The sequence below is a fragment of the Pungitius pungitius genome, chromosome 1 (assembly GCF_949316345.1).
Source record: "Pungitius pungitius chromosome 1, fPunPun2.1, whole genome shotgun sequence".
Classification (NCBI taxonomy): Eukaryota; Metazoa; Chordata; class Actinopteri; order Perciformes; family Gasterosteidae; genus Pungitius; species Pungitius pungitius.
In genome coordinates this window covers 645,526-709,355 of record NC_084900.1, presented here as the reverse complement: position 1 = coordinate 709,355, position 63,830 = coordinate 645,526, and the positions used below count along the sequence as shown (strand labels likewise).

The window sequence follows — 63,830 nt, the reverse complement described above, 5'->3', positions numbered from 1 at the left end:
TGATGCACCTTTTTCATTTATATATTTTTAATACCCCACAAAGAATGCTGAATAGAGGACAGAGGGGAGGGTGAGATGATGTCAAGGAGCAGAGGAGGTGCAGGAGGGAGGAAGCTGTTATGCAGAAATGTAAACACTTTGCAACGTTCGCAGAAAACAATGACACCGCAGGGAGAGGAAGGAGTGCACATGAGTGTGTGTGTGTGTGTGTGTGTGTGTGTGTGTGTGTCTGTGTGTGTCTGTGTGTGTGTGTGTGTGTGTGTGTGTGTCTGTGTGTGTGTGTGTGTGTGTCTGTGTGTGTGTGTGTGTGTGTGTGTGTGTGTCTGTGTGTGTGTGTGTGTGTGTGTGTGTGGGTGCAGCAACAGCACCACCGGGAGCAGAAGAAGAAAGACGGAGCAGAAATGAGGGAGAGAGAGCTTGGCGAAGATGGGAGATGAGACGCAATCTGCACTTTGAGCTAAAGATCAACCACTTTCTGATTTAATGTACACTACTACTTCCTGCTCGGATGCAAACTACTTCCTGCTTTGATGGAAACTACTTCCTGCTTTGATGAACACTACTACTTCCTGCTTGGATGCAAACTACTTCCTACTTTAATAAAAACTACTTCCTGCTTTGATGGAACTACTTCCTGCTTTAATGTACACTACTACTTCCTGCTCGGATGCAAACTACTTCCTACTTTAATAAAAACTACTTCCTGCTTTGATGGAAACTACTTCCTGATTTAATATACACTACTACTTCCTACTTCAATAAAAACTACTTCCTGCTTTGATTGAAACTACTTCCTGCTTTAATTTACACTACTACTTCCTGCTTGGATGCAAACTACTTCCTACTTTAATATACACTACTACTTCCTGCTTTAATATACACTACTACTTCCTGCTTTGATGGAAACTACGTCCTGCTTTAATATACACTACTACTTCCTACTTCAATAAAAACTACTTCCTGCTCTGATGGAAACTACCTCCTGCTTTAATATACACTACCACTTTCTGCTCGGATGCAAACTACTTCCTACTTTAATAAAAACTACTTCCTGCTTTGATGGAAACTAATTCCTGCTTTAATATACACTACTACTTCCTACTTCAATAAAAACGACTTCCTGCTTTGATGGAAACTACTTCCTGCTTTATTATACACTACTACTTCCTGCTAAGTCGCAAACTACTTCCTACTTTAATAAAAACGACTTCCTGCTTAGTACAAAGTACTTCCTGCTTCAGTAATCCAGACTGAAGAATTACGTTCACTTTTTACATCACTAGAGTTCATGTGTCTGATTTCAAAGTTTAAGGAAACGAGACGTACAAACAGGTCATTAAAAATCTAATAAATGTGTCAGATTGAATTATTTTACCTGTTTGAGCTTTAATGTGAACGACTGCAAGTTTCTATGGGCTTGAAACATACAAAATGAAACAGAAAAGTAGGTTGCGTTCAGTAAAATAAGACATTCGAACACGTCCTCCTGGAGTTTGGTCTAATCAACAGCTGATTAAAGATCAATAAAGGAAGTTATTGGTTCCGTTTACTGACCGACTCTGTGTTCTTTCTTCAGACTCCCGGTCGTTTCTCAAGAACCCCATGATGTTCTAGGAAGACGGACTCCCTGCCCCCCCCCCACCCCCCCACTACATCCCCCCCACCAGGCCCTCCTTTCTGCACAGAAGAACTCCACCAGCCCGTTTCCACGGCAACCGCCTCCCCGGGCAGGACACCGATCTTTGTTGCTCTAAAACAACGAGACTACTAGGAGGACTTCTCCTTTCTTCTTCTTCTTCTTCTTCTTCTTCTTCTTCTTCTTCTTCTTTTCAGGCAAACGTCTCTCATCCCTCGTTCATCTCGTTCGATCGGAGGACTTTTGGACCACTGCTTCAGGCCCTTGAAGAGGAGGGCGGGTTTTTGGAAAGACTGAATATTCTTAAAAGGAATAAAAAAAAGAAAAGAATTCAAACACCCCCCCTGTGGATTTGACAGTAGCCCATTAAGCCGCCTCTCAACACCCTTCTGATTGGACAATAATCGGCTAATGGGAGGAGCCCAGGGGTTAAAAAAAGAAAAAAAGAAGACAACTTGGGGAGTTTGACTTCGTACAGGAAAAGGATGCATGGGACAGTCGAGTTACGTTCCCTCTCTTCTTTTCTACCAATCAGCTCCTCTTATATCTCCTGCTTCTCTGTGTGTCTACCTTCGCCTCTCGGTCTTTCTCTGAATATATTGGATGCAGCTTTTCAATGTATGAAGTGTTTTTTCTATCCCTGTTAATAATCTGTGAAACCAGTTTCTCAAATGATGCAAAGGTCAGAAAAAAAAGAAAAAAACTTTTTTAATACGACGGAGTGACTTTTAGACACGAGATACGCTTAAAGGCAAAAAGGTACGTTGAATCTCTCCCTCGACTTTGGAGCCTTTCACCTTTTGACCCCTGTGACCCGGAAGCAGAACTCCAAGTTTTGGCTGTTAAAGACGAGGAGCGCTTGATTTGTCCGTTTCTAAAACTGCCAGGATGCAAACCGTACGACAACTCTCCGTTGACCCATGGGTTTGTTTTCTTTGACCCTGACCCCTCCCCCCTTCAAGTGACAGAGTACTTCAGGTATTGAAATCAAGCGCTCCTCAGCCGCGCCGAACGCAATAAACTTTCCACCCCCTGATTTTCTGACTTACTAAGAGTGCAGACTGTTGTGTTGCAGTTTTGTTTATTTGTTGATTACTATTTGAGATGTGTACGGGGGGGGAAGGAGGGGGGGGGTTGTTTGGGGTTAAAGGGATATTCCGTGTAGATAGAAAACAAACATTCTTGCTTTTATTATTTGTATTGTTTCTCCTGATGATCTCGGTCTGTCACTGTTCTCTGGGTTTGAGCTGACTGCAAATATACAGTATTATAATGACCGCTGTCGCCTGGTGTTTCACACACACACACACACACACACACACACACACACACACACACACACTTTAACATCTGAACAACCATCCACCCGAAGTCACAGAAAATAATCCTGCAGGAACCAACGTTCCCCATCCCATCCCACGCCAATCCGTCCAATGAGCTCACCCTAAAGTAGACATGTGACCAACTAGAGCCGGTTTGAGCCTCTGGGGAACTTGTACAATACCCATCCGCCGCTGGAAATAGTCCCAAACAAAAGCAAACATTCTGCTGTTGAATTGATCTCAGATGCTAAACATTCGGCTGCTGGTTTTTATAAAAAACTACACATTATTTTAAAGATTTCCAGAAGAAACCAGAAAGTACTGAGAGAGAAAATCTACATTTCTACATGATAAACATTTGTGAATTTGAAACAGTTTAGTACCAGTAATACAGAAAGGCTCTTGGTGTACTTGTAATGCTTTTTACACACACACACACACACACACCCATTGAGACTGTTTATTCACTCTGCATTACGAGGTCAATGATGTGAAGCCTCCTCTCCCTCATCTCACCTCTTGTCACTCTTCTTGTTTCCCTTTTCTCTCTCTGACGATCACTCCTGATGTCACTCTCTTGATCTTTGCTTTCCCATCTCTCTCTCTCTCTCTCTCTCTCTCTCTCTCTCTCTCTCTCTCTCCCTCCATCCCTCTCCGTTTACCAAATAGCTGATGTCACTTTTTCCATTTCCCCGCTAATGGAGGCAGAAACACAGAGCGATGGACGGGGAAGGAGGAAGAGGACCAATGAAGAAGGATGGGTGGAAAGGAAAGGAAGCGACGAGGAAGGATGAAAAGGTGACAGATGAGATTGAAGGATCCGAGGAGCCGACGTGGGAGAAAATGAAGGAAAAGGGGGGGCGGGGGTGACATGATGAACCGAGGTGCGTCTAAAGGCAGAGGATGATGGGTAATGAAAAGATGAAACGTGGGGAACATGGCGGTGACCCTCTGGGAAAAGGTTGGATTTGGATTTATAAAAGTCAGCCATCTGACGACATAATTCGCCCTTTTCTGTTTCCCTACTGGACACATAGAAGCATCACGGCCTTTAGATCCATAATATACATTACATTTAGTTTATTAACTGTTCTTCAGTCTTCTTCTCTGCGTCCTGTAACAAACGCTTTGAATTTCTAATTTCTAATTACTTGGCGTAGTTTTTCATTGGCAGAACGGCGTGAGGAACACCTCGCTCCACGTGCTGCAGGGTTCACTTCCTCACACACAGAGGGTCGCTGATGTCACGGCGTGGATGAAGAGCACCGAGAGCAGGACGGCGGTTTACCACAGCCGGACAAATAAGAATATAAGGATAATGACAATGACAACAAAAAGAGAAGAACAGATATATCAACATTTAACAAGTATATACATATATGAACATGAGTATATAATACATGAACATAAGTATATACATATATGAACATAAGTATATACATATATGAACATAAGTATATAATACATGAACATAAGTATATACATATATGAACATGAGTATATAATACATGAACATAAGTATATACATATATGAACATAAGTATATAATACATGAACATAAGTATATACATATATGAACATAAGTATATACATATATGAACATAAGTATATAATACATGAACATAAGTATATACATATATGAACATAAGTATATAATACATGAACATAAGTATATACATATATGAACATGAGTATATAATACATGAACATAAGTATATACATATATGAACATAAGTATATAATACATGAACATAAGTATATACATATATGAACATGAGTATATAATACATGAACATAAGTATATACATATATGAACATAAGTATATAATACATGAACATAAGTATATACATATATGAACATAAGTATATACATATATGAACATAAGTATATAATACATGAACATAAGTATATACATATATGAACATAAGTATATAATACATGAACATAAGTATATACATATATGAACATAAGTATATACATATATGAACATAAGTATATAATACATGAACATAAGTATATACATATATGAACATAAGTATATAATACATGAACATAAGTATATACATATATGAACATAAGTATATAATACATGAACATAAGTATATACATATATGAACATAAGTATATACATATATGAACATAAGTATATAATAAATGAATATAAGTATATACATATATGAACATAAGTATATAAATCACTGCCCTGCTGTAATGTGGTCACTTTTCCCATTAGATTCCATTCCCAAAGACAAAAGGAAGAAAAATAAAGATGAAAAATTAAACAAAGAGAATAAAACACAAGAAAATAATAAACATCAAAGGACAGAAAGAGGGGGGGGGGGTGGTAAAAGGTACAGAGACATTCCCAGACAGAGGAGTCGGGCTGTTAAAACACACACACACACACACACACCCACACACACACACACACATACACAACTTACACCGTCATTAGTCTTCATTAGTCTTTATGAGGAAAATTAGAAAGGGAGTTTCCTCCCAAACGGAGCCCTGGGGTCCAGCCTCCTGGTGTGTGTGTGTGTGTGTGTGTGTGTGTGTGTGTGTGTGTGTGTGTGTGTGTGTGTGTGTGTATGTGTGTGTGTATGTATGTGTGTGTGCGCGTGTGTGTGTGTGCATCCTGGATACTTATGAGAAGAGAGACCGACAGGTCTTGCACAGATTGGGAATATGAGTAAAAAATGAACACACATAATTGATCATTGAAGAGCATCAGTAACGTGAAATGTCACAAGAACTCAAGCTGAAGAGAGGATCCGTCTCACTGTGAAAACTCTTCATCTTCCACGGCCTATATCTATAATACAAGTTTGAGGGAACCTCACGCTCCATGCAAACCCGGGTTGTCTTCACCCTCTGCATTGCAGCATTGGTGCACCTCTTGCAACGCTTCCTGACCCTCGGTCACGTCATGAGACGTGGGCAGCTGCTCCCTGAAGGCCTAGTGGGAGACGGGCTTTGTCCCGGGTGAGGTCCTGCTGCAACTTGAACAGCTCCTTGTGCAGGAGATAGCTGTTCTCAACAACGACATCCACGGGGGTGGTTAAAAAATGATGTCTTGTACCACTTACTTACGGTACGGACTGGTTTGGTCAAAGCCCGGCCGCCTTCACGTTTCTCGTCCCCGTCTGTCCCCTGTACGATGCCCGATGCATGGTGGACAGTACGTCCTGTCCATCCACTTCACGAAGAGGAGTTTGCCACTCTGGATCCAACGCATGGCCCCCACTTCGGCCTTTTCTGGCAGGTCGTTGGTCTGGGTCTGGTGCAGAAATTGTTGGGGTACAAAAAGTAGCCGAGGACAGGAAAAGACCAAATATCCATGACGGACAGGTAGCTTAGATCGTTGCCTTTGGGTGAAATCCTTTTGCCAGCGTACACAAAGAAATTCCATGTATCGACGAAGAGTTGGTACCCCCACTTGGTGGGCTTGACCACGTCCTGCCTCGTGCAACCAGCCAGTCCTCAACGAACAGATATCGATAGGGCTGGAAATTGCTAAGGGGCCCTTGGAGGACCTGGGGGGCTAAGGGGCCCTTGGAGGACCTGGACCACTGGCATGGGGGGAGGCTTGTAGGCCTCATCGTTGCAAGGCCAATGTGAAACAAAAAGAAACGTATGCATTCAGTGGTCTGGATCTGATCAGTTCCACACGCACCAATAAAAAAGAGCTGCTGCTGGGGGGGGCAACATTCAGCCAATCAGTGGTCTTTTTAATAGTTTGACCCCGCCTTTCAAGCGTCAGAGCCAACAGAATCAGATCTAGATGCAAGTGGAGAAGAGTGACATCTGTCAGCCAGTCAGAATACAAGAGGCACACAAAATGTTATTTCTTTCAAAATGATCTTTTCTTTGCCTTCAATTGACTTATTTTCTTAACAATATAATATTGAATAAAACTGCTAATAGTTAAACAGTCGTTATAAGAGGAGAATTAGTAAAAAATACTAAACAAAGTTTACTTTGATACTTTTATTTAGAAATAAGTAAATCAACAACCTGACTGGGATTGAGTGGTTGAGTTGGTCATCTTGGAAATATTTACTTTACATGCTCACTGAGCAGGATAACAAGTGTGTGTGTGTGTGTGTGTGTGTGTGTGTGTGTTTGTGTGTGTGCCTTTGCCTACTGAACTCTCACTCATCTGTGAAGTAGGACAAAGCATAAAGCATACAAGCACACTCACACACGTATACCGTCATCTACTTCTCACACACACACACACACACACACACACACCACACACACACACACACACACACACATACACACACACACACCACACACACACACACACAATCAACACTTGTCATTGGTCGCCATCAGTCGTTTATTGTTGCCGGAGCGAAGGATTTGTTTTTGTTCTTCCTGTCATTCGCTCATTTGACTTGATGGATGGTGGGTGGTGAGGCAAAACATCTGCCCCCCTGCACCCCCCCAAACACACACACACACACACACACACAGGGGTTTGTCTATGTTCATATAAAGTATGTAACACACAAACCTGGATGTAAATAAAGTTCAGCATCCTGCAGATAAAACAGAATAAATAACAAATGATCCAGCTATTGTTCTGTTAAAGAGGAAGCACACACACACACACACACACACACACACACACACACACACACACACACACACACACACAGACAGACACACACACATACACACTGCCCTGGTTGACCTCCCATGGGGCCCTTAGTGTAAACAACAGTTTATCTCCATAAAAGACCGATGGACAGCGCCTGAGGAGCATGTGACCCGAGCGCCTAACCGTTGAGCAAGGCAGCCGCTGGCAGCCTGAGGGCCGGGCGCGTGCTCCTGGGGGGGGGGGGGGTTCACAACAACAACACCGGGGAAACGAGGGCTCCTCTGTGTGTTCCACCGCCCACTAGTGGCCAGAAAAACCCACCAATCAGAGCCCTTCATTTAATAAATCACCAATAAAGAATAACTCCCTCTTCAGTTGATACATTTCAAAATGAACCAATACAAAATTAATTGATTTTATGAGAAACAGAGGCCTCATGTCCGACGATGATCATCAGAATCTCTGATGATCATCAATGAAGTTGTATAGCTATATGCTTATTATTTAGGTGTATATTTTTTTTCTCCTTTGTATTAAGAAATAAAAGATTTTCTGTAAAAGTGAGTTAGCTTGTGCTAGTTAATTAATTCAGACAACAGATTAGTCATTAACGCAACTTCAAAGTCGACTTTGTACAATCCGAGAATCTCTCTTCACGACTCTGTGATGACGTCGGGAAGAGAAGGAAGTCGACATCATGGCCGCTATGTGTCCCAGTAGCTATTTCTGTCCACTGGGGTGGGAAAATATGTGTGTGTGTGTGTGGCTCGTAGGGTCTCATGGGAGTAAAAATAAAAAAAGCAACACACACACACACACACACACACACACACACACACACACACACACAGCAGTGTGTTGAATAAACTGGACTCTTCTTGAGACCAAAGTAGAAGCTCTCTTTTTGTGTTTTTCCCAAAAAGACCTGGAGGAGCTTGGCAGGCGGGATGAGCACTTGACGAGAGATGTGGGGGGGTGTTGGGGGGGGGGGGGTGTTGGACGAGCTGGAGACGGCGGAGGAGACTCAGTGTTGTTTTAGCTGCGCGGCCTCTTACAGATTTTAACCTTTTTTATCTGACCACAACGAGAGGAAGGGCCATTTTCGGGGCGGGGGTTCGGGGGGGGGGGGGCTGACCTCGCCTGGGAGGAAAAAAAAAGGGATGTGAAAGGAAAACGGCTCGAACCGAAACAGAGAGGAATTCAATTTGGCATTTTTAGCGTCGTTGGTCTTTCATTTCACAATAAAAGAAATAAGGGGTTTTGGCTGAGTTCTCCGCCAGGAAAGAACCACTTTGAATGTGTCTGAAAGGCAGAGAAGTCGAGAGCCGCTTTGGACCAATAACTTCACGCCAAATATTTCAGGTGCTGTCATTTAGTCGCTTCCATCTAAAGAACTTCTGCTTGGAGCTGATGTCAGGGAAATGCTGAGTGAATCAGAGTTCTTTTATTGTGAAAGGTAACGCATAGGAAAGTTAATAATTAACTGCAAATAAGGTGTTTGATTGATTAAGGTCAAACACTCACGAGTACACTGCTGCTAACTTTTATTGTGAAGGCTTACAAATGGGCCCCAGATACCTGGATCAATGTCTGGGGAAGACGGAGGAGAAGATGGAGTCAAGGTGGAGGAGAAGATGTAGTGAAGACGGAGGAGAAGATGAAGTCAAGGTGGAGGAGAAGATGGACGGAGGGAGAAAGGGGGATGGGCGGAGGGAAAGTGTGACATGCCGTCCTCAGGTCTGCTTTACTATCATTTCACAGCCTAAACGTGCAAAGGTCAGCTGTTATTAATGGCAGGCCCTGAGGAGTGTGTGTGTGTGTGTGTGTGTGTGTGTGTGTGTGTGTGTGTGTATGTAAATGCGTGCTAGGCGCTGAGCGTGAAGGCTTTGCATGTCACACCTTTCTGCTCCAAATGCCATGTAGCCATTAGTGTCGTTCTCTGTATCGTCCCCACTGCGCTGCAGGCTCGGGGGGGGGGGGTGGAAATCGGACCCTCCCAGAGGGGGGGCAGGGGGGTATTTTCCACCAGATATTTTACTGTAATGAGGCTCTTTGTCCGCATGAATTTCCTCTCCAATCATTGGGTTTATGATGTAAATAAAGTTATTACTGGTTTAATGAAATGTTTCTTTGTTCCTTTCATCTTGTTCATCGTGTCATAAACACACATCAAATATTACATTTATTTAATTGCAGACCTGCTGGTGCTCGTTAAACATGAGCCCCCCCCCCCCCCCCCCTCGTGGTAACTGAACATTTCCTGCTGCCAGAGGACCAGCAGGAGGGTTTTATTGTGAAGAAAATACAGGAGGCGCCATGTGTTTGTCATCAGGTTATATATTAAAAAACATATTTATGGATGTGACATGTTTTGTGGCTTTTCTTTCCACAGCATTTTTTTGGCCTAATCACTGCGTTTTGGATGTTTCATGTTTCATAAGCACTGCTGCTACAAACTATCGTACTGATATCTAGAGAAAATTAATTTTTCCTTTAATTAATTGTCTTTTTCTCACCGAATCTTGAAAACTGCCCAGAGGCCCTTTGCTCATAATAAACTGGAGCATCTCTGGGCTCCACCGGCACAACGTCATTAATGACGACCCTCCAAAATAAAACCAGCAAAACGTCTCCTGCTCCTACAGTAACAAACAAAGCAATGCGGCGCCGCTGCCCCGCTCCACCTGGTGTATTCTGGGACGCGGTGTCCCAGTTGTGTTCGAGAGGCAGGTGAAGGGTGACAAAACGCCTGATGTGTGTAGCCTATTTTCCGGGTTTTGACCTTCCCTGAACACACCGCCGTGAGGAGAACGAAGACAAATTGGAGCGCCGAGGCGCCGGAGGACTAACGGATGGATATTAGTCTCATCCTCCTTTTATTTCCCTCCCTGTTTTCCTCTCGGGGTGTTTGAGGTCAACTCAAGGTTCACGGGGAGGTTTCTCGTCGACACAACAGAGCAGAATAGATTACAGTTAAAAGCGGCGGTTTGTTATTGCAGGTCACCGGGGGCGTTGGAGGCCTCCTCTCCACGGTCCGTTCGACCACCTCTGACGCCTCGTGTCATTTCCATCGTCTTCTTTTTTCTTTTCTAATCTCCCTCCCCCCGTCTCCCCCCCCCCCGCTCTCGGGGTCGCGTCGGGGTCCCATCAGAAGAAGCCGGAGAGCCAGGTGACATTTTGTCGCCGCCGCTCTGAAGTGTTGACGTGAGTCGCTGTGAAGGACGCGAGGCTTTAGTTAACGGAGTGTTGTTATGAGGCTGCGATGTTTGACACCTTCGCTTAAACAGAGGAAACATGCGCGACCCGACGTTAAGTGAGCAACAAACGACAACGAGCAACAAACGACAAAGAGCAACAAACGACAACGAGCAACAAACGACAAAGAGCAACAAACGACAACGAGCAACAAACGACAAAGAGCAACAAACGACAACGAGCAACAAACAACAACAAGCAACAAACGACAAAGAGCAACAAACGACAAAGAGCAACAGACAACATTGAGCAACAAACAACAACGAGCAACAAAGCCCATAGCGAATCAACGTTAGCGGCACAGTCCTGGTGGACTCAACTCAAGAGCTAAGCGCTAATGTTAGCCGAGGTCGCGGCGTGTTCAAATAGCATCAAGCTAACCTTGTGTCACAATGCTTCAGTTCACAGGGATCACCTGGACAAAACGGATCAAAAGTACATTTAACTTAATGAAAAATGAACGTAGAAAAAACAATTAGTGAAAACACCCTCCTATCATTGTTGATAGCTAACGCTAGCGCCGCCGCCGCCGCTCTCCACTGACTTCTTAACGGGTCTCACGTGTTTTGGATCAGCAGTAAATATGCCTTTAGCCCGTTTATTGTTACAATCAAAGGCAGAAAACAACAGGTAATCAAATGATTATGACCGAACCGCAGTCTGTAGCATCTCATATTACGTTGTAGGACAGAAAATCCTTTCAGGGGGCAGGTGAGAGGAGCGTATACATCACACACAGTTGTGTAACAGATGAGACCAGATGAAGATTGAAATAGGACCAAGAATCAATATTTCCATTCCAATACTGTTTGGTTTTCTCCAGATTAGAGGCAACGTGTTTCTCTCCATCACCAAACAACCACAACACACAACACTGTGTGTGTGTGTCCTCAGAGAGACGGTAGAACAGGGATGATTGGAGACATCTGGAGCCACTGAGGGACGTCCATAGGTCCATTAATGCAGGTGGACTCGTCCACATTCGGTCCCAACGATCACCACCGTCCAAATAAACGTGAGACCCTAGAATGGCTGATAAAAAGTGTGTGTGTGTGTGAGTGTGAGTGTGTGTCACAATATTGGTCCTGTTATTGGAGCTCTGAGGCCACAGAGTCGTCTATAAACACCCAGCAGTGAATTATTCAACAAACAAACACACAAACCTGTTAGTGGCATCTCGTCCAAACTGTGACCGAACAAGTGAGTGGATTCAATCATTAAAGGAGAAACAACTGGGCTGATGAACACACACACACGCACACACACACACATACACACACAAGCACACTGGGGACATTCCATTTAGTCTCATCTTAAGTGGATTTGGTCAGTTCAGTGGAAGTTGCCTCGGTGACGGGGCGCCGCCTGCAGGCTGCATGAGGTACTGCGCAGAAATAAAAGATGAACTCCCACCAGGGACTCTCTTTAAAAACAGGAACATTACTCTATGTGACCAAGCAACAGGAGACAGGAGGAGCTCTCTGGGTTAAACAGACACACAACATGGGTCTCACTTTAACAATATTACAATATTCTACTACTGCATACTGATTGCCAAGAACTTTTGTCTTCAAAGGGGAACATTCAGTCTTTATTTTTACTTTAGAGCAAAACCACCAGAATAACATCTTACAAACATTGTCAACCTTCAGAATCGTTCAGAATCTTCAGTCACTTTCACTTAGCTCTAGCTGGTGCACTTTATCTTTATTTTAATTTCTAATTTTATTTTAATTTCTTCTTACTTACTAACCCATAGCTTTAGCTTGAGCGTACTAACCCATAGCATATCTTTTATTATACTTTTATTTTATTTGTATCTTATTGCTGCACTATGTCGTCATTATTGTACTGTCTTGTCATGCACCAGTATGTCACCATGTATGTCAACCATATAATGGCAATAAACGTTTCCTGATTCCAGATGACAGGGAGCGAACAGACGTCTTTCCTCCTGCCTTTGACCCACGGTGGAATTTCAACCTTTGGCTCATTTGGGCCCCAAACCAGTTTTACCATGAACTTCAAATGGGAAATAAAGGTATCTTTAGATTTAGTTTGGGGGGGGGGGGGGGGGTTCTACTTGAGCTCACTTTAATCCATTTCTGTTCATAATAACTGAAAGCTGTTGTTACATGACGTTAAGTTGTAAGTAACGTTTAGATTCTCAATAATCCAGATGTTTCCTGTTGTTTGTTTGCTGTGATGGTTGTAAGATGAGAGCGATGTCTCAGTATTTAAACTATAACCATCTCAGATAACTCATCTCATCCCACTAGGACTGAGCAGCTCATTCTGACCTCAGGTAAACCTGACGGTACGGCTTGTTGTTATGGACGGATGCACATTTATACATTTTAAAAACTTTGAACAGATCTTTACGTGTATGGGGCGTCTTATTTTGGTGATTTACAAGTTTATATTAAAAGAATAAAATAAAATGTCACTAGTTAGTTTCATGTTATTTCATATGAGCATAAAACCAACAGTTAAAACTCCCATCAGCCCCAGTGCACAGAATCGGCCCAGACTCCCTGGTCCTGCTGGACTTCCTGTTGGGGAACCCCAAGTCCTTCTTCTGCGTCAGCTTCAGGCCGGTCCATCGCTGCTGTAGAGACCAAACAAGTCTGTATCATTCATGGCAAGAAGAAACCACTGAGAAGGTCCACAGTGATCAACTCACCTGTGGCATTGGGTGTTGACCCAGGAGGTGTGGTGCACTGACGACGTCTGAGCTGCACTTCAAAGAGCTTCAAGGTGAACTCACGACGTCTGAGCTGCACTTCAAAGAGCTTCAAGGTGAACTCACGACGTCTGAGCTGCACTTCAAAGAGCTTCAAGGTGAACCGAAGAGGTCCATGCTGTCCTTCCTCAGCCATTGCGGTCAACTGAAGGAGTCTGAAAAGCATCTCTGTGAGGATCTTATTGCCAGACTGGACGCGTGTTGATGAGGAGAGTGAGAGGAGCAGACACAGCGTAGATGTTAACGTGAGAGGAGCAGACACAGCGTAGATGTTAACGTGAGAGGAGCAGACACAGCGTAGATGTTAACGTGAGAGGAGCAGACACAGCGTAGATGTTAACGTGAGAGGAGCAGACACAGCGTAGATGTTAACGTCAGAGGAGCAGACACAGCGTAGATGTTAACGTGAGAGGAGCAGACACAGCGTAGATGTTAATGTGAGAGGAGCAGACACAGCGTAGATGTTAACGTGAGAGGAGCAGACACAGCGTAGATGTTAACGTGAGAGGAGCAGACACAGCGTAGATGTTAACGTGAGAGGAGCAGACACAGCGTAGATGTTAACGTGAGAGGAGCAGACACAGCGTAGATGTTAACGAGAGCCTCGTTGGAGCATTCAGAGCTCAGCTTGGACCTCTGGCACTTTGTTCACATTTAAGTACACGTCTCCCCGCTGAATGCCACAATTCATCTTGATGTTTGTATTAGGTATTAATTATGGCTTTTTAATGCTCTTTAATGTATGTTTGAAACGTTTAATGTAAGCTCTTTAATGTATTAATGTTAGTGACTACGTTGACATGCACTATTATATCATACTAAAATGCTATTAGACTGAGAGGCTAAAAGGATCAAATGATGACGTGTAGTGAAAAAAGTATTCTATAGTAAATACAATACATTTTCTATACACATAGTATAGTAGAGTTTACTGTACATTTATATTTTATAACTTTAAGGTCTAGTACTGTGCTGCTGCCTGTGAACTGTGAGACGTCATTTTGTGTTTTAGCGGAAAGCAATCCAACATGGCCGAAACAGCACATGGACAAACTAGACCAGAACTAAGATTCCCAGGAAGCACAAAATCAGATCATTTGGCTAACAAACTAAAACCATTCAGTTTGGAAAACAAATTCATGAACAAACAAAGCTGTGAGAATCACTCAGGAGCCGCTGCGTTCTGCGACGCCAGCTCCACGTGGCTGTTGGCGTGTTAGCATGTTGCTAACTAGCCTCATTTCTTACACATGGCTCTCGACTGAGAAAATGAGAGAATTAGAAACCCTCAACGAGAGCGGATTCCCTTACAGGTGAAGTGAGCTACCTGCATACATAGATACGTACTAAAGAATAACAACCAAATGAGAAACAAATGCTCTCGCCGTAGCGAGCGACTCACCTGTCGCTGGCGTTTTCAAAAAAGGAGGAGCAGCGCGCGCGGGCGCTTTTAACCTGTTGACCACGTCACCTCTGGCCACGTCACCTCCGGCCACGACACCTCCGGCCACGACAAAATAAAATGAATGGATAACTGTGTCTTGTTTATTTGTTTTTAACAACAACAACTACACACTTTGAGATGTGACTGACTCTCTCTGAGGAGATGATAAAATGACACTTTAAACAGTCACCAAGTTTTTATTGATCCATGTTTTGGTTCATGGGGTCAAAAAAGCAGCTCCAGTACGACACAGGCAGCATTTTACCTCAGTAAAAAACTGTAAACACACACACACACATCATTGGGGGTCACCAAGCACACATGAACACACCTTAAATAGCAGCTGTTATGCAACACTATCTCTCTCTCTCTGAGAAAATAAAGGACCTGGACAGATGTCTGACAATTAAAGAAAAGGTGTTGCATGTTGTGTTGACTCCTTAAAGAGGATCAATAACCTTCTACAGGTGGAAAACATCTCTGAATGTTAAGATGTTAAAAGAGAAAATCAATACATACGATCACAGGAAACATTCTGAGCGTTTCTGTAGGAACAGAAAACAAAACAATGATAAAGTCAGTTTTCAGATGGAACAAAACTTCTTTTAAAAAAACAGCAAAAAGACAAAAAATACAAATTCACATTTTGATGAAAATCACATTTAGCAAATGAAGAAAAAGAAACCGGTTGCAGCCATGTGATCAATATGTGATCAATATGTGATCAATACTGGATGAGACCAGCTGACTTGTAATATTTGGATTTGTAAAAAGTATTAAGTTTACTGTCCTTTCATACAAATTACGGATTATTCTTATTGATCACAAATCTATTATAATCCCCAATTATTAGTCTACAATATTGTTTTCTGATATTTGGCCTTCTGGATTTTATCCGTATCCCTTTGTTCCTCATCTTCATTTTTAAATTCATAATTATACAAACAAAGTAAGTACAGATGTTGAAATGATGTCATAATTAAAGCTGTGGGTATCAATGGGGGGGGTCTATTAAGAGCATCATGAAAACAAAGCCATTAGAAAGTGAAAAAAAAAACTAATCTAAAAGTAACAGAACCGGATCAAAGAGAAGCTGCTTTTGAATGTAACAGCTGATCCGGGGGGGGTGGGAGGGGGGGGGGTCTCACAGCTCCGTCTTGCCCCCAGAGAGAGGCACCGGCGGCTGGATGTCCTCGTCTGACGACGCCCCCCCGTCGGCCCTCTCCACTGGAGCTTTGCTCTTCTTCTTCTTCTTCTTGGGCTTCTTGTCGCTCTTCTTCCTCTTCTTTTTCGTGGCCTTCTCCCCGTCCGAGCCCCCGTCCCCCCCCCCCTTCTTCTTCTTCATCTTCCTCTTCTTCTTGTCCTCCGCCAAGGCCGCCTGGTCGCCCTTCTTCATCGGGCTCCACTCCTCCTCCAGGCAGGCTGGACCGAGGCAGAGTGACAGAAGGTCAAAGGGAAGTCAAACACAGAATAATATATATATATATATATATATATATATATATATATATATATTAGGGCCGGGACTTTAGCGCGTTAATTGCGATTAATTAATTACAATATGAATTAAGATTCATTAATTACACATAAAAATAACACATTAAACATTTTTAACGCATTTTTACACTTATTTTTTGCACCGCGGAACGTTTCTCACTGGATGAGTTTCGGGCGGACCGATTATACTGGAGCACCAACTAGCGTTCATGACTTCAGACAACAACAAACCACAGTGAACATGAACGAAGAAGCTGACGAGACCGTGTCGGGTGGCCCCGTGAATGGGAAATCTTCTTATAATAAACACACGGATGGAAGCGTCGATAAGAGCGTGGTTGTGTGCAAGCTGTGCAACAAGGAATTCACATCGAGCCTCAAGTATCACCTCAACGCAACACAATTAGCAGCTAGCGTGGACGTACAAGGACCCACACCCAACCCACACTGCACCAGATGACTGGTTTAAGGACCAGGGTAACTAAGACCACGTCTGAAAAAATAACCAATGTTCTGAATGTACTTGAAAGTATTGGTCTACTTAAAAAAAACTAGTTTACAGAAGGTCTACTTAGCTTTAGGCTACCTGAATTTCAGAAAGTACTATATTTCTAAATATGCTATTTCTACACTGGAATTGGTTGAATAAAAATAAAAATCCATGTGAAAAAAATGACTTCTCACTGTTCTCAGGTCATTTGTATGTATAATATATGCGATTAATTTCGATTCATTAATTACAAAGCCTCTAATTAATTAAATTAATATTTTTAATCGAGTCCCGGCCCTAATATATATATATATATACATACACTCACCGGCCACTTTATTAGGTACACCTGTCCAACTGCTCGTTAACACTTAATTTCTAAGCAGCCAATCACATGGCGGCAACTCAGTGCATTTAGGCATGTAGACATTGTCAAGACAATCTCCTGCAGTTCAAACCGAGCATCAGTATGGGGAAGAAAGGTGATTTGAGTGACTTTGAACGTGGCATGATTGTTGGTGCCAGAAGGGCTGGTCTGAGTATTTCAGAAACTGCTAATCTACTGGGATTTTCACGCACAACCATCTCTAGGGTTTACAGAGAATGGTCCGAAAAAGAAAAAACATCCAGTGAGCGGCAGTTCTGTGGGCGGAAATGCCTTGTTGATGCCAGAGGTCAGAGGAGAATGGCCAGACTGGTTCGAGCTGATAGAAGGGCAACAGTGACTCAAATAACCACCCGTTACAACCAAGGTGGGCATAAGAGCATCTCTGAACGCACAGTACGTCCAACTTTGAGGCAGATGGGCTACAGCAGCAGAAGACCACACCGGGTGCCACTCCTTTCAGCTAAGAACAGGAAACTGAGGCTACAATTTGCACAAGCTCATCGAAATTGGACAATAGAAGATTGGAAAAACGTTGCCTGGTCTGATGAGTCTCGATTTCTGCTGCGACATTCGGATGGTAGGGTCAGAATTTGGCGTCTACAACATGAAAGCATGGATCCATCCTGCCTTGTATCAACGGTTCAGGCTGGTGGTGGTGGTGTCATGGTGTGGGGAATATTTTCTTGGCACTCTTTGGGCCCCTTGGTACCAATTGAGCATCGTTGCAACGCCACAGCCTACCTGAGTATTGTTGCTGACCATGTCCATCCCTTTATGACCACAATGTACCCAACTTCTGATGGCTACTTTCAGCAGGATAAAGCGCCATGTCATAAAGCTGGAATCATCTCAGACTGGTTTCTTGAACATGACAATGAGTTCGCTGTACTCAAATGGCCTCCACAATCACCAGATCTCAATCCAATAGAGCATCTTTGGGATGTGGTGGAACGGGAGATTCGCATCATGGATGTGCAGCCGACAAATCTGCGGCAACTGTGTGATGCCATCATGTCAATATGGACCAAACTCCCTGAGGAATGCTTCCAGCACCTTGTTGAATCTATGCCACGAAGAATTGAGGCAGTTCTGAAGGCAAAAGGGGGTCCAACCCGTTACTAGCATGGGGTACCTAATAAAGTGGCCGGTGAGTGTATATGTGGCGTCACGAGAGGCTGGGTCCTGGAGGGACGCTACATCCCCAGAAGATGGCTGTGTCCTGGGACAGCTATGGCCCCATCTGCTGGTGGACCCGGGAACCCCACCCCTCCAGTCCCGCACACCTGAGACGGATCAACACTAGAGCTGCAACTAACGATTATTTTAATAATCGATTCATCTGTCGATTAATCGGATAAAAAAATAAAAAATGTAAAAACATTAATTTCCAACCCTTTATTGAAAAATAGAACTGACAGTGCAAAACATTTAGAAAGTGCACTAACAGATTGCTCCTTGAACATCCCTAAGTAAGCAAATAAAATGGACTAACACAAAAAACACACATCGCATGATGTATACTTTACAGCTGCCAAATTAAATAGATTAGGCACAAAAAATATTTAGATTAGATTTTTCCAACATGTTTCGGTTTAAGGTGCTGAATCATCGCCGTGGTGCTCCCGTGCCAGGCCATGTCGCTTTTGCATATCTTACAATCAGACTCCCGAATTTCAAAGCCCCTCCCGAAAATCTCCCGGACCAACCTTTCTCCCGATTTCCACCCGGACAACAATATTGCTGCACCACCCGTCACTGGGCGCGCCGTTTCAGACCGAACAATAATAAAGGTTACACCTTGAAGTCAAGCGCCAGCACCCCCCCCCCCCCTGTGAAATATCCCCATACCTGGGAGGATTTAGGTCGCATTGGTTTCTCTTCCTCCGCATGTTTCAGAACTGTATTACGCTACCTCAGCTCGCGCGACACAACGAATCAATAATGAAATTCGTTGCCAACGCTTTTAATAATCGATTTTAATCGATTTCATCGATTTGTTGTTGCAGCCCTAATCAACACCTAATGAACTGAAGGGTTTTTAAGAGACAGAGAGAGGGAGTAGGGGGGGAGGAAAGAAAGCTGAAAGAAACGAGCAGCAGACTGGGCGCCGGACAAAGGACCAGACCACGACATACCAGTAAGACAGAAGAAGGGTGTTTTCCTGCCGGAGGTAACCAGTGTTTTTAGTTTACCTCAAGGAGAGGGTCTACCTAAGTTTGTCAGAGAACGTTAATTTCTGTTAGAACCCCCCGAACAGCAATAAAACATTATTTTCTGTTAATCTGGTGTCCTAGCACTCCTTGAACTGTTCCGCAGAGAGCGGTGTGGCCTCCCGTGACGTCACAATATATATATATTATATATAAAACCGTGCGGTCAGGTGAGTTTCCTACCTGCGTCCTGCCCTTTGAGGACGTGCTTCTCACACAAGTACGTGGTGAGGTCTTCCTCCTGGCTGCCTTTGTACCAGTCCTCAATCACGTCCTCGTACCGCTCGATCATCACGTCGCACTGAAACGCAGGAGAGCCTCATGTAGGAATACATGGAAACATACAAGTTGCTCTGAATGAGCTGTGTTTAGAGAATACAAAGTACACAAATAAAACACTCTGATCCCGTCGGGCTTTCGGGGGACTCACCTGCTTCTTGAGGTCGGCCACCTCTGCCGACGTCTCGTTCCACAGCTCGAAGGGGATGTCCATCACCACGTTCACGCCTTTGTTCACCAGTCCGTGCAGGGTGGAGAAGGTCTCCGACATGCCCTGCAGACACACCACGCCGAGGCTTAAGGGCTTTGAACCCCCCCAACAGACAACTTACACATTTAATACACCCTATTTACAAATGTAGTTTGTTTGCATCAAAGGGTTTGATCCAGTGTTAATTTTTAAAAAAAGAATAGAAGCTCTAACGTGCTAAAAACAGAGTTCACAACGTGCTCCTTGGTACGTACACACACACACACACACACACACACACACACACACACACACACACACACACACACACACACACACACCTTGGCAAAGCGGTTGCTTCCACTCCTCTCTTTGTGCAGGTTGTACGTCAGCAGCCTCTGACACACGTTTTCTACGACCTCGATGAATCGGAGGTCTCTGTGGGGGGGGGGGGGGGGGGGGGTGAACCTTTGAGCTCAGCTTCATGTTGTTTATTCAAACCTGCACAACAACAACAACAACAACAACAACACCACCACTCACGACTTGACGTATTTGATGGGCGGCGCCCCCTTGCTGTCGATGAAGCCGTAGTTCCTGCCGATGACCTCCTTGGTTTTCCCCGTCTCATCGAAGGCCGACTTCATCTCGATGCTGACGAACTTACACACTGGAAATAATGAAGACATCGATGTTTAAAACCACACTATATATATATATATATATATATATATATATATATATATATATATATATATATATAAAAAGAGAGAGAGAGAGAGAAATGAGTAAAAATAAGACATTTAAAGGAGGTTCGAGGCAGCCGAATGGAAGCACAGATTATTTCACGGCATGTTTTCATGAGTCAGAGCCATCTGACGGATGGAACCCAGTCACGTGTGTTCCGGTCCCGGTTCTGGTCCACGGACCCTGGTTGCTAACGGGCGCGCTTACCTTCACATTTGTTGGGCAGATAGACCCAGTCATCGTCCCCTGAAGACTTAGCTGCTCCCGCCGACGATATTATCGAGAAAAGCGACAAATACGCCGCTAAAATCATATCGTCCGCTTCGTCCGAGTCTTTAACTACGCGTGAAAGTCGGTTTATACGTTAAAAAAAAGCTTTAAAATGAACGTTATCGTTCGGATGCTACATCCTTTCCTGGTTCATCACAGCTGCAGCAAAGCGAGAACTTCCGCTTTGAGCTGAGGGCCAATCAGAAAGGTAGAAGTGGCAGCAGCTGGACCAATGAGGGGGGAGATGGTAGAATAGCACGAAGAGGTATCACTCCTTACCTGTTTTTCAGATGGATCCAAACAAGAACATCACTCATTCTTTTTCGTCATTCATTATTATTTACATAAGGTGATGGGTGGCAGTGGTGAATGTATTTAATTGTACTTTCTCAGGTAAGTACACATTCAAGTTACTTGTCCTTTACCTTAGTATTTCCCTTTTTTCATATTTCATGCTTTGGAAGGAAAGTATTGTGCTTATTATTCCATCAAATGTTAAAATATATATATATATATTATGATTTTAAATACATTTTTATGAATATGTAGGATTCATCTGAGATGACAAATGTTTTTCATCCTCCTCCTTTGAAAACCTCTAGGATCAATTAAAAAATACATACCTGTTTTTGGTCCTCACAGGAAATTAAGGTTAAAAACACATGCAGATGAATCTATAAACAGAGCTTTACATGTATTTTCAACACAAACTGCCCCGCAGTGTATTGACTGGCGCCGAGGCTCTTTGCTGACGAGACACCCCTCCTGTCCATAGACGATCAGTGGTTTTGTAATAGTTTATTTCCTCCAGCAGAGGGAGCCGAGAACCTACAGCACCACACACGGCTCCTGGTTATTCAATAGTGACGGGAGCCCTCGGTGTGTGCGTGTGCGTGCGTGTGCGTGCGTGTGTGTTCTGATAAATCAAGATTGGTTGCCAATGGTGACACGTGCTGGCGTTTGATTGGTTCAGGGTCACTGGACCTGGTTATTCAGCTTTTAATCAGCATTGAAACTCGCCTGTTATTACATCCCCAAAAGGAGCATCGACCCCCAAAAAATAACTCAGTTAAACATTTTTTTTTTACACTCGTGGCAGTCTAGCTCGTATTACAGTAACCATAGCAACTACAAATACTGCTAAGTATTTAAGCATTTTAGTTAGTTTAAACATTGTAGTGTTTCTGGTGGCATTTAGCTTTTAATAATAAATAACTAAATTGTGATAACAATACAGATCTACTCCGGCCCATTTACAGTGAGATGGAAACGTAAATGTTGATTAACGTCACTCTACAATAAACAAATAAGTCCACAATCCTTGATATGAAATCACACATTTAAGATCAAATAATGTTCATAATATGTGCGTTTGAAAAGGAGCCGGACTGTGCACATGTGGAACTATACGTGCAGACATAATGAAGAGCACGAGTAGCGTGTGCACCTGGGAGCACATGCATCCTGTTACATGGTGTGTGTGTGTGTGTGTTATTTCCATAATAGTCCAGTTTTGCTGAGAGGTGCTTCAGTTTACTGCCAAAAGGACAGCCAGCTTCTCCTCTCACACACACACACACACACACACACACACACACACACACACACACACACACACACACACACACACACACACACACACGCACAGATCGCTGTGTGTCTCATAGCAGAACTTGACACTGAGTTGGTGGAGGGGAGCTTGATGTGGAGAGAGAGAGATGAAAGCTGGGTTTTATTCAGCAGTGCGGCCCACACATCGGGCGAGCGAGGGCTTTGTTAAAAATACAGAACTAATCTCTCTCTCCTTTTCAGCTCGAATAAAATAATGAAAGTTTCAGGTCGTACAGCGAGCAGCACAAAGAGGCGGCTTTTTATTCAAACCGCACAGATGAACAGATGAACAGCGAGCTGACGGCTGAAAGCCTGCCGGTGACCAGAGGTCAGAGGTCAGCGTGATTAGAGGCTCCGAGCTCGCGCTGAATCATTACGCTGCTTTAGTGCGCCAAACATTTTCTCACTTTTACACAAAACACGTTTAAGAGGACTTTGACCCCGACGCCCTTAGTTACGGTTGCTATGCCCGAGAAGCTGCAGTTTGTGTCCTCGGTGCAAATTCAAACGAAATCTGCAAAAAGACGAGTGAAATGAAACACTTTCAGGTGACGACGGCGTCATTTGTGAAGCAAGTTTTTCCCTCTCACACAAAAGTAAACAAGATAAAAGGCTACAGATCACAACCGTAACAACATGTAGATTAGAACAGGAATGAACACACTTTATTTAACGTCCTTTCATTAAAGAAAAAGCAGCAGGTGTTTAAAATCACCCAACCCAAAGGTATGTTGTGCTGTGATTGGCTGGTGTGCGCTCAAGGGGCGGGACTTAGCAGAGGTGCAAAGGAAAGAGTTACAATGTGAAGCAGCTGATTGGCTCCTTTTAAATGGCGCCTCTTTGACATGTGACACAACAGGAAGTGAAATAACCAGTCGGACCAGAGTGTTCTAAGGATGCCTTTAATAAAGAGTCAACAACGTGCGCTATAGCCGTCCGGTTCTAGAAAAATAACACAATCACACATTCATCCGTGTGGAAAAATCCAAAAAAAGAACAAGGAGAAACAAGGGCACATTTTTTAAAGCTCAAAATCCCTTTAGAAGGTGAGAGGGGAACCTGAATGATGCCATTTGTGTGTGTGTGTGTGTGTGTGTGTGTGTGTGTGTGTGTGTGTGTGTGTGTGATGAGCAGCCATTCTCTCCAAGGAACAGTGAGTCAGATTCAGAAAAGCATGATGCATGCTGGGATTTATTATCGATCGATCTCAACCAGCTGGTGTGGCTACTGGAATTCTTGGTGTGCGTTTCCATGGCGATGCAGAATTTGTATTTATTAACAACTGTTATTATTTGGGCTAAAATCAAACTGTAATATGTGCAACAATAAACAGCTCAACTTAACATAATTAATCATTTGTAAACATTGTTTTGTTAGCAGTAAAATAACCAAAGTAAAGAAAGAAGCAATTTTATTATTTACTTTATCAACAGATTTTCATATTTGTATCTCAGGACTTTGAAATAAAAATGAATTCACGTAGAGCGCTTCAGTTGAATGTTTGTGCCGTGTGTGTCTGCAGGTCTGTTGTAAAGGTTCTACGTCATGTGACGCAACAACCCCCCCCCCCCCCCCCCCCCCCCAGTGTGTGTGTGTGCATCTACCTGTGTGTGTGTGTGTGGTCCTATCTGTCCCTTCAGAAGACATCGTCTTCAATGATGCCCAATTAATTTCTTTATTGCATAGTTCCTCTTTCCACTGTGCGCGCACACACACACACACACACACACACACACACACACACACACACACACACACACACACACACACACACACACACACACACACACACACACACATCTAGTCTTAAGCCTTAGGGACACTTGAGGGCCTTGAATTATGGATTGTTGCTGGATCAATAATTGCTGATCATTTGATCAGAGTGATTGATTATCAGTCGCCCCGGTGTTGAACCATGTTACTGTGTGTGTGTGTCTGTGTGTGTGTGTCTGTGTGTGTGTGTTAGGCGGTGACCTCTCGGACCTCTTCCCGCGGTGGTTGTCACGGCAATTGAAGAGGTGCGATTGATTATCGACCCCTCCCCCCCAGCCTCGGCCCCGGTTACACAGGGGGTGACGTGCAGGCCGGTTGCCGTGGTAACTAAGAGAGATTACTCTGTGCCTCACAAAGGTTGAAGTGGACCTCGGATGGACCCAAAGGAACGGAGACGCGGCGTGAGATGTGGACACGAGTCTCGTTACCAGGTTTTAATGTTTTCAGTTAGAAGTTGGAACCTCGACATGAAGATGAAGAAATTACGATTTTATTGATTATGATTATAATTATTGAAGAGGGTAGCTCTACTCCTGCCATCTCCGGTCTCCAGGCCAGTAAAGATCATTTCATGTAACCAGGTGAAAACGTCTTCAAATGGATCCATTGGGTTTTTTTTCTTTTAGAGATTACTGTAAAAGTAAAATGAGATCAAAGCTAGTGAACCTCTCAAAAACCGCTTTGTGACAACTCGTGTCCCCGTACGTGACATCACGAGTACAGGACGTCTGGGGCGCTGGGATTGTTACCATGGTTACGGCGTGACATTTCTGGGATGTTGTGATTCATTGGGAGGGTCAAGGCTCTCTGCCACCGCCGCCACCTCAGCAGATGAGGTCATGGCGTCAGCCGCAAGTGTGTGTGTGTGTGTGTGTGTGTGTGTGTGTGTGAGTGTGTGTGTGTGTGAGCGGAGAGGTAACGAGATCAAACAATCAAGACGACACCAAACGAAAGATGGCTGATTTCATCCTTCATCCAGCCGGGAGCTACTCATCACACCAGCAGATAATTCATGTGTGTGTGTGTGTGTGTGTGTGTGTGTGTGTGTGTGCTGCAGGTAGGCATGTTTCATTTCTTTCTTTTTGATCAAACATGCACATCTCTAGTTCGCCCCTGACGGTCATATATTGACCAGAGTATAATTCCACAGCCTCATGCCAACCTTTGTCCTTTTCTTTTGAAGACGCCGCACCGAGCGACTTCAAGAAAATGAAGAAGAAAATGAGATTCATGATGAAATTCTGGTGAAATTTCCCTTTAAAATAGATTTCCCAGATAGAAAGGCAAACTCGTCTTTAGTCTCTGTCCCCTCCCTCCCACCCCCCCCATCTCACCTCCACCCATTCCCATGCCCGTCAGCCTGCCCCCCCCCCCCCCCCCCCCAATAAACATCGCCCTATACTTCTATTCACCAGGTTAAAGTACTTGTTAGGAAGAGCTGAACGAGAAGCCGGGATTCCGTAGGCAACTCAAATATAAGCAAAGACAGTCTTAAGAAACCCAAATAGTCCTCGTTACTATTAGAAGTCCCTTGTTATTATTAGCGTTATTATTATTACTAGTATAACTGTAATGAGGATAAAATAAAGTTCCTTGGCCCTTGTTGTTGCAGAGAGAGAGAGAGGGTTCAGGCTATCGCCTGCAGAGCGACGCCTTTCCAACCGGGCGACCAAAGTCAAAGATGAGCTTATTCCATCTGGCCCCCGGTCCCTTCTTTGGATGTGCTCCAGTTGGCTGAGAAAACTTCAGGGTCTTGGTTTTCCATTCGAGTTCCAGAGGATTTAATTCCATTTTTATTCCGTGTGGTTAAAAGGTGAGAATCAGAAGAAAAAAATCCTGCGTTGGAATATTCATAATAAAAGATAAATCCTTCTTGTAAAAGTTGCTTTGGCTACTTGTGATTCCGGGGTGATAATAATGCGCCTGAGATCCTTCCCCCCCCCCCCCAAAAAAATCTCCTCCATTGTTCTCTTGTGTCGTGGAAAAGAGGCAGACGTCGATAAAGACAGTTTGGCTGGAGTTTGTGATGAATTCGTGACTGCTGTCAATTTAAATTAAACCATTAATCTTTGTGTTATGAGAAAAAGCCATTTTTTATACGTGGGGGATGGGAAAGAATTAGGAAACAACAACAGTAATGTAACGTGAAGGATATATTCAGGTTAACGGAAAGGGAAGCTCGAGCTAATCCCGCACGAAAATGATTAACTTCTCCTTTTTTTATCTGCCAGCTATGATTGATTGACTCAAACACGGCTTCCCAAAAGTTAAACCATTTTTTATATCTTGTTGTAGCCGTCGACAACAATAAATGTGCCGCTGCAAAAAAGATGTTGTATGTTAACGGCTTATTCATTTAGTTAGTCTCTTTCCTATCTAGCTAACAGTTAGCCCACTCTGTAGCAGGTTAACTTGGTAGCTCCCTTTGCTATCTAGCTAACAGTTAGCCCACTCGGTAGCAGGTTAACTTGGTAGCTCCCTTTGCTATCTAGCTAACAGTTAGCCCACTCGGTAGCAGGTTAACTTGGTAGCTCCCTTTCCTATCTAGCAAGTTAGCGCACTCGGTATCAGTCAATCTAGCGAGATTAAACAATAATGTGACACCCGCCATATACCGACCCAGTTATGATGTCAAACTATTTTTATGAACATCTGCCATTTGAGGATCTTCACGGGAATCTGCTCCGCTCTACAAAGTGTTGCCCCCCCTTCTCTCTCTGCTTGTCTCTCTTCCCCTGAATGTGTCCAGCCATTTCTTTTTTGCAGACATACAAAGAAAAACTGTTGTCTGTCCCTCCTATAGCTGCGTGGTCACCGAGTCCTCTATGGCGTCGTCGCAGGGTCCCACCCACCCGCCGATCGTCACCGCGCCTCTTCCGTCCGCGCCCGCCCCTCCAACGCCCCCGCCCTGGAAAACGTCCTCGCTGGAGTCCAGGAGGCGCGAGCTGGACTCGGACATGTTGGAAGCACAGTGCAGGGATTGGCAGGGGCACGGCGGGGGGAGGGGCAGCGTGTGCAGGGAGTCCCGCCCGTTAGCTCTCCGCGGCGAGAACGAGGGGCGATCGACGTCCATCGAGCGGCCCACCTCGTTCAGGCGGGTCTCGCTCAGGGTCACGCCGTGGCCGTGGCTCCCCAGGGGGCGGAGCAGCCCGTCCGAGATGGTGTAGGAGGGCGGGGACCGGAGGGAAAGCGGCATGGGCGGGGCCCGGCGCTTGGAGCGCGAGAACAGGTAGGAGAGGCGCTTGAAAGAGTCCGTCTTCGACCCCGGAGTGGAGAGGCGCTGCAGTCGGCTCCTGGTGCGGGCGAAAGACGAGGAGAAGGAGGTGGAGAAGGAGGGGGACGGGAGGACGTGGGTGGAGGACGGAGGGACGACGGCCGTCCTCAGCCCGTTGCTCTTTGGTTTCGCCTCCTCTTCCTCCTCCTCTTCCCCCCACCTGACGCCCTCCTCCAGTTCCTCCTCAACGCCCTCCTCGCCTCCTTCCTCCTGGGGCATCCCTGACACGGAGCGCACCAGGGCAGAGACGCCGAGCTTCGGCGACGGCCTGTCCTCATCCTGCAGCGGGTTCATGAAGGTCACACCCTTCGACCTCGAGCCCCCGGCGCCGTCACCTGATTCGCTGTCGTCCTCTGAGGCCATGGCGTCGTCTCTCGCCGCGTCGCTGGATGAGGAGTAGTGTCGCCGTGGAGGACGCCGGTTGCCGAGGAGATCCAGGACCTCGTAGCGGAAACTGGAGATGTCCTGCTTCAGCTCCTGGAGAGAAACAGGGAGGGAACTTAATGTTTCTAAACAATTTTCGTCACTTTAAAATGGCGGAAGTTGACTTCCTTGTATATGTCTCTTGTAGAGACCTGTCAATCAGCATGTAGACCCGCCCTAAAGCACCGCCTGCTTCATGGTCTGTTTGACTCTAAATGGACCATCATTCACTAAATGAACATCATGCTGCTTTGAAGAAGACTTGAAACTAGAGACTGAGACCATAAACTCATGTTTACAATGTTTACTGAGGGAATAAATCAGGAGAGAAGTAGAGTCATTTCCTCATAGACGTCTATGGGAGCAGAGGAGTCGCCCCCTGCTGGTCACTACACAGAAGTAGAGTCATTTCCTCATAGACGTCTATGGGAGCAGAGGAGTCGCCCCCTGCTGGTCACTACACAGAAGTAGAGTCATTTCCTCATAGACGTCTATGGGAGCAGAGGAGTCGCCCCCTGCTGGTCACTACACAGAAGTAGAGTCATTTCCTCATAGACGTCTATGGGAGCAGAGGAGTCGCCCCCTGCTGGTCACTACACAGAAGTAGAGTCATTTCCTCATAGACGTCTATGGGAGCAGAGGAGTCGCCCCCTGCTGGTCACTACACAGAAGTAGAGTCATTTCCTCATAGACGTCTATGGGAGCAGAGGAGTCGCCCCCTGCTGGTCACTACACAGAAGTAGAGTCATTTCCTCATAGACGTCTATGGGAGCAGAGGAGTCGCCCCCTGCTGGTCACTACACAGAAGTAGAGTCATTTCCTCATAGACGTCTATGGGAGCAGAGGAGTCGCCCCCTGCTGGTCACTACACAGAAGTAGAGTCATTTCCTCATAGACGTCTATGGGAGCAGAGGAGTCGCCCCCTGCTGGTCACTACACAGAAGTAGAGTCATTTCTTCATAGACGTCTATGGGAGCAGAGGAGTCGCCCCCTGCTGGTCACTACACAGAAGTAGAGTCATTTCCTCATAGACGTCTATGGGAGCAGAGGAGTCGCCCCCTGCTGGTCACTACACAGAAGTAGAGTCATTTCCTCATAGACGTCTATGGGAGCAGAGGAGTCGCCCCCTGCTGGTCACTACACAGAAGTAGAGTCATTTCCTCATAGACGTCTATGGGAGCAGAGGAGTCGCCCCCTGCTGGTCACTACACAGAAGTAGAGTCATTTCCTCATAGACGTCTATGGGAGCAGAGGAGTCGCCCCCTGCTGGTCACTACACAGAAGTAGAGTCATTTCCTCATAGACGTCTATGGGAGCAGAGGGACCTGCTGATCACTACACACTCTTCAGAATTTTAAATTACTTTCCGTTTTAAAACATCAAGGACAAGAAGGGCTGCAAAGTTCATAGCAGACCTTGAAATAGAATAAATATGAGCAGAAGAGGGTGAGGAGGGGAAGTGGAAAAGAGGAGATTGGTGACTGAGTGAGAGGGAAGGTGAAGAGGAGGGTAAGGACTCGCTGGTGAGGAGAGGGGAGATGGAGGTCAAGCAGAAGAGAGAGCTGGGGAGTGGAGGGAGGAGAGAGGGAGGAAGGAACTGTCTCTTTAACTAAATCACTTAATTCCTTGAATACTTCAATAATAAATTCCGCCTGTAGCTTGAGCATCTACATAAAAGCTGACGTGGACCTCCACTCTGTTTACCTCCACCAGAGTGTGCGTCTCGTCCCGAGCAGCCCGACAACTCTCTGCACTTCTACTCCTTCGTCCCCGAGATGCAATCACAGCTTAATCATTTCCAACTGGCCGCGTGGGAACCACATGGTGCCCACGCGGCCAGTTCCCCAGAGGACCAGAAGCCTGTGATGTACCTCAGCAGAACACACATTTAACACACACACACGGGGGGGAGTGATTCAGCTTGAAGTGCACCTGATGTTGTTTTTTGGGTCGGAAAAAAAGGCCCCGGAGGAAAACTTTTCCACTTGAAAGCCCGGACCGGAGCTGGGAATCAGACGGGATCCGACCCCTCAGCTGAAAGCGCCGCCGCGTAATTTATCGGCTCAGAAGGTTCGAATCCCTCCTCCGAAGCACCCACCTTGAAGTTCTCCTCCGTCAGTCCCTCGTCCGTCTTGGCGCTGCGTATCATGGCCGCCACGTACCTCTTCACCAGGCTCCGGATCACTTCCTGTTGGAGACAGTCGCCACGGTTACGGAAAAGGTTAATTATTGGACCATGTTGAGGACGTTTTGAGTTATTTTTCTCGCTGTTATTTTGTCAGGATTAAAAGAGGAAAGGATGAGGAGGAAAATACAGTTTTTATTTAAAGTGTATCTTAACCTAAATAATAAATATCTGACGGACCAAACTGATGAATTCAAATGTCATATTTTTCTTTTCATTAAGTAGTCAGCCAATGAGGCGAATGACCCGCCTTTTAAAGACCGAGCATTTGGTGATCAGTCGGCAGTAAATCAAGAGGCGCACACACACACACACACACACACACACACACACACACACACACACACACACACACACACACACACACTGCATCCTCCCACGGTCAACACCTGCCAAGGGGACGGTCTGGCATCCTGTCGCTCTTCGCTTTGGCCAAAAACACACCACACACTCAGAGAGAGTGAAGGGCAGATTCCCACAACATCCTTTTCAAAAAATAAAAGATGGACGCCGATCAGAGCGAGAATAAGCGGCGCCGGACACAAAGTTCTGGCCTGCCGGCGTCCGCTGGCTGCCAGCGCCAAGGCGTCGAAACTAATCTAGCGAATCCTCAACAGAGAAATGCGACAGCAGAGTGAAAATGTGGACTAATGTCTCCCTTTCGGACTGCGTGGCCTGTGTTAATACCTTGAATTACTCAGAGTACACGAGGTGAGACACCACACCGGTGCAGCAAAGGTTCTTCACGAGAAGGTACCACTCACGCACTGACCTGGTAATGCTGGTTCTGGATCAGACTGTCGGCGTGGCGTTCCTGCAAAACAGAAGGAGGAGGTCAAACAAGCTCGTCACATTCACCACGTTTCTTCTCCCCTTCAGACGAACGGCACCAAAGAAGAAGAAAACAGGAGCAACAGGAAACAACGACATGTTGAGTCTTGTTTATCCGTCGCTCCCTTAACAACTTTTAAAAATAACATTGACGTTTAAATTAAACTTAGTTAGTTTAGTTTAGTTTTTTTAGGCATCGTCACAGAAACCAAAGAACCCCCCCCCCCCCCCACATCTGCTCAGGTGACCCCTGTGACCATCAGAGGTGTTAGCATCGCTAGCAGCGTTAGCCGGCGCCATGTTGAGAGCCGCTTTGAGTCAATCTAAACGCTGCCAATCTGAGATATCGCAGCATTTTAGAATTTGCCCTCTTCCTCCTCGGCTGTTATCTCCTTCCGCACACGCACACACACACACACACACACACACACACACACACACACACACACACACGCACACACACACAGTCTCCCTCCCTTGATCACATCTCTGCAGCGCCGTGTGGCTCCGTGAACCTATGTGGGCCGGTCTGCTTATATAACTCAGCTGATTTCAGCTGAGGTGAACATGCCAGCTGCACCGTGTGTGTGTGTGTGTGTGTGTGTGTGTGTGTGTGTGTGTGTGTGTGTGTTACTGCTTCCTGCTCACAGCGCGTCGCTCCAGATGACTGGAGCGTTAAATGTGTTTATTAGGACGTGTTTATCTGCCGATGTTCCTTCTGTGCTCAGACAGCTGATGTCGGGTCATGAGATATCGCGTTGTGCTCTTTGCTTTATTTGTGCTTATTTTAGTTCTAGTCGTGGGAAAAGTAAAAGTACATTAAGAAAGTCCTGCATTCAAAATGAAAAGTACAGAGTATTGTTACGGTCAGTGTTCTAATATCATATAAATGCATCACTATCCTGGTTGTATTAATATACCAGTTCTACTTAAGTTTAGCAGCTTTTAAAAAGATGAGAAACTGCAGGATTTAAGCGATGCCTTCACTGACCGTGAACTCCCGCAGGTTTTCGCACTTGTGCGATTCCTCCCCGGGCGCCGGGCCCCCCCTGCACAGCTTGTTGTGCAGCCACAGCAGCAGGTAGAGGACGGACTTGGGGCTCGGGATGATGTTGAACGGAGGCGGCAGCGTGCCGCCCTCGTCGAAGTAGCTCATCCACAGCTTGGTGCGGGCGAACTTCCACTCGATGTCGGCGTGGTCCTGCAGGCGGAGGGGGGGCGAGGGGGGGGGCAGACAGCTGTGATGTGTTTACGTGAAGCACATTAAAGGAAACGTGATGCTTTAAACCAAAGGCAAGCTGCCGGGGTTTGAAAAGGCAGTTTTTCATTTAAATAATCTGGAAAAAGACAACGTTTATCTCATTTTGACCTTCATCTTTCAAACGGTGCGAAAGGTACGTGCCATTCCAGTGTGTGTGTGTGTGTGTGAGTGTGTGTGTGCGAGTGTGTGTGTGCGTGTGTGTGTGCGAGTGTGTGTGCGAGTGTGTGTGTGTGTGTGTGTGTGCGAGTGTGTGTGTGTGTGTGCGAGTGTGTGCGTGTGCGTGTGTGTGCGTGTGTGTGTGTGTGTCTCTGTGTGTGTGAGTGTATGTGTGCGTGTGTGTGTGTGTGTGTGTCTGTCTCTGTGTGTGTGTGTGTGTGTGTGTGTGAGTGTGCGTGTGTGTGTCTCTGTGTGTGTGTGCGTGTGTGTGTCTCTGTGTGTGTGTGTGTGTGTGTGTGTGTGTGTGCGTGTGAGTGTGCGTGTGCGTGTGTGTGCGTGTGTGTGTGTGTGCGTGTGACTCACGGCGATCAGCTGGTACGAGTTGTTCATCATGGCGATCAGCATGTTGAGCAGCACCACCAGTGAGATCACGTTGTACGTGCCGAACATGGTGGCCCCCACGAACTCGGTGAACTCGTGGCGGGCCTTCACGTTGGTGACGTAGAGGTTGAGCAGCCCGAATATGGACCAGAAGAGAGACTGCAGGGTCTCGAACAACCTGAGGACCCAGAGCCAGAGAGGAGACACGTTCATGAACCGATGGCTTTGAGGACGAAGACTAAAGGAGTCTGGAGGTTCTGTGGATTGAGAATCCAAATGCTATGTTTTGTAAATGTAATAACGCGCCATGTTGTTAATCTGTTGATGTCGTAAACTAATTGTGACGCTTCCTAGACTCTGTAGGATGCGTCCTACCAAGGACTGATGAGGAGAGGAAGCGTCCTACCAAGGACTGATGAGGAGAGGAAGCGTCCTACCAAGGACTGATGAGGAGAGGAAGCGTCCTACCAAGGACGCATCCGTGACTCCTTGAGAAGGAGAGTTCCTCGGACCGAATGAGACGTGATCCACTTAGAAGATATCAAATCAGACTGCATTTGTGATTTTTGAGAGAGCTCCCTCCTCCCCCTCTTCATTTACCTCCTTCCACTTTGACCTCCCCCCCCACCCTGTCCTCCCTCCTCTCCCTCGTATTGTTTGACGCTCACAGCGCCGTCTTATTGAAATTCTGATGAAACCACAATTGACAAAATCCTGACACTTTGTCTCTCAAGAAAGAGACAATCAAGCAGTTCACTGATCATTCCTTTGTGCTCCTCCCCTCCTCGTCTTCATGGTTCATCCTCATCCTCCTCCTCTTCCTCATGGTTCATCCTCTCCCTTCTCCTCCTCCTCCTCGTCTTCATGGTTCATCCTCCTCCTCCTCCTCGTCTTCATGGTTCATCCTCATCCTCGTCTTCTACTTCCTTTTCTTCCTCCTTCCTACTATCTTTGTTTCCTCTCCTCTAAAGTGACCTTGTCTTGATTCCTCCTTGACTCCTTGTCTCCTCTGTCTTTTGAGAACCACTTCATCGACCAATCACAGGGCAGCTCGTCACACTGCGGCTCTGGACTCTGATGATGAGTCAGCATGTGGAAACAATGGAGGACGATAAATCAAGTGTGTCTTTGTCCACTGCGGCTGGTTGTGTTTACATCATAGATCATTATGGGATGCATTGACGTCTGAGCGGACTTATGAATGAAGAAAGTTTAGGAAGTCTCAATGTTATCAGAGGACTTTTTGAAATCCTTTCCTCTCTTTGTTGTCATGCGTTTCCTTTCCTTGGCTCGTTTGTTCCTTTTCCCTCCCTGTGCTCGACCTCTTGCATCCTTTCCTTAACTTATTTTTTTCCTCCACCACTCACAGCTCAGTGATTCATCCCTCCTCTCCTTGTGCCCTATTCCTTATTCCTCTCTCATCTCCTTTCCTTTGTCATCTCCTCTCCTTGTTTTCTCATCTCTTCTCCTTTGATCAACTCCTCATTTTCTTCCCTCACAACAATCAATTTACTCCTTTCTTCCTTTCCTCCCATCGCTTCCTCTCTCCTCGCCCTTCCTTCCCTCGTTTCAATTCCTCTGTCCTCTGCTCGTCTCCCCATCAAATATCCACACATCCGCTTTCCTCTTCTTACCTCCTTTCCTTGTTTGATTCTCTCCACTGTTCTCGCTTCCTTTCCTTCATCCGCCACCTTGTACCTTTTCTCTTTGTTTCTTTGCTTCTGTCGTTTTGGTCTATTTTGTGTTGTGTGTCTTTGTAGTTGTGTTGGTCCTTTTGTCCTTTCAGGTTATATTTCTCTCTTTTGTCATGTTGTGTCTCTTTGTATCTCTTTTGTCATGTTGTGTCTCTTTATGGTGCCTGCATGCCTCTGTGTGACCATTAGCATCCCTCCCTAGTTGATACCTGTTTCTTTTTGAATGCCACGTGCGAGTGAAGGCCTGTTAGACAGTATGTAGACAGAGGTGTGTGTGTGTGTGTGTGCGCGAGGTGTAACACCTTAGTGGTGATGTGTGTGTGTGTGTGTGTGACCAGGAAGCCGTCTGAGCGGCGATGAGTGTGCGTGGAGTGCAAAGAGGAAGTCGTACACTCCTGGGTGCTGACGCGGGCCGCTTCGTCTCGGGCGTTACCGTGGCGATGCACCTATTGATCTCTACTTTGTTGACGCATTCATCCAGAGAACAACACACCTTGTACCTTTTAATAAAGGTATAAAACACTCGGTTAAAAGTTTAAAGTGTGAGCTGCTCTGTAGTGGAATCAATGAGGCTATTAGCCAAAGCAAACCACACGCCTCATTAATATTCAGCCCTCCTGCATCAGCAAAGACACACTATGTGTGTGTGTGTGTGTGTGTGTGTGTGTGTGTGTGTGTGCGCTGCGAGGCCTCCATATGAGCTAGGTCTTAGCTAGATGTTAGCATGCTCATAATGAAAACCATGCTAACATCTAGCGTGTGTAATGTTTAGTATGTTAGTATCGTATTTGGTCCAAATACTGCAAAAATGTAAATGTTGATCCGATGACATCACCCTGAAACACGAATGTTAGCAACACATTTCATGGGAGAACTTCCCGGACGCACAGGAGCAGGACTCACGTGGAGAAGGCGTTGTTCTGCCTCTCGCAGCGGATGCCCTTGCAGTTGTTGGGTTCCTCTGAGGCTTTGGTCTCGTAGTAGAAGTACAGCTGGTTCAGACCGTTGGCGAACGCCAGCAGGACCTGAACAGGAGACACGCTTGAGGGTCAGATCTCCATCTGAGGAACCTTCACTTCAGCACATTCCATCCCTGCGATCGACCCTCCGTCCTTCAAACACAGGCCCGCCGGGGTTCTGTGGGACCACGCCGAGGGGCGGCGTTCTCAAAGGGGCTGTGTTGTGTTTGGGAGTTCCCCTGAGAAGGACTTAAGGAGCTCTGGGGGACATGAACGAGGCGTCCTTCTCCCACCCATGAAGGACGCTCTCATCCCCAAGAATGCAGCATGTCCAGGTTTTACAAAAAATGCAACGTTTTAACTTAGCGTTAAACTGTAGCCGCTGAGTAGCGTCGCTAAGTAGCGTCGCTAAGTAGCGCCGCTAAGTAGCGCCGCTGGCTACATGTTTCAGGAGTTCGACTTAAGCTAAAGTCAAATACTACCGAATTTAACAACGCAATGTTGAAAGCGTGAAGAAGAGATGAATTAAATATTATTATTATTATTATTTGATTGTACGGGACGCCCTCACCAGGCAGTAGATGAAGAGGAACTTGAGGATGTCCAGCAGCATCCGGCCCAGGGAGATCTGCAGGGGCCCGAGGTGGGAGTTGGCGGTGAAGAGCGAGATGAGTCTGAGCGAGCTGAAGATGTTGGCGATGGCGAAGAGGGCCTCTGCGATCAGCGTGGGGTGCCACATCTCCCACTCCTCCCGGGGGCGAGAGGAGTTGTACTGGAGGGAGAGAGAGGAGGAGGAGGAGGAGGAGGAGGAGGAGGAGGACTTTTCATTATAAAGGATTGGTCATTTTGGTCATTGGTCATTTTGTTGTTCTGTAAGTTTATTTTGAAAAGCCTTTGAACACTGAGGCTTATTTTGAAATTACATTCCACATGTGACGTGTGTGTGTGTGTGTCTCTCTCTGTGTGTGTGTGTGTGTGTGTGTGTGTGTGTGTCTCTCTCTGTGTGTGTGTGTGTGTGTGCGTGCTGGACCCGAGTAGGAGGGCCAACCTCCATCACCAGTGACTCACAGCTGCTGCAGATGGCGGCCCGTCTGGTGTATGTATATATCTATTTATTTATATGCTTATATGTATGAACGTATAGATGTTGTTGGTCTCCACCTTGACGAAGGCCACTATCTTCAGCGATATGGTGGCCAGGTAGAGCGAGTTCATGGCGAAGTCCATCAGGTTCCACCAGTCGTGGATGTACTCTGTGAAGCCCCCGTCCCACATCTCCTTGATCTCTGCCCAGATGAACCCTGCGAACACACACGCACACGCACGCACACACACACACACACACACACACGCACACACACACACACACACACACACACAGATCGGTCAAATAAAAACATCAGAAGTTTCTTTTTTTCTTTTCTTTTTAAATGAGATTCTTCTCGCTGCCCAGAAGAGAAACCAAAGAGATGTTCCACACGTACCGAGCACCCACGGCAGGATCATCCACTCCACCAGCGTGGGGGGGGGCCCCTGCATGTGCAGGTTGGTGCGGGCGATGTGCTGCGAGGCCAGCAGCAGCAGGAAGAGGAAGGTCAGGTAGGACGCCGTGTGGCAGATGAACTTGATGAAGGGCTTCTTGATGAAGCGGCCCAGGGCGCTCTTAGGAGCCAGCAGGTAGATCTGGGGGGGGGGGGGGGGGGCAGGTTGAGTGGACTGATGTGAAAATACCTCCTCCCTCCCTCCTCCTTCCCTCCTCCTACTCCTTCCTCCCTCTTGCCTCCTTCCTCACACGACAACACCAGCGTTGGTTTGTAGGTCAAGTGTTGTTGTCACGCTGATGTCGCCTAGCAACAGCTTCTCCAGCCAATAAACAATGAGTTTGCTTTGATTGCTGTCCGGCCACATATTTACTGAGAGGACAGAAACTTGTCTCCTTCCTCCTTTCCTAAGTCATTCTCTTCATCTCCACTTCTACCCTTCACTCTACAAGCATCCTCATTGTTATTTATCTTCTTTATCTTTTCTCTGACCTTCCGTCCTGTAAGGTATTTTTCTTCCTCTCCCCTTCCCTCATTCCTTCCACCTCAACTCCTTTCCTTGCTCCATCCTTCCCTCACTTCCGCAATCTCTTCCTCACACACCCCCTCCTCTCCTTGTTTCTGCTCCTCGTTACCTTTGAATATTTTCTTTACCTCTACTTAGTTTCTCCCTCCTCCTCCTCCTCCCCCTCCTCCCTCCTCCTCCTCCCCCCCTCTCCTCCTCCTCCCCCCTCCTCACCAGTGAGAAGAAGGGAAACAGGAGTCCGATGATGAAGCAGGTGACCAGTTTGACGGCCCAGTGTCTCCTCCTCCAGCCCGGGAAGCCGTCGTACCACAGCGTGGCGAGGAGCTGCTGGCAGTTAGGCTGAGCCACGAACTGTGGGGGGGACATAGGGAGGGGGGGGCATAGGGAGGGAGGGGGGGACATAGGGAGGGGGGGGCATAGGGAGGGAGGGTTGGTTAAAGACATGTGACCTTGGGACTCTAGAAAGCGATGAGCTTGGGTTCACTTTCAGTGTCACTCAGAAGTTTCAGGGGACAAATCCTCTCTTTTGAATAAAACCAGAAGGTCCTCCCCTTTTGTCCCCTTTTGTCCCCCCAGAGTCCGACCCCCCCCCCTCCCCTTTTATGTCCCTCATCACGTCCGGCCCTGGACTCCAGAGGAGTCAATATAAAAAATAGCCTTATACACAAATAGATAAAGATGCAGCTTCCTCTTCATTTATTTGCTGGTCCACCTTCACACGAGGACACGGAGACATTTGGACGAGCGCTGGAGGAGACGAGCTGCCAGAAGCGTCGGGCTCAGCACCTGAAGCTGTCAATCTCCTCTGGAACAGGAACATTTTAACACTTGTTCCTTACATGAGTGGGCCGCTTCATAAATAAATAACTGATGGAGGCTGATTGTCACGTGGACAGAAGATGGCAGACAGCTCCGCTCTCTGCTTTCCTCCTCCTCCTCCTCCTCATCGGAACTTCACAGCATGATGAAGATGCTCGTTCCTGCTCCTCACATACCAGCTCTTCTAAATAACCTGCAGAGAGTCACTTGGCCGTGATGGAAGAGATGTTTCCATGCGGGGACCAGACAGCGGCCACTTGAGCCTTCCTCCGGTCGCCATGACAACCTGGACAACACACCAGTCTCCTCCTGGAGGTCTGTCACCGCGTTACGTCCACTGAGGGGACAGGGGAGGACTACAGGGGGACACTCACTGTGCAGATAGACACACAATGCAGAACACGTGTGTGAGATGAGTGTAAACACGGCCTGCACGCACACACGCACACACACACACACGCACACACACGCACGCGCACGCGCACGCACACACACACACACACACACACACACACACACAGAACCAGTGGTTCAGCCTCTTATCAGGATGAGAGGATTTTAATTATGCAGATGACGTGATTGAAGCGGGGGGAGAGGAGGGAGACAAAGTGGGAGAAGTCAAACCAAGGTGGCCTCCTTCTTCTCCTCCTTCTTCTCCTCCTGTCCGTTCAATCTTTAATAGTCCTCTTTTTCTTCACAATGTGTCTTTTGGTTCTACTATTAAAATCCTCCTCAGGGCTCCTTCTCCTTCTTCATCTCCTCATTTCCTTCAGACCTTAGTGGTCTCTTCTCCTCCCATCTTCACCTCCCCTCTTCTTTCATCCTCACCAGCCCTTTCCTCTCCTCCTTCCTCTCCCTCCATCCCTCCCTCAGCTCCAGTTTGCTTTTCCTGTTGCTATGGCAGCAATATGCTAATGAGTCGGCTCCTTCCTGTCCTCCCGTTGTGGCTCCTCGTCGGAGTTCAGTCCGGACGGAGGCAACGCACGGCGCCGACGTGGCGGCTCCTCGGCCTCCAGAAGGAAGCTGTGGACCGGAGGGAGCGAGTCTCCCTCCGTGAAGGTGAGCGTCTGATGAGACGAACGAGTGAATCACGGATCCACGTAATCAGACTTTCAGTTTGTCTCCACGGTGACAAGATCAGAGGTCAGAGGTCATTCAGGAGGTCAGGTTTTTAACGCCAAAGCGCTTCATTTGGGTGAATAGTTTACCAATTTCATGAAAAGAGTACAGACAGTCAACTTTATAAGAGCTGACGGGAGCCTGAGAAGTGTTTTTTAATAAATCACCAAGCTCATCTCTGTTGGCACAGACATGGAAATCACTGAGTGGGATTAAAAAGAACTGAGTTCAGATGACTCGTGTTGCAGTGAAATGTTTTTATGTTAGCTGGGCTCGAAAATGACGACATAACAATTTGAAATTTATTTGCTATCGATGACCAAATGCAGCATATTTCGCCTCATGTAGCATCTTTAGCCTCATGTAGCATCCTTACCCTCATGCAGTATCTTTAGCCTCATGTAACATCTTTAGCCTCATGTAGCATCTTTAGCCTCATGCAGTATCTTTACCCTCATGTAACATCTTTAGCCTCATGTAACATCTTTAGCCTCATGTAACATCTTTAGCCTCATGTAGCATCTTTAGCTTCATGCAGCATCTTTAGCCTCATGTAACATATTTAGCCTCATGCAGCATCTTTAGCCTCATGCAGCATCTTTAGCCTCATGTAGCATATTTAGCCTCATGCAGCATCTTTAGCCTCATGCAGCATCTTTAGCCTTATGTAGAATCTTTAGCCTCATGCAGCATCTTTAGCCTCATGCAGCATCTTTAGCCTCATGCAGCATCTTTAGCCTCCTGCAGCATCTTCAGCCCAATGCAGCATCTTTAGCCTCATGTAGCATCTTTAGCCTCATGCAGTATCTTTAGCCTCGTGTAGCATCTTTAGCCTCATGCAGTATCTTTAGCCTCATGTAACATCTTTAGCCTCATGTAACATCTTTAGCCTCATGTAGCATCTTTAGCTTCATGCAGCATCTTTAGCCTCATGTAACATATTTAGCCTCATGCAGCATCTTTAGCCTCATGCAGCATCTTTAGCCTCATGTAGCATCTTTAGCCTCATGCAGCATCTTTAGCCTCATGCAGCATCTTTAGCCTTATGTAGAATCTTTAGCCTCATGCAGCATCTTTAGCCTCATGCAGCATCTTTAGCCTCATGCAGCATCTTTAGCCTCATACAGCATCTTTAGCCTCATGCAGCATCTTTAGCCTCATACAGCATCTTTAGCCTCATGCAGCATCTTTAGCCTCATACAGCATCTTTAGCCTCATGCAGCATATTTAGCCTCATGCAGCATCTTTAGCCGCATGCAGCATCTTTAGCCGCATGCAGCATCTTTAGCCTCATGAGGCATATGTGGCCCCCGTGGAGCATCTTTGATTTGACCCCTGCAGGGGGTTGTAAATGTCATGGTTCCCAGAGCTGTACCAAGTCCTGAGAGCATCATTAAACAAGCTTCCTTCCACTTAACTTCATTTCTGGGCCGTCCGCCCGGCCACTAAGCTCAGAAATATGCTAACGGCTTGATTCTGTGCACACTGATGTGATCTAAACAAAGCGACGCGCTAGTTGTTCTTCTCTTAATCCTCAGGCTCATTCTCATGAATTCTTTCGTCCTCCCACTTCATTCCTGAAACAACCTAACTTAAATAGTTAGCAGTAACAAGCTGTGTGTGTGTCTGTCTGTGTGTGTGTGTGTGTCTGTGAAGCCCCTCTTAATTGAGGACATGTGTTGATGATTTAATTAAAGCAATAATTCATTTAAGTGCTGTGAATAAAACATGATGATGGTCAATATATCATTCAGTTACTGCTGCGTTTTATTGAACACACACACGCACACAGACACACACACGGACACGCACATTTGTTGTCAGCACACAAACACGCATCCATTTATTATTGAGTTTACTGTTAATGTATAATTCAGCAAGTCTGTAGGTATCACAGACCCGAGGACAAAAAAAGATATTTCAATTATTCAGACACACACACACACACACACACACACACACACACACACACACACACACACACACACACACACACACACACACACACACACACACATTAATGTTTCAGGGCTTTTGTTGTGTGTTAAATGGTGAAAACGAGTGGAGGACCTTTGCTAAATGTCCACTTTAATCCGCACATCGACTCGGGAGGATCGATGTAATATATTTATACAATAGTTAATAAAGTAATAATAATAATTAATAATGATAAATGTCCTTCTTTAATGTTTAGAGTAGTGAGGGTTCAGGCTGAATTATCTATAGAGTTAAGTAGCGCTCAGGTGGATTTTCATTTAATGCTCCAGACATTTAGAAAAGACAATGTGGTTACCATGGTTACCTTAAAGAACAATGAACCAGTGTGTGAAACACCAGTAAGCATCAAGTCATGTAAACAAGGCAGTGATAGAGGAGAAAACACCGCTCAAGTAACCCAACATCCAATTGTGTTACTTCATCATTCTATTGTATAAAAAGCACCAAAACCTTTAAGCAACACAACGTCTACGATGTCGTTTAAACGTTTAAACGTTTAATCCAATGAGAAGCGTCCCCTTGTTTATCCTCTGTCTCTCGCTCGCTCTGCTTATGGTCACCTGGTTACCTGGTGACCTACAAGAGTAAAGCCCAGCGAGGGAAAACTGATCCAACAAGCAGTGATGCAGCCCCCCCCCCCCCCCCCACCCCCCCTCTGTTTGTGACTCACTCGTTCTTCTGCTGACTGTTTCTGTTCCGGTTCCCTCTGTTCCACCTCTGCACCTCTCCTCCACCTATCTCCCCTCCATCAGGAAGGGAGGAGACCTTTGGGGTCATATTTACGCCTCCTTCATCTTTGAAATGCATTTAACCCTCGAGTCCTTGTGGCGACCTGAGGAACGATCTCCAGTCCTTTCGGTCCTGCAGAGACCAGCGGACTCTTGTAACTTGTCCGAGTTGCGTAATTGGTCTTGAATTTAATCAGAGAGAGCCATGACCGGGTGACACATCAAATTAATTACATTATCCGTGTGAAAAATGTCCGGGTGGAAAGGATTTAGCGGATGGAGGCTGCGGGGCCCCCGGCACCGAGGGGCTGAGCCTGGGGGGGGTTTATCCGGCTCAGGCTCACCTCGCGGTGAAAGGAAACCTTCATCTCCACAAGCGGTGAAAACAAGACGCTCTTAAAGGCGCTCCGCAGGCCGCTACGGGTTAGCTCGCGGCTAACGGCTGATCTCAGCAGGAAGCCTTGTGTTCGGCCTGTGATTAGATCTACGTGCTCCACTTGGTCCTCACATGCAGAGCAAAGGCCCTTCTGTTCCTGCACTGGACGCCCCGTGGACACAAGGGGGGGAGAAACGGGAGAATGCTCCTCAAAAAGTCACTTGAGCGCCGTGGAGGCCGCTGGTCGACTCACATGAACAGAAGAAGAAGATGGTGAGGATGCTGAGGAGGGATGTAAAACATGAAAAGGGGAATAAAAGGAATAAAATATGCAAAAACCCCTTTGAGCAGCAGCTAAAATATGAAGTGGATTTGATGAAAGTGAAATATGTCACTGTGTGAACCAGGACACTTGTTGTCATGAGTCTAACAAAGTCCTCGACAATCTCACAGGAACAACAAAATCTGCAGGAAGAGCGCTAGCGGACGCTAGCCGTTAGCTTCCAAGCTGGGTTGAATAACGGCTAATGCTAACGGAGGCATTGAAGCTAACAGCTGGATCGATGGCGTCCTTCCCACAGCTGAAAGTCTCTCACGGCGACATCAGAAATATTGTTTTGCCCGATTGCACCTCGTTATGTAAGCGCCGCTGTATAATAGATGGAGACTCGGCGTCTCCCCCGCCCCTCCCCCGCCCCTCCCCCCTCGTGTGCCTCTGCAGCAGCATGAGAGGAAAGTGAATAATTTGGGTCGGTTCCCTCTTTCTCCGCCGGACGAACGCTCTCTGAAACACGCGAGCGGCGTGAGGAGGAATCATCTCGTCTTCTCCTTCACTCCGTGGATCTGCTCCGGTGTCTCCTCAATACCTGAAGCCAAAAGCTCCAGATGCCATTCATTGGAAAGGCAGCTCTTTAAAAATGAAATTAGCAACTTACCACACTCCTTCAGTCAGTGATGAGTGATAAATGACTTTAACTAACTCATTATGAAATTCATTCATCTCGATTAATCTGCTTTCTATTACAGCTCTAACTCAGATGTATTTTTCTGGTCATGCTTTCTTTCTTCTGGCATTAATTCCTCCACCACTGCTCTGCCACCTCTGACCTCTGGTCTCCAGCGAGCTGATCGTTACGCCTGCAACGACTGTGTTCATCTCCGCACCGCGCTAATAAACACCACTGATCCGTGAAGACGCAACCCCATTCAAAAGACGGCCTCCATTATTGAAGGTGTTTGAGGCGCTAAACGCTGTGTGCACAGGATGAATAATGCAGCGTGGCCAGGCCTCCACACCGGGAAAAAGGAAGAGGAATTCTGCCACAAAACCACATTTAAATCAGAGCAAAACCAATCCACATCAACGCCATCCCATAATAACCCTTCCATGCTGTTTTCTGTGGGGATAGTAGAGGCCCCAAATACGCCTCTGGTAAAGCCAGCGACCTGTCAATCACACCAAGCCCCTCCCCCTAGAGCATCCCCCCCATGTGACCATACGGTTTGACTCTGAATGGGCCGTCACTGACTAAATGAAGATCAGCGTTTCCACGGCGACGGGGTCCTCCTTTCTGGCTCCACTTCTCCCGCTCACACCTGGAATGAACACCTGCGCCTCCTCATCCCTCCCTTCACACCTTTTCCTCTCCTCCTCTTATCCATCGGAAGGACCCAGCATGCATTGCAGAGGTGGTGATGTGTAACGTGTGTGTGTGTGTGTCTCAGTGTGTGTGTGTGTGTGTGTGTATCTTGGCGTTATATAACTCCCCACCCTTTAAACCTCTCCCTTCACCCTGTGCTCCTTTCTCCTTCTCTCTCGGACCTTTGTCAGAATAAAGGTTGGACGTGGATCGATAGCCGCGAACACATCGACGGGAAGAGGAGAGGAAAAAGGAAAGGTGGAGAGGAAATAAGAAGAAGCTTAAATAAAAGGAGAAGAAGACGAGATAGGGGGGAGGAGAAAGGGGGAGGCAATGGAAGAGGAGGGATGAAGAGGGAAGGGAATGAAGAAGAGAAGTTATGAGGAAATCCAAAAAGAGGAAAAGGAAAAGAAATTAAAGCAGATGAAAAAAAAACTAAGAGAAGAGGAAATGAAGGAGACGAGAGGAGAAGAATTAGGAAGAGGAGCAGAAATAACCGGATATGAAAAGAGAGGAGAGGAAATAAAAAGGGAGGAAGCAGGACCGAATTCAAGGGGAGTGGAAAGGAGGTGTGTTGGACTCAATGATTTAGAGCAAAATAAAGGAGACGGGAGGAAATAAAGAAGGCCTAATGGAAAATGACAGAGGAAATAACGAGGAAACCAAAAAGAGGAGATGTGAATAGAGGAGGAGGGAGGAGAAGAGGAGAGAGGAAGTGCTGTATTGATCCCTCAGTGACACACCAAGTATATCAGAGATGTCATTGGAGAATGCTGACGAGGAGGCACTGACACACACACACACACACACACACACACCTTTTTTAACCCTGGTAAATGTTTAGGGAGGGAGCTTAAAGACCAAAAGGAGAACAACAAGTGTATAAACAAACTGAACGGGACAAAGAATCAGAGGAGAGAGGAGGTGAGGAGAGAAGGGAGCATGGGATGGAGGAGGGGTGAGGACTGAGTGAGGGAGGGCGGGAGCGGAGTTAAAGGATGGACAGTAAGAGAGAGAGAGGGTGCAGAAGGTGGAGAACTTACATAAGCTTCTTCAGAGACACACACAAGACAAAAATCACACACACACACACACACAGGTAGAGGTGAGGGAGACGTGAGGAGATAGGGAGGAGATGTGTAAACATGTATGTTTATGTATGTGGTGAGAAGTGGTGCGTGTGGCTCAATGTGGTGATGCCCTGTTAGCATGTTAGCATGTTAGCATGTTAGCACTCCAACAAACGTAATGCTGTTTACTGTTAACAGGCTTAATTATGAATATAGAAAGTCCTCCAGGAGTCGTTTTCACTCAGAACGAAGAATTCCAATGAGTAAAACCATCCAATGAGTTTCTCCTGTTATTCCACATCCACATGAATCATCTCACATCGGTGCACCTCCTACATGCAGCGATACCTCCAGGCACACCTTCTAAGCAGGTCCCCTGGGGCCTGCAGAGCTCCTGAGGGCCCCTACCTCTTTCTGGTGGTACTTGATGGCCAGCTTGAGCTTGGCCAGGTCGTGGCACTGCCTGGGGTCCAGCTCCTCGCTCTGGTCGTTGTCTCGGTGGTTCAGGATGGTCTCCAGCTCCCTGGAACTCCTGGCCTGATCCAGAAGGTCCTTGGCGAAGCGTTTGCACTGCTGGGACAGCTCCTCGTACTCCTGCCGGAACTCATTCTCCACCTGAGAGGAAGCAAGGGGTTCCTGCTGAAGGCCTCCCGTCCCAACACAAGAGACTGACCGGTTCCACTTCCTGTCCTCACCTTGCTGAGCTCCTTGAGCTCCCAGCCCAGGCGGAAGGCCGTGAGTATGGGGTCCTCACTGGAGAGCGCGATGAGCGAGGGCGAGGCCAGGGCCTTGTAGATGTTGAGTCGAGACCTGGAGTGCCGCAGACTGTCCACCTGCGGAGCGACAGAGTCAGAACGCGCGGGTCCAAGGCGGCTTCTCCTGGCAGGAAGTGGTCACTCACCTCTGAGCTGGACACGCACTCCACACAGTCGCATCGGATCTGGTGTGGTCGAGGAATGGTGACCTGCTCACAACAACAACAACAGGGGGGTCAGACTCAACGATCCCAGCAGGTGGCCTCATTGATCCACCTCAGGAGGAAAGCCACCTTCCGCTGGACGAGCAGCTTGATGATCTCGTAGTTGTTGGTGTGAGCAGCGAGCATGATGGGAGTTATGTCCGGGGTGAACTCTGAGAACTGACTGTCCATCATCAGCGAGGGCACCTGAGGGGGAAACACAAACTACTGTTGTCACAAATGTACAGATGTGGTTCAGAACCTGAGGGAACATCTGGATCTGAGTCCATTCATCTCCCATCACATGATAAGAATAGTTCTGGCCTGGTGGCCGTCCCTCATCGACGTGCTAAAAGGACAACGCGTGCCGCCACATCCCGGAGTGCCTGCTGGTTGCCGGGCAACCGACCCATGACGAGGCGGCGAGCAATGAATGCTGGGACAGTTCGGCAGGAGGAGACGATGCCCGTTAACCAATGACAGCCCTTCTAGAGGATTCTCTGATATCGATGTTTACACAAATGTGATGGTGACATTACGAAGGTTTATTTAGTCTCATGTCGAAAGACAACAAATAACAGACCATGAATGTTTGATAGAGGGACTTTAAAGAAGAATAAAGAATAAAGGGGGGACATGAAGAGGAGGAACATGAGGAGGAGGATCAAATCGGTTCCTTCTCTCCTTCCTCTACACCTCCCTCTCCTCCTCGTCTGACCTGCTCCTCTTAGTTTTTTGTCTCCCTCCTCCTCCCTCTCTGTCCCTTTTTCCTTTTTTTAGATTCCCTGGGGTGTGAGAGGATCCACAGGATTAGAGACACACACACAGACACACACACACACACACACACACACACACACACTGAAAGTGTTTCCTCATTCACATCTCTCTCTCTCTCACCTCCTCCCTCCCCCCTTCTCTTAGTTCCATTCAGCTTCACATCAGTGCCGCCCCTCTCCCTCTCTCTCTCTTCTTTTACTCCCTCCATCCTTCTCCCTCCCTTCTGACTTTAGGAGCCTACGCTACTCCTTCCTTCCTTCCTTCCTCCATTCCTTCCCTTCATCCTCAGCCCTTCCATTCCTAGAGTGCTCTGGTGTGACGTAGAGAACGGTGTAAGTTATTGGGTGGAGGACTGTGAGGTGGGGGGGGGGGGGGGGGGGGAGTTAAAGAGGGAGGTTGAGGGAGAAGGAGAGAGGGAGTCAGACGCAGAAGACGACACACACACACACACACTCAGATGCACACACACACACACACACTCAGATGCACACACACACACACACACACTCAGATGGACACAAAACGACGTTTATCTGTGCTGGAATTTGTTGGATCTCCATCTTTTCGAGGGTCCTTGAACCCAATAAACGCCTCATTCAGAAAAGACAACATCTAAAATATTTTACTCTACTTAAAAAAATTAAATTCTGAACTGCTCACATGAACTAGGATTCCTGTTTCTAAATCGAGGAACGTCGACTCTCATCTACACTCATTTTAAAATAGATGGTATCATCTTTAAACATTTATATATTCAAATGTCCACATCTTACAAGGTCTAAATGCTAATGACCTCCTTAAACTGATGCGTAACAAGATACAAATGATAATGACTAATTAACATGAAAAACTGTTGAGTGGAGACAATATCCATTTATTAATTAGATATGTCGCGTTTCTTCTATTGGCGACATTCGAAATCACAGCGATTTTAGATGAGCGGATTTTCTTCCTAATTATACAGAAAATGTGTAGCTGCAACAAAAAGGAAATAAAGGAGAACAATAAACTAAATATGCATCAGAGAGATCAATAAACGCAGAAAGGACAAACGGGACGAAGCAACAAAAACATCAACAACAAAAAAAAACAATTTGTTCCCCTCCCAAAAAAAACTTCCCACAATCCTCTGCTGTCGGCCAAGGGTTGGTTGTCACGGCGACGCAGAACCTCGCAGCATCAGACGGTGTTAATGCAGGAGGAGAAGAAGTCTCTCTCTCTCTGGCAGAGCTCCATGTGCTTGTGGGTTCTCGCGTTGCTGTGTTGTGCGTTTTGCAGCCACCTTCCTCACCTGTTTCTCGCCGCTGGGCCTGCGGTGCGACAGCAGCAGCTCCACGGCGCCCACCACCTCCTTGCGGATGGCGTAGAGGAGGGCGTCGCCCGTGTGGATGCCGTGGTCCAGCAGCAGCTCCATGATCTCCAGGTTCTCGTTCTCGATGGCAATGAGGAGCGCGCTCCGGCCCAGCGGGTCCAGGCAGTTCACGTCCATGTTGTAGTAGACCTCGGCCTCGCGGAGGGCGTGTTTGACGCCCGCATAGTCACCTGGAGGGAGAGGGGATCACTCTGTCACACTGCCGACATCACGCGGTGCCGACTCAGCGGTGCTTGGGAGACGGGTCGTTTTTACCTTTCTCCACAGCGGTGAGGTAGGCCCTCTCCTCCGCTGACAGCTCCACCTCCGCCCGCACGATCTGCAGCGGGATGCGGTCGCGGTACGGCGAGTACGTCGCCTGAAAAGCCCCGCAAGGAGCAACACAATAACGAGGCGAGCAGAAAGGGAATCAAAAGTGTGGAAATCTCCAAACGCAATCAGAAAGAGAAGCGTTAAAAGCCTGCGATGGTGTCCCGGAGCCCCAAGGTGGAAACTAAATATTTAAACACAAACTGATTGTTTAAGGGCTTAGAATGCAAAATGCCCTCATCATATTGTGTATTTTACTGCTGTGATGGACGTGTTTAGGTGGCGTCGTCCTTGCAGGGACACGAGGGAGGTGAGATGCTTCAACAAAAACAGCGGAAACACAGTGCGTTTGTCTTCCTCGCATATCTATCGTTGTGGGGACTTCACATCTTTTGTACCTGAGTGGGGACCTCTGTTCCTCACGTACTCAAAGGGCCGATTAATCAAATCAAAGGGCCATCACTCGGTTTTAGGGTTTAGATGTGCCCGAAGGGGACGTGATGGAGTGTTTGACTCACCTTCTTGTAGTACAACTGCGTCATGGGATTCATCGCGCCGGTCTGGAACAAAGACGAGTACATGTAAGAGTTACTAAGGACCCTCCGGGGTTACAACACCATTGGAGGTCAAATGTAAAACTGAGTCCACGGCGGAACTAGAAAATCGCTCCTGGACATTTGCCTTATTTTGTAGACTAATTATTACAAATGACAGTGATTCATTCATTCATTCACCTTTTGGTCTCAGTGTTTTGGTCTCAAACCCGTTGGAAGCTGCACTACGCAGTTCGTCTGGATGGTTCCCGGAGTGCAGAACAAACAGACTCCAGCTGGTACGGATCCCGGCAGCCAATGAAGGCTCAAGTCAGCTAGAAAGTGAAGCTCTTTCCTCCGTGTAGAGATAATGTCAACCACGAGAACGTATGCTCACCAAAACGCTTCCCGACAGCTAGACTTAGGCGAAAGGCCTTAAACACACCGAGAGGCAGTGATGGATCAGCTCAGATGGATCATACTCAAAACACAACAACCAGCATCAGTCTCATCCCGCAGTCTTAGTGTCTTCGGTCTCATTGATTCATGTAATCCACATCGACTGCTTAAAATCACTCTGCACCAAGGGAAGTGAACCCCAGATGCACAACAAACCCCAGCGTTCCCCACCAGTCAGCTGGTGTTGGATGGTTATCTCAACGGGGCGGGATCACGTTCACCTTTGGACACACATTACACCACATGCACACATCCATAATCCAACCCCCCCCCCCCTTGAAAGCGGAGGTGTTTGAGCTCTGGGAAACCTGTGGAGGTGTGATGTCAGGAGAGCACGCACGACTCAACTCGTTTGCCGCACGTTTGTAAAGGTTAGAGTCGACTCACCCTGCAGGTGGGAGTAAAGGTCGGACACGGGACATTTGGCCATATTTTCATGTACTACACCTGGCCGTGACAACTTATCACCGTAATGTGAGGTCCACCTGGACCTTGTGTGAGACATCACCCTCACACAAGGTTGCATTTAATAAAGTCACCGTGTTCACACGCGGGAGAGCAACAGTCCGATGGCTTCGGTCCGACCTTCTCTATGACGGAGATCCTGCTGCTCTTCTAATGAAGCTGAAGAGAGCGCTGAGTCACCGGTTCACACTCGAGTGCCGCTGGTATTTAAAATCAAAGCAGTCAGCAACCGTTAGAGCACTAATAAGACCACAATCGCACTGCGGCGAGTCCCCTCCAGAGGAAGCAGAGGAAGAAGAGGAAGAAGAAGGTGGTAGAAACGAGTCCTGAATCCGCGTCCACGTGGAGCAGGTTCCCCAAAATATGAGCGTGTGAAAACTTGAAACACTTGCATTTGTTCCGGCGGTGCCGAGTCGGACTCATCTGCAGAAGAAGAGGAGGCGTGACCTCAGCACCTTGTACACGTACGACCTTCTTGTAATGAGCTGCAGTTGGCAATTTCAATTTAGCCCATTCACATCCAGGGTGACCTTCGAGGAACAGCGGGGGGGGGGGGGGGGGGGGGTATCCGGACAGAATAGACTGGAACACAGTGGGAAAACTATTCCACCCATGAAAGCAGAGTTTATTCTTTTGATGTTTTCATGAGATCATTGTGCTGCACATTGTGTGGTTGAATGTGCTGCTCTATAAATACTTGAGTATTGGAGGACAAAGACAAGACTGATGCCAAAATTGCATAATTAAGAGGATGACGCCACATATTCTCGAAGATTAATGAAATGGCCACATTTAAAACAAAAAGAGAACTAGGTAGAAAGAGTTCATATAAAATCAATGTCACGCTAACAAACCATTTACTTGTTTAATTTACTTTATTGTAATTTTCTTTGTCTCAAACGCTTTTAACGAGATGCCGACAGCAAACATGGGAAATAGACCTCTGATGGATCTGCGTCAGTGTTTCTCCTCCCAGGAAACGCGCTGCTGACTCAGCTCATTTTTCGGGGCTTTGTGGGAGGAAAACGCTTCCTGCCGATTGGGATCCGCCTGCATCACAGCAGATTAATCCCAAGGACACGGGTGTGAGGGGGAACTTCTTCAGAACACCCCCCCCCCCCGTCCCGTCTCACACCTGCAGTTTGTGCGTGCAGCTATTTGCCCCCCCCCCTCTCCACCTCCTTATCTTCCCTCTTCAGAACTCCCTCCTCCTTCACCCTCATTTTCCGCCTCTTGTTTCCATCCTCGGGAGGAACATCTTCAAGCGCCTTCTCTTTATTATTCTCCTCTTTCCGTCTCATTGCCCCCCCCCCCCCCCTCCATCGTTTAATCATCGGTGTTTGTTTACATCCAGAATCCACATCTCTGCACCGCTGGATGTGAGTGGATGAGCGCCGCTCCCATCGGGTGATCTTTTTAACGCCGGCGTTGCGTCATAAGCCGCCTCGCTGGGACTCGATCCGAAGCGTCGCTGCAGACAAACAATGATGGCAGAGAGCAGCCTGCCCCCCCCCCCCCCCCATTATCCCCAGAAATGTCCTTCACAACCATCCCTCAATGTCCCCCTGCAACACGCATACATGAGCAAACATGCGTCTCCTGGCTGTTGTGCATAATTGAAGCAGGCCTTCAGTCTACGTGCAACACAAACCTCCTCGAGCCACAACGACCTGAAAACTACTCGTTCAATTAACATCAGAGCTCAGATGCTGTGAATCCGCTGATGAACCCATGAACACCGACATGAGGCAGCAAAACAAACATGTGGCCATTTAAGCATTAAAAGGTCAGTTTGCTCTCCTCACATTCCATCATCATCATCATCATCATCAATACAGCTCCCCCCCCGTTACTTCAGCCATCCATCTCTCCCTCTTTAAGCTCCCTCCATCACTCTCTGCCCTGCGGTGGTTTTTCTCCAGCTGTCTCGCTCCATCACTCCTGCCCTGCATCAGCCTCCACCCCCCCCCCCCATCCCTAGACCCCCAAATCTTCTCCTTCGCTCCACCTCCTTTCGTTTGGGCTTCTCTGTACCTCCATCCACATCTCACATCTGCATTTCTCAGTCACAACCGGCTGAACATCTGCAACTATTTGGACAAAAACACCACTAAATGTGTCCAATTGATCCTCTGAACACCGGCAACAGGAATACAGCACGTTGGAGATACGTATCCTCCAATCCAACACCTTCCATAACCTTCCATCATCTTCATCACCTTCCATCATCTGCCGTCACATGCCATCACCGTACGTCCTCTTCGTCTTCATCATCATTTCACAGGAGAAACGCTGTGTGACTTTGTGTTGGTGCAGCTTCTGGGACCAGGAGCGCAGAGCGGGGACAACATGGCCGCCGCGCAGCACATGGAGGAGGACACATGTCCTCTCCACCGACTGATCCCCGGCCGCGGCAGAGAAGAAGAGAAGGTCCTGCTGAGTGGAACCTTTGTTGTTGCTCTAAAGATAGAAACAACCTCGGGGAGAGCAGACCGCTGGCTGAAAATATCTCAAACCCCCGTGCTGCCATCCATCCTGGGGGGGGGGGGGGGGGCACCCCCCCTCTAATCCCTCCTCTCCCTCGGTTCCCCTTTGGGTTTATTTATTATTTCTTTAAATCTCCTCATTTTTACGTCCCAGAAGCACCTCTCTCCCCGTCAGCTTCTCCCCCCCCCCCCCCATCCTTTTCTCTGGCAAACTGCAGCAGACCTTCTGTTCCACCTCGTCTTCTCGTTCGCCTCCATCCTTCATCGCCTCCATCAACCCTTCGTCCCTCACTCGATACCCGTTGATGATTTATCCTCCTTTCTGCCTCCTATTCTTCTGTTGAGCTCCTTCAGCCGGGGCGGGGTTTGGTAAACACTCCTCTCCTCTCCCTCCATCTCCACTCCTTCTCCTCTCCTCTCCCTCCATCTCCACTCCTTCTCCTCTCCTCTCCCTCCATCTCCACTCCTTCTCCTCTCCTCTCCCTCCATCTCCACTCCTTCTCTTCTCCTCTCCCTCCATCTGCTCTCCTCTCCCTCCACTCCTCTCCCTCCATCTCCACTCTTCTCCTCTCCTCTCCCTCCATCTCCACTCCTTCTCCTCTCCTCTCCCTCCATCTCCACTCCTTCTCTTCTCCTCTCCCTCCATCTGCTCTCCTCTCCCTCCTCTCCTCTCCCTCCATCTCCACTCTTCTCCTCTCCTCTCCCTCCATCTCCACTCCTTCTCCTCTCCTCTCCCTCCATCTCCACTCCTTCTCTTCTCCTCTCCCTCCATCTGCTCTCCTCTCCCTCCACTCCTCTCCCTCCATCTCCACTCTTCTCCTTCTTCTCTCCTCTCCCTCCATCTCCTCTCCTCTCCCTCCATCTCCTCTCGCTCCATCTCCACTCTTTTCCTTCTTCTCTAATCAGTTAAAAACCACAAACATATCGATGGGAAATACACTCATGGAATGTGGCTGGAAAGGATGTTAAAGAACTTTTAAGGAAACTACAAAAAAAACACACATAATCACATCATGAAGTTAAGACCTTTTCCTCCGTCAGTCCTTCCTTCCTTCCTTCCTTCCTTCCTTCCTTCCTTTAATTTAGCCACACGTAATTATACAATGAGATATAATTGAATTTGTTGCGCTACATCAGTCTTCTTAATTGGGCAGGTATTTGTGTTTCAGGCTGTATTGTGTGTGTCTGTATGTGTGATTTTGCATCCAAATGTGAGGTTTGAGAGTGTTGGTGGGTGAGTGTGCGTCTTTGTCTAATCAGTGAGTGTAAGTGTGCTTTGATCTGCATCGCTGGACTTGACATTAAAGGAAGGAGACACACACACACACACACACACACACACACACACACACACACACACACACACACGCAGGGAATATTCCTACACAATGATGAATTAGCTATTATCACATCTACGTGAGGCAGCACGGTGATTAGTCTGTGTGTGTGTGTGTGTGTGTGTTAAAAGAAGTGAGGACACTTGGGAGTGCAGCATCACCTTTGGATTCTTAGCACGTCTAAGTGTGAGCGAGAGAGACACACACACACACACACACAGACACACACCTCGTGGTGCCTACTCATGACGCAGCGAGGCGCAGCGTGATCGCCATGGAAACACTAGTCAGAGTGGATGAGTGAGACAGCAGCAGCGGTAACAGGAGGAGTCAGAAGTATTCACCAGGTACCTCAGTGTCGTGTCCTTAAATCACACACATGCAAACACCGACTCACGGATGAAGGTGGACTTCTTTTCTAAATATTTTGATTTAATATTTCAAAATAAAAAGAACCATGAATAATTCAATATTAAATATTAACTTTCCCGTCCATTTTTAGACTTTCATATTTAACTTTTTTTTAAATTTCAACATATTTAACTTTTTTTCAGCATTATTTTGACTTCCTTTTTCCTAAACTTTTTCATGTTCAAATATTTGAACTTTTCTTTAAAAATATGTTTTGACTTTTTTTCCCGAAAATGTTCGTATTATATTGTTTTACTTGTTTTCATTTTTTTTTTATTTAATAATTTTTTTACATTTTAAAGTATTGTTCCAATTTCTTTTAAGAATGTTTGCGTTCAATCAGTAATAAATTGATTCACGTTTAGTCTAAAAATAGTAAAAGAAATGTCACAAAGCCCAAGCAACAGACCTGACCAATAACAGGTCAGTGACATTCCACGGACTGAATGAAAACACCATTAATCATGTGTTCATGCTGCTTCGACTCTCCCGTCTGCAGACCATCACGCCCCCCCCCCCCCTTCCCAGCCCCCCTGAGATGACAAACATCTGTCATAGTTTACCTCCAAAGGCAGAAAGAAAAGAGGAGAAAAGTCCTCACAGAGCCAGTTAAAGTAAACACATTAAAACATCGGATCGGGTCGTTTAAACTTTAAAGGATGAAAAGAGCCGGCGCTGTCCGCGGTGCTGAAGTCCGATCGGGTTGTTTTATCAGTGTTGATGTGAGGAGAGATCATGTGACCTGTCACTGCGACGAGGTTTAATGTGTCAGCTTGTTTACCCAGCGTTGCTATGATTACCTCGAAGACACACACACACACATTAGCCCAAGGTCTGCTTTGATGGTCACTTTGCCTACGTGTGTGTGTGTGCGTTTCTGTGTGTGTGTGTGGGGGGGGGGGTAATTAGCCAGGATGACAGCAAGCAGATGTCAGTACGGCTCCCTTTGATCTGATGCAGTGGAGTACTTCCCTGAGACACACACACACACACACAACAATTACAGGTTTTATTGTGGCATCTGCACCAAAATCCCAACGCACACACACACACTAACACAGCTTTAACTAACAGTAACACACCAACATTTTCACTGGAGATTTGAAGGATGAAAATGTGAATTAATGAGCTAAGAAATGATGGTCCAGGAAGCAGAAGAAGTAAAACCAAAAGAAGAACGAGTGTAAGGAGGGGAGGAGTGACGGAGAAGAAGAACGAGATGGAGAAACAAAGATGAAGAAGAAGGATGTGTAAGAAAAGAGAGCAAAGAGGAGGAGGAAGAGGAAATAAAGCGGCCAGAAAGAGGAAGTGATTTGAGACATTGATCATTTCCATGTCTCTCATCTGAGATCCACCTCGTGAGTATTAATCACATCACGCGTCTCCCATCAACGGATCAGTGTCTATTCAACCACAAGTTCACGACGAGACCTGAAAACACGCCTCAATGTGAAGGGGCCGCACCAACGGAACCAGATCAGAGTAACTTTTCAGAATAAACCTCCGTCCATACAGGAAACCGTGGAAACAGGAATAAATCCACGTTCATTTCCTCCTCTGAGGTATTTTGCTAATTTTATTGTCTTCTCAAAGACGGTGGACATTTTACACGTCGGGACACGTGGACCTGAATGCACCACAGCGGCGCGCTCCGATTCGTGGTCACATGGCTCGCTGGGAGGTGTGACGGCACCTTCACGTCCCGAAGGCGCATCGGCTCCCCGGCGACCGCGGCTGTCATGGTTACCAGCGCGGTTGTCCTGACGATAAGAACGCCGCTCGTCTGGGGACGGTCTCCGTCTCTCACGTGTCGAGCATTAAAGACACGTGTGTGTGTGTGTGTGTGTGTGTGTGTGTGTGTGTGTATAAATGCAGAAAAGCATGAATACTGGAACACGCAGTAAGAATGAGGAATACTCTCTGGTCCTGTGATCTAATCAGAGCTAATGTGTTTCCATGGCGGCCTCAGAGGGCTGTCCATCACACACACACACACACACACACACACACACACACACTATGGGGATTGAGCACTACAAGAGATAAGGAAACAGAAGTGTGTGTCTGCGTGAGGAGGTTGTGGTATTGATCCTATCGATAGAACTCGTTCTCTGATGATTGAGAGAAACCCTTCAGACGAAAGGTCCTCATTTGCATAAAAACACACAAGCAGTACTAATACTTTTAATTAATCATAAGCGGCTTAAAACTACTTGTTTAATAGCTCATAATTCCCTCTGAAGACATCTGCTTCAGACAATCAATGTTTTCTTCTGCCAAAGAAAGACAGAATTATTTGTAATAATTGTATTGTCCCCAAATGTTATTTTTCAGTCGTGCTGATGAAGATGATCCACGGTATGAATCCCCCTCCCCTCCTTTAATCAATATATATATATATAAATGATCAATAGAGGAATAGATAAGGATGACTCGAGTCAGTTGAACCAATTTCATTTTTTAAACCACTGTTGAATTCGTAATAATGAATTATAGTTTTTGCAGAATTCGATTCCTATGGAAAGATTTTTTTATCAAACCAAATATTGAATTCTTTAATCAGAAGGGCTTAGTGTGGACACACATTTAACCTGTAACAAGTGTAAATATGTGAAGAGCTACGAGTCCATGAAAGAACAGACTCAAAACGGGGTTTTTCTTGCTTATATTCATTTGAATAAAAATGGGTTTTCCGTCACACTGGTGTCATCTTGGGTGAAGGACGCGTAGAGGATCACCCTCTCAGCGACGTCCGAACAAACAAAATAATCAAATCAGATCTGGTGCTTTTACATCACAGCCGCCGGTCGATCCAAACGTTTCACCACCACGGCGCTGCGATCCGTCCCGAAGCAGCAGGGCGCTCGAAGGGGAACCAAAGCTCACCGCGTCATGGAGGACCATCTCCACGAGAGCAGATACCCTCGTGACCTTCAATGCTCTTCACGCGATACCGGCAGTCACTGAAGTGCCGCTTAGACGCCACCGTGAGCGTGTGACCCCAACCTTCAGAGAGCCTTTCCACACAGGAACCCATGGACCCCCCCCCTTCCTTCCCTTGTAAGCGATGGGAGGGAGTGTTAAGATGATAAACTCTACTGGAAGTCGGAGGAAGTGAGCATGAAGGGCTTTTTGGAGAGCCGCCGTGATGACTCATTAAAGCCTCAGCAACTTTTAAACGATTCACTTTAAATGGTCGACTGGTAGAAAGAAAATACGCATTGGATTCATTACTGAAAATGTTTTCTGAGGCCATTGGCGTTATTCTTTGATTCATCTAAAAGAGGTAAACTAAAATTAAAAGGATTTTTGGCAGCCATCTGATGTATTTTAACCGTTCAAGCTTCAGATAAATGTCCCTCTGAGATAGATGTTGGAGGAATGAAGGAGAAACACAGCTGTGAATAATTCTACAGGGTTAGGGTTAGAGCGGCTGTCTGTAGAGGGTTGAACACCATGTCAATCAATGGGACGTCATCAGCACAGCAGCAGGGGCGACTCCTCTGCTCCCATAGACGTCTATGAGGAAATGACTCTACTTCTGTGTAGTGACCAGCAGGGGGCGACTCCTCTGCTCCCATAGACGTCTATGAGGAAATGACTCTACTTCTGTGTAGTGACCAGCAGGGGGCGACTCCTCTGCTCCCATAGACGTCTATGAGGAAATGACTCTACTTCTGTGCAGTGACCAGCAGGGGGCGACTCCTCTGCTCCCATAGACGTCTATGAGGAAATGACTCTACTTCTGTGTAGTGACCAGCAGGGGGCGACTCCTCTGCTCCCATAGACGTCTATGAGGAAATGACTCTACTTCTGTGTAGTGACCAGCAGGGGGCGACTCCTCTGCTCCCATAGACGTCTATGAGGAAATGACTACTTCTGTGTAGTGACCAGCAGGGGGCGACTCCTCTGCTCCCATAGACGTCTATGAGGAAATGACTCTACTTCTGTGTAGTGACCAGCAGGGGGCGACTCCTCTGCTCCCATAGACGTCTATGAGGAAATGACTCTACTTCTGTGTAGTGACCAGCAGGGGGCGACTCCTCTGCTCCCATAGACGTCTATGAGGAAATGACTCTACTTCTGTGTAGTGACCAGCAGGGGGCGACTCCTCTGCTTCCATAGACGTCTATGAGGAAATGACTCTACTTCTGTGTAGTGACCAGCAGGGGGCGACTCCTCTGCTCCCATAGACGTCTATGAGGAAATGACTCTACTTCTCTCTTGATTTATTCCCTCAGTAAACATTGTAAACATGAGTTTATGGTCTCAGTCTCTAGTTTCAAGTCTTATTCAATGCAGCATGATGTTCATTTAGTGGATGATGGTCCATTTAGAGTCAAACAGACCATAAAGCAGGGGACACTGTGATTGAAAGGTCTCTAGTACAGATGTATAGGGCTTCTCCAAGTCCCTCCCTTTCAATCCAAATAGGGTCACTTCTGTTTACTGGTTGCAAAAAACAAAAAGAAGATGGCGACTGCTAAATCCCTAAAACTCAAGGCCTCAAAACATCACTGGTCCTTTATTGACGGTAATCCCTTGTTGCTGCTTTCAGTGCTTTGACTTGTGCGATGTACTCGTGACCCTGTCCACACATCTGGTGTTTACCTCGACGCCGCGCTGTGAAACCTGGTGTCTTTTCTCACAGAACCTCAGCATCATTTCTCTGTACATTCAATTAGAGAAAACTATTGATCGCTGAAGGATAACCGCGTTGTTGTGGGAGCAGCGTTAATAAGTTCTTAAAAAACAGTACGGAGCAGTCAAACAGAATCGAAACTAATCAATAAAGAACCGAGAGCAATTTCGGCAGAGTCTAGTTCCAAGAAATACAGAAAACAAAACACGCTGGATCTGCCCCATCGGACCAGCATGTTCAAACTATCGACCTGCATCAAGAGGATCTAATCATGCTGGATCCTCTCCGCTCTCACAGTCCCTCCGGAACAATTCCCCTTTCAAACAGACAGATGGAATGGACCCTTCTCCAAGTCCCGCCCCTTGGTCAGAGAGCGGCCTATCAGTGTGCAGCATTAGCCAGCTGTGTAGTATTTTATGATGTTGAACAGACCCAAAGCTTCAGGGCGGGCCAATCTTTGATTGACACATCGCTGCCATACAGCCATGAATAGATAAAAATATGTCTTCGATGTTGCTGTCCTTGGTGCTGAAACAAATCCAATCACTCAAAGGAGTGCCTCTGACCTTTGACCCCAGGGTGTGTTCAGACCCGTTTCTGCTGTATGAACAGAATAAACACTTCATCAAGGAGCAACAGCAAGAAAAGAACACACACAACACAATTAATTTCATAACGCATTATTACTAATTATGTTTGCTCCAAAAAGCTTGAGGTAAAAATCACAGTAGAAATTAAAACCCAAAGCGAAGTCAATAAAAACGGCTCCCAGATCTATGGAATGCAAAAGCTCCAGTGAAATATTCATGAACACAGTCCTGCTGTAATGACGGCACGTCGTGGTCAGAGAGGAAGATTATTGTTCTATTGTGCGCACACACACACACACACACACACACACACACACTGCTGCCTTCCTTCACACATAGAAATATCATCCAGCTTGTTGTCTCTAAAAGTAATTGCTGTGTTTTTCTGATGGCTGCTTCTCCTGAATGTTAAAGTGGAAAATAAATTGCTTTATTGTCCAGATGTCGGATGGTCTTTGCATTGCTGTGAGAGGAGTGTGTGGCGGGGGGGGGGGGGGGGGGGGGGCATTGCGCTGTGTGACCTGCTGAGATGAATGTCAGCTCGTTGATTTGTTTTATTACTTTAGTTTGCTCAACTTCTTGTGTCATCTACGCTGAAAAAATAGGACTCGAAGCTACAAAACCAGTGACATCATTACCTTCAAATGGTCTGGACCCCAAAGCAGTGTGAGCTTCTATCCAAGAGGACTCCAGCGTGTCTGCTGGAGTCCTCTTGGATAGAAACTCACACTGCTTTTCTGTCTATCCATCAGTCATAGTTCTCATTTTTTGTCTCCATCTGTGTCTTTGACACGCAGACACACACACACGTCTATGACTAAGCCTTGGAGGTCAAAGGTTTCATATCAGATGTCTAGACAGCAATCTCCAGACATTTAGATGTCACACACCTTCATGATGTCATTGAGTGTGTGTGTGTGTGTGTGTGTGTGTATGTCGTCCACGCGTGCGAGCGGGAGAGGAGCAACGTGGCCGAGGTGTCGGGTGGCGGTTTGGATTTGGCGTTGCCGCGGCGATGAGAGGGATGGCTGCGTCGTACGCTCCATATAGAACCCTCACAACGCTTTGTGTTTGTTGGAACCGATCGCACAAACAGGGAAACACACGTTTGTCCCAAATCACCATTTGGCTCATTCATTTACCGCACAGGAAGTGCTTGACCCCCCCCCCCCCCCTTCACAATAAGGCCACAGAATATCATGAAGCCTCACAGGAGGAGGAGAAGCATCCAGAGACACCTTTGGTAAATGTTTCTCTGGCCCGCTAGCATTGTGTGTGTGTGTGTGTGTGTGTGTTACATAACTCTGATTAATAGCGCTAGCACTTCCTGCACCTTCCAAACTACTCTTTAACACAAGATGTCTATAATGGAGTGTACAGTACACATCACCGTGTGTGTGTGTGTGTGTGTGTGTGTGTGTCAATTCTCGCCTCACACACGTGTTACTCAGCCTTGTGAGTTCAAATGTCTGTTTGCATGTGCGCTCGCATATATGAATATAAAGTAGGGTGTGTGTGTAATAATCTATAGGTTGCCATCACTGAGGGTCGTTCCAGCTGTTATTGTTGCAGATGAGGTGAAGGGAGGATACAAGGAGGTGAAGGAAAGGGCTGGAGGAGACATGAGGGCACAAAAAGAAGAGCAAGGAAAGAAGGAGGGGAGGAAAGGAGCTGGTAGGCCATGATGGAGAGGAAGCATCACTCCTACAGGAGCAGAGCAATGGAACAGGAACAGAAATAGAATCCAGAGAGAGACGGAAGAGAAGAAGACGAGACACTCGACGATGAGGGGAGCGACGAGAGGAGAACGAGGCGGGGGGGGGGGGGGAGACGCAGACATGATGGAGTAAGACGGATGTGAGAACATCAACGTGAGAGAGAGGAGAGAGAGAGAGACCCACACAGGTCAGACCTCACATGCAAACACATCCACCAACAGTCGTATTAAAAGTAGAGAAACGTATTGTTCATCTGTTGCGTTTGGACCTCGTGTGAAGAGCAAGAGGAAGCCACACCAAGCCTGCAGCTCTGGTCCCATAGAAGTCTACGAGAAGATGACTGTACTTCCCTCAGTACACAACCCCCCCCCCCCCCCCCTCATGGGCCACATGGAGCACTCTGAAGCTTCAGGACCTGGTGGGAGGAAGTCTTTACTGCGTGTGCACCAGCAGGCCTCCGATCTGGAAACAAATATCTGCGTGTTATGAGCAGCATCCGAGGAGGGGGGGGGGTTCACTGAGGGGGGGGGGGGGGGGTTACGCAATCCACCCAGGCATGGGATCACCTGGGAAATGTTTAGTGCTCACAGTATATGACTCCCAGTGTGTTTAATGATCAAAAGGAAGTTGTGTTTTGTTGGTTATTATTTCCATTCTAAGCATTTCTTAATCAGCTGTTTGCTCAGAGAAGCTCTATTTATCTTTATTTATATATTTATTTATATATATTCTCAGAAGGTGCATCTCGGTCCTGCAGCTGTTTTTAGTCAAATCACTTGTTTTATTGTGCTTTTGCTTTATTTAATGCTCGATGAACTGCTGACAACTGCAGATATTTAGTCAGAATGAGTCAAATCAAAGAAACTCTTCTCGCGCCGCCGGACGCTCCGCGCGGTGATCGCCCTCTGTGCTGGAGCTGTGCGCGTGCGCGCGCGTGAGTGGGTGCGCGTGTTGCAGCAGCAGAAACTTCATGGCTTGCCTGGCATCTAACAGCAGGGCCGACGGAGGTGTTTAACGTGCACCCTCTGGGCCACCGGGAACGCGCCGCCGTGCGTGCACGCTAAACACATTCTGCGGCTCCATCCGTCTCTCCCTCTTGCTTTTGTTTCTGCTTCTCTTGTGCGCGTGCGTGCGTGCGCACGAGTCTGTATGTAAACACAGGGGGCCGCTCTTCTCTCACACACGCGCTCAAAAAAAGAACCCCTGCACTTCCATCTCATGCGCACGCAAAACGCGTGGACGCGCAAACGAACAGAGCCTACGGAGACCAGCACGAACTCCGCAGCCCGCCTCGCGCTCTATCCCTCACACGCACGCGGGCTCTCCCCCCCCCTCTCCCTCTCTCTCTGCACCCCTTCTCTCCCCAGCATTAGTCAACACTCTGATCGATCACAGGGGATTCTGGGTAAACAGCTGCTTTGGGAAGGCGTGCTCCAGTCATCTAATGGATCACATTGATTGATTGATTAAATGTGGACTAACAGCTGAGAAATGAGCCCCAAACCCCTCGAGACGGATTTGACTCAGAGACACAGAACGCAACAAAGTGTCTTCACCCCCCCCCCCCCCCTACCCCCAAGCCTTCGGCTAACGGGGCTAGCGGGGCTAACGGACCCGTTTCCCGCGCTCACCGCAGTAGTTAATCAATCAATTAAGGAGGCTTACAGGTGTTAGTGAGCGCGCTCTGCGGCTTTGGTCGCGTGCGCGGACACGAGGGGACTCGTCTTACCTTCTGAGAGGAGAAGCTCTCCCTCCGTCTGCGTACCAGAAAAAACACTCCTCCGATTATCGATTAGTCCCCTCTCTGCGGGGGGCTCGCGCGCCTCACGTGCGGCCGGGTTCTGTCTCTCTGGTTCTCTGCGTCCGTCTCCTCTTGTCTCGCGGGATCTACTCCTCTTCCTCCTCCTCCTCCTCTTTTTCTACTCCGTGGGATCAGCTCGTCCTCCGCGCGCCACCTGCACGGAGACGGAGCGGCTCGCGGTGCTTCTTCTCCTCCGCGCGACCCATCCCGATGTCAGCGGCTTCTGATGCGGAGAGGGAGGTGGAGCTCTCTCCCTCCCTCTCCCTCTCTCTCTCTCTCTCCCTCTCCCCTCTCTCTCTCTGATGGAGAGACATTGTTGAATGCCTAAAAATTGACTTAAGGGACAACAGGTGTTTGTAAATGTTATCTTTAAATATACATTCCTCTTAAAAAGATATGTGTGTACAAATTCGGCTATATTATAAACTGGCTGCTCTGCTCCCATAGACGTCTATGAGGAAATGACTACTTCTGTGTAGTGACCAGCAGGGGGCGACTCCTCTGCTCCCATAGACGTCTA

The 63,830-nt window shown here is 46.9% G+C and overlaps 3 protein-coding genes across 3 annotated transcripts in view; 1 reads left to right on the top strand and 2 right to left on the bottom strand.

Annotated features, from left to right (window-relative positions):
- The window catches only part of dachb (dachshund b), a 43,663-nt gene extending 42,049 nt beyond the window's left edge, over positions 1-1,614 (top strand). The window contains exon 5 of the mRNA XM_062561814.1: positions 1,577-1,614. Coding sequence (XP_062417798.1) covers positions 1,577-1,614 — 38 coding nt within the window. The remainder of the gene's footprint in view (positions 1-1,576) is intronic.
- A 13,484-nt stretch (positions 1,615-15,098) lies between these two features.
- On the bottom strand, positions 15,099-21,272 carry cnpy3 (canopy FGF signaling regulator 3). Its single transcript, XM_037480078.2, has 6 exons — positions 21,022-21,272; positions 20,611-20,737; positions 20,409-20,505; positions 20,029-20,151; positions 19,782-19,899; positions 15,099-16,435 (listed from the first exon to the last, which is right to left on the bottom strand). Exons 1-6 carry the CDS (start codon positions 21,125-21,127, stop codon positions 16,158-16,160), a joined length of 849 nt encoding a protein of 282 aa, XP_037335975.2. The 5' UTR covers positions 21,128-21,272; the 3' UTR covers positions 15,099-16,157.
- A 4,578-nt stretch (positions 21,273-25,850) lies between these two features.
- On the bottom strand, positions 25,851-63,568 carry trpc5a (transient receptor potential cation channel, subfamily C, member 5a). The gene is made up of 18 exons (XM_037479850.2): positions 63,239-63,568; positions 49,387-49,428; positions 48,815-48,917; positions 48,479-48,729; positions 46,498-46,614; positions 46,351-46,413; positions 46,145-46,282; positions 45,858-46,064; positions 37,913-38,050; positions 37,117-37,315; positions 36,794-36,933; positions 36,204-36,404; positions 35,577-35,698; positions 32,962-33,157; positions 32,173-32,382; positions 31,123-31,164; positions 30,264-30,353; positions 25,851-28,219 (listed from the first exon to the last, which is right to left on the bottom strand). Exons 2-18 carry the CDS (start codon positions 49,417-49,419, stop codon positions 27,266-27,268), a joined length of 3,204 nt encoding a protein of 1,067 aa, XP_037335747.2. The 5' UTR covers positions 49,420-49,428; positions 63,239-63,568; the 3' UTR covers positions 25,851-27,265.
- Between the last annotated feature and the right edge of the window lie 262 nt (positions 63,569-63,830).

Coding starts and splice junctions, on each gene's coding strand:
- trpc5a (XM_037479850.2), bottom strand. CDS start 49,419: ATGAATCCCATGACGCAGTTGTACTACAAGAAG. Junction 46,283..46,350: donor AGTGCGTGTCCAGCTCAGAG/GTGAGTGACCAC, acceptor GTCGCTCCGCAG/GTGGACAGTCTGCGGCACTC. Junction 31,165..32,172: donor AAAACCTGCGGGAGTTCACG/GTCAGTGAAGGC, acceptor TCTGTTTTGCAG/GAACGCCACGCCGACAGTCT.
- cnpy3 (XM_037480078.2), bottom strand. CDS start 21,127: ATGATTTTAGCGGCGTATTTGTCGCTTTTCTCGATAATATCGTCGGCG. Junction 20,506..20,610: donor CCCATCAAATACGTCAAGTC/GTGAGTGGTGGT, acceptor CCCCCCCCACAG/AGACCTCCGATTCATCGAGG. Junction 19,900..20,028: donor TGGCCGACCTCAAGAAGCAG/GTGAGTCCCCCG, acceptor CCTGCGTTTCAG/TGCGACGTGATGATCGAGCG.